The sequence below is a fragment of the Lemur catta genome, chromosome 5, assembly GCF_020740605.2.
Source record: "Lemur catta isolate mLemCat1 chromosome 5, mLemCat1.pri, whole genome shotgun sequence".
In the NCBI taxonomy this organism is placed as follows: Eukaryota; Metazoa; Chordata; class Mammalia; order Primates; family Lemuridae; genus Lemur; species Lemur catta.
In genome coordinates, this window is record NC_059132.1 from 20,789,233 (window position 1) to 20,860,603 (window position 71,371).

Sequence of the window (71,371 nt, forward strand, 5' to 3'; positions counted from 1 at the left end):
CATTACTAATAAAGGCAATACTTTTTCCCAGGTAAAGGCAGGCAATATTAATAGCCCCCTCCCCAAAAAGGGCCAGTTTCTGCTTCATTTGTATTAAAAGATGACTTTATCTAAGATATTTGTGTTCTAGTTAATTAACTTTCCCAAAGACACAATGGCAAAGAACAGCAATTCAAGTGAGCCAGGGGATCACAGACTGCTATGTAAGGTGTCAAACTAAAGAAAACTAAGAGTCTCAGCTCATCAAGCGCAGGTCAGGAGGAGGTGCAAAATCCAAGCCTTTAAATCAATAATGGTATGGTGTTCTGGAATAAGACGGTGGATTGAATACATGTATCACGTTTGCTTCCTCTCAAAACCCCAGTGAAAAATATTAAAAAAAAAAAAAAAAGACAAAATAACAAGGAGAGAACAGGAAAGGAGAAAACAGCAACAAAATTTCGGAAGCTGGAAGCAAAGGAACTGAAGGATTAAGCTGCCCCCCAAAAAGCTGAATTTTAGCTGGCAGTGGGGGGAGCTGAGAACTAAACCAATGTACTATGAAAATCCTCAAAAGGCTCAACATCAGATACCTCTGAATCTTGGGTGAAGGAGAAGGGATAGAATAAAAAGTAAGAAGTGAAATTAGATTCCCAGATCCCCTCTCCAGCGCCTCCAAATTACTGGGCTTCTATTCTCCAGAGAGACCAACACAGGTGGGTTCTGGACTGGGGTTACAGGTGCAGGGAGATGGGCAGGTTGAGATTGGAGGTACCGCATTGAATGTAGGAGGATTAAGTGAACATACGAAGGCTGAATGCTAATTGCAGCAACTTTGAACTGTGTGGGAACGCTAACAACCTAGCAAGGAGTCCAAAATTATTTACCCTATATCATGGGACTGACTAGTCCTCTACCGGATGAATTGCACACGCTCAACTAAGAAAGCCTATTATATAAAAGGTAAGTGTGGTTCTAACAATGGCCCTCTATGTTACTAATTATGTGATCAACCTACGTAGGAAGACGATGGGGGTGAGAGGAGCCTTGGGTGCTATGTGCTCCAGCCCCCTGCCTGATCACCCTCTGGCCCCACTGTCTCCTGCCTCTCTAGGTAACTTAGAAACATGATAGTGATGTGCTGATGTGCTTTGCTCTCTCCTCCCTCTAGCATCACTTTTTTGTGATATTAATAAAACTTTCACTTTGATGCACTCTCACTGACAGTATAATCCCAGGCTGCTCCTTCCACCCAACACCAGGCCATGGGCAGTCACACCTTTGCACTCCAGGCAGAGGACTGGAAGAAGCCTAAGGAATCTGACCTACTCAAAAGGAAAAACTAAAAATAATGACATTAGAGGTCCTTCAGCTACAGGGAACCACTCACATTGTCCTACGATAGTGGTTCTCCACTGGGGTGATTTTGCTCCCAGGGAATATTTTGACTGTTGTGGCGTGGCTGGTATCTAGTGAGTAGAGGCCAAGGATGCTGCTAATCATCCTACAGTGCACGAGACAGTCCCCCTACAAACACACCCAGCAACACCACATATCAGCAATTCCAACTGACCTTTTAGCATCTCCTTCTCAGTCGTGATCAGATAACCAAGAATTACCAGAGAGCTTTGCAAAACCTCTAACAACAACAACAAAAAAAAACAGACCAAAAACAAACAAAAGCAGTTTGAAGAAAACGGATATCCTCCCAAAGACAAAACCAAAAAGCAACAACAAAAAAAGCACACAACTAAAACAAAACTATCAGAAATATTTCTGGTTTTTTGTTTGTTTTTAAGACAGAGTCTTGCTTTGTCTCCCTGTGTAGAGTGCAGTAGCATCATCATAGCTCACAGCAACTTCAAACTCCTGGGTTCAAGCGATCCTCCTGCCTCAGCCTCCCGAGTAGCTGGGACTACAGGCATGTACCACAACATCCGGCCATTTTTTTCTATTTTTAATGGAGACGGGGTTCTCGCTCTTGCTCAGGTGACTATACCTCATGCTGCTGAAAGACACACTATCCAACTAGATAGATAATGGTGTCATATGGTATCATATCACATAGCATGTATTTTTTCCATCAACCATCCTTGTCCTCTAGTTTCAGGGTGAATTCCAACTATGGAAGAACACTTCTGAAGTCCAGAACCATTGTCACTCTTTCAACTATCCAAGGACCTAATGTGTTCTAAGCATATAAAGCCTAGAGGTGATAGTATGTAAGAGGAATAAAAAATTATTCCCAGCGCTTCAACATGTCATAGTGTTTGACTTATCCTGGATAAGTTTTAGTATCTCACATTAAAACATTTTGAAGACTCTATATGAAATTTACATTTCAAAGGCAACATTTTTTGAGTTCTCTAACAAACTGGGGAAAAACTGGAATCGTTTGGTAATATGTAAAATGTATATATGTTAAAAATTAGAATCAAGAGGGGACCATGGAAAGTAAAGCAACTGTAGATAGAGCTGAGCAATTTCACAGCCATCTTTCAATACAAGTCATTTGCATTTGCAAGTAAATACATGAATTTGACTGTATCTGATTTCCAGAAATACATTTATATGCATATAAATTCAAGTATTTTTGCCATTTGTGTGGAAAAATGCAGAACATTCAGAAGTCCTTAAGCAAAGCAAGTTACAAAAGTAATTTATCTTCTTTGAAATATTTTAAAATTTATTTCTAAAATGTTCAAAGTATGCTCATGGTAGAAAAATCTGGAAAATATTAAACAATCACAAAGAAAATTAAAACCACTGGTAATCTTATTTATGGAAGAAAACTCCTAACTAATGTCTTATGACCAAAAGTGAAAGTAATATTGATGGTATCAAGCACAGCACTCCTCCCCCTAACCCTACTCTTAGGCACTTGGAAGGCCACAGCTACATTTGCTAATATTTCTTTCTGTTCTAGGCACTTCCACAATAGACCTGTAAAATCAGTGATATTCCTTTCACTTAACCCTAAAAAGAACTTGAAGCTCAGGAAGGAAAAGTAACTTGCTAGTACTAGCACATGGTAGAATCACATTCAAATCTGGATTTGATTGCTTTTTATTATACGTAACAGTACCTCCAAGTCAAAAATTTCTCTCTTCACTAGCCTACACTTGAATTAAAACCTACTGTCATATTTACTATCAATGAGATGATTTCAAAAAGGTATGATTTAATTTAGACTCTAATACAGATGCTCATCAACTTACAATAGGGTTATATCCCAAGAAACCCATTATAAGTTGAAAATATCCTAGGTTGAAAATGGATTTAATACACCTAAGCCTATGGGAACTCATAGCTTAGCCTAGTCTACCTTAACTGTGCTCAGAACACTTACATTAGCACCTGAGCAAAGTCATCTAACACACAGAGCCTATTTATAATAAAGTGTCGAATATCTCATGAAATTTATTAAATACCATAGTAAAAGTGAAAAACAGAATGGTTGTTTGGGTACTTGAAGTTTGGTTTCTTCTATATTTGTATGGCTTTCAGACTACTGCGAAGTTCAAAAATTCACAGTTGCAAAGATGTGGAAACAACCCAAGCATCCATCAATATATGAGTGGATTAAGAAAATATGGTATATGTATTCCATGGAGTTCTATTCAGCCACAGAAAACAATGGTGATTTAGCATCTTTTGTATTATCCTAGATGGAGCTGGAGACCATTTTTCTAACTGAAGTATCACAAGAATGGAAAAACAAACACCACATGTACTCACTGTTAAATTGGAACTAATCGATCAACAGCTATGTGCACATCTGGAAATAACATTCATCAGAAAACAAGCAGGTGGGAGGGGGCAGGAGGAGATGTGTAAATTCACACCTAACAGAATGCATAGTATCTGGGGGATGGGTACAGTACAAAAGCAATTTATGTAACCAAATCATTTGTACCCCCAGAATAATCTGAAACAAAAAACATATTTTACAAAAATAACATTAGTGGAAAATGAGTGTTTTATAGATGCTATGGGATACAAAAGCACAAAATATCCAAAAAATGTTGGCAACATGGTGCACTGTAGAGTATCAGGTTGTTTACCCTTGTGATCAAGTGGCTGAGTGGAATCTGCAACTCACTGCCACTGCCCAGCATCACAAGACTATTATACACATATTTGTTGGCCCAGGAAAAGATTAAAATTCAAAATCTGAAGTATGGTTTCTACTGTGTATCACCTGTGTATCACACCACTGCAAAGCCAAAACATCGTAAGTCTAACCTTCTTAAGTCAAAGGCCATCTATATACATCAGTAATAGACTCATTAATAAATTGTGATCCCCTCACCAATACAATGGAATAATGCAGCCAAAAAACCAACTACTTCTTTCTGTTGGTGCAGTGCCCCATAGGGTGGAAAGGATCCTTGACCAGGTGCGATGGCCTACGTCGTCACTGGCATCAGGGCCAGGCCCCAGGAATCTGGGGATGCTCAGCTCGTTCATGGAAGCCTGTGTAATGAGGGGCACAGGGGACAACATGGTTGGTGTCTTCAGAATGGTTTTCATGAACGAATGGAGCAAATGAGTAAATATATTGAAATTTCTCACTGTCAGAGAAAGGAGCTACAAACATGGAAAGTGGGGAGCTAAAATAAACCCTGTGGAGCAAGACTGGAATTGGAGATATTAGTGTGAATTTATGGTTTCTTATATGCAGAGATATCAAAGATATTAAGATCATGAAAGACAATAAAGACTGACGAACTGTTCCAGACTGAAGCTAACACAACAGCGTGACAAACACCCTGAGTAATCCAGAGCTGGACAGACCTGTAGAGGACATTACTGGGACAACTGATGAAATTTGAAAGGGGCCTATAATAATGAATTATTGTTAATTTCTTGATTTTGGAGAAACTATGGGGTATGTGAAAGTACACCCTTGTTTTTAGAAAATATACGCTGAAGTATATGTAAGTGAGTAATGAAGCATCTTGTCTTCAAATTATTCATAAATGGTTCAGGAAAAAAGTACAATTATCATGTTTGTATGTAAAGAAAGACAAAATGATAGGATAAGTGTGGATAACTGCTGACAATTGGGAAATGGAAAAGGAAATATATTATGCTATCATGGCAACTTTTCTCTAAACCTTCAAAATGAATAGCTAAAAGAAACCATTCTGGCCAGCACAGTGGCTCATGCCTGTAAACCCAGCACTTTGGTAGGATCTGGCAGGAGGAGAGCTTGAGGCCAAGAGTTTGAGACCAGGCTGAGCAAGAGCGAGACCCCATTTCTATAAAAAAATTAGCTGGGCATGGTGGCATGCGCCTGTATCCGTTACTTGGGAGGCTAAGGCAGGATCGCTGGAGCCCAGGAGTTTCAGGATGCAGTGAGCTACGATGATGCCATTGTACTCTCGCCCAGGGGACAGAACAAGACTGTTAAAAAAAAAAAAAAAAATCTTTATAATATGAAACAAATTCCAAGTGAAAAAAATAAAGTTCAGAAAAATATGTATATACTAGTATTTGTGTAAAGAAAGGGGAGGATGGTGAAAGTACGAACATGTATACATGTGTTGAGTATATTCTTACCTCTAGAAACATATGCAAGAAAATGATCTATATGGGTTTCTTCCACCAATGGAAAATGAATAGCTAGAGAATAACACTTTTTACTCTCTGAAACAATTTTGCACTATATGAAATGCAGTAACTTAAAACAGAATGCTTTAGTTCAGTGGATGCCAAATTCAAGTGCCAGGCTTGCTACCTTAGAATCACCTGGGAAACATTTAAAAATAGATTAGTAGGCCTCAATTCCTGAAATTTTATTTCAGTAGATCCAGGGTAGGACTCATGTATCAGTAAAATTTCCCCAGTTATTTAATAATTCCAAAACATAATATGGTTTGGGAATTACTGCTTTAACCAAATCTGATCTTATCTAAACCCCAGTAAATTAGGAAGTTGGGAACAAATGCTTTGTGTCTAATGAGGGAATAAGATCATAATCTTAGGAAAGGATATCCCAAAAGAGAAAGCAGAACATCTGAAACCAGGGTTTGCAGTGAGCACTGAAGAGAAGCCAAGTCATACAAGTCACTCTGCCTTTCTGGCTTCCTTATTAAGGGCCTAAAATATTGTTGAGGATAGGTTACCTGAAAATTACATAACACAGACAATATAAATACTATGCATTCTTCAGAAGAGACTTTTATGTAAACGTCCAGCTGACCCTTGCACAACATGGGTTTAACACTACACCAGTCCACTTAATATGTGGATATTTCTCCCACCTCTGCTGCCTGAGACAGCAAGACCAACCCTCCTTCCTCAACCTACTCAATGTGAAGATGAGGATGAAGACCTTTTTGATGATTTCTACTTAATGATTAGTAAATACATTTTCTGTTCCTTATAATTTTCTTAATAACTTTTTTCTAGTCTATTGTAAGAATATAGTATATAATACATATAACACACAAAATATGTATTAACGATTTATGTTTATCTGTAAGGCTTCCAGCCCACCGCAGGCTATTAGTAGTTACAAGCTTTGGGGAGTCAAAAGTTATGCATGGAGTTTTTGACTTCTCAGGTGGTCAGCGCCCCTAACCCCTGAATTGTTCAAGGATCCGTTGTATTTTTAGTTAAAAATCAATTGATATATATCTGTACATTCTAGATCTCAAGTGGTAGATTCAGTGTTCATTTTGTACCACAATACATAATTTTTTGTATGTATCAGATGTTACATGGGAAGAATATAACTTTTAAAAAGTTAAAATAAGAATTAATATATAAATTTGGTCCTTACATTTAAAAAAAGAAATACAAGAATCCAAGCATTACATGCCAGCAGTATATGTTTATTATTATTCATGAATGGTCAAAAGACTACAAGGCCCATAATTATGAGTATAACCGCATATATGAAATATCACTTAGCGACAGAGTGAAAAGGACAGTTATACATTTATATTAAAAAAATACACGTACACACACACCCTCTCTCAAGTGCTCACCATACACTGCTACAAAAGCAGGCGGCATCAAGCTATAGTTCTAATATACATAACATGTTGAAATATCTCAAGCATAAAAATCGTATGTTAAGTTGCAAAAATAAAGTTTCTCTCTTTAAACATTTTGATCTGAGCTCAAGCAAAGCAAATAATGAACAGTGATTTTCATATTATTTCACACTCTTTAAAACAATCACCATGAAAGGGTCAATAATTGCAAAAACCCTGAAAATATGGAGGTTATGGGAATGAACAATGCATCTTATCCAGCAACAACAAAAAAAGGCCTACAGCAGATCTGTTTCATCCTGGCTCTCAAATAGTTAAGAATCATAATTTACTATACTCAAAATGCAAGTTTAGCCAGAACAAACAAAATGATAAACAGAAAAATCATTACCACAAACAAGGCATCATTGCCCTTTCATTTCTTTAGACAGTTTCACTAGTGCAAGAGCATCATTTACCTGAAAGATCGTAAGTCACAATTAAAGAGTACTCATACAAAACTATTTCCTTTTTTCTTTAAAAAGTGCCACATACTATACTTTTCATTAAAAAAAAAAAAACTACAACAAATAAACTAATGAAAGACTGTTTGTCTCCATCTCTTGTCAATGAGAAAAGGCCAAAGTGATTCTTTGATTCCAATTCGAAATGGTGTTCGCTGGCCAATGCCCAGGGTCTCTAATTTGGAGCAGTCAAGCTGAGCATTTCTTGGACGCTGTGCTCCTAGGACAGGGCTGTCAGTAATCTTTAAAGAAAAATAAACACAGAAAACCAAAAGTAAATGAAGGGCCACATCTTGAGATTTTATATATTCGCTATTTCATTTTACCCTTAGAATAAGAAATCTGATTTTATCATCCCTGAAAAACTAAAACTCCTGCTGCCATAATAAAGATGATACTTTTCCTACAAATTTCATCAATACTCATTGTCTTCTTTACAGATGACAATTTACAGAAAAGTAGCACTAAACTGCCAACATACATGCAAAGTTCACTTTGATTTGTACTGAGAAATGAGGTCATCCAACACATTCCAAAACAACAGGGCAAATGTTATCAACAATACATACTATAGTGATGGATCTGGACTTTCGAAAAGGTTGTAAAAGCCATGTACTTACAGGTCTTAAGTGACTGCTGGGGAGATTGAAGGCATCTGCAATTGCACATGCCATTTCATACTTAGTCATCTGTTCATTGCCAGACCAGTGAAAGGTTCCCTTAATTGATGGATCCTAAAAGCAATGACACAATAAGTTCAAAATAGTTTCAACTTTGAGTTGAACAGAATAATAGATTTGACCAGAAAGCTTATTTAAAAGGTCTAGGAACTAAAATGAAATCCTCCTTTACTGGAATGCTCTCTACAAGATATTTAAAATCAAACTCATACAAATATTCTCAGCTAAACACAAAAAAGCAATTTCTAGAATTTGGCTTTAAGAATTTTTAAAATAAAATAAAAAATAGCTCCAATTTCATTTAATTAGTGGGAATACTAAAAGTGATTAGATTTTCATGGAAACAGTCCAATTGAATGAATATTTTTAATATCCTAAACTACAACTAAAACCTAATAGAATCATTTTTCGAGATGAGCTAATCAATTAAACATTCTTAAATATTATCATGGTATATATTCAAAATCAATATAAATTTTTATATTAAAAAACTGGTCACACTATGAATAATATTCTAAATTAAATGTTTCTAATCCTTCCTTGTATAAATACTCTATTTAGTACTAACTTTTACAAATGTTTAAAATTAATTCACACTTTAAATATCTTTTAAAAAATTACCAATTACTCTTAAAGTGGCCAAAATGATTCATACTTAGCTTCTTTTTCTGCACTGCATATATCCTTCTTCAAAAACATTAGGTGATTATTTTGTTACCCAAAGAAGAAAAAAAAACACAAGTTTTCCATCACCTTGCAATTAAAAAAAAAAAAAGACAGGGTCTACAGTATGTAAGAAATAAAACACAAGAGAATATTTTTATTCTTCATGAATATACACCCTACTATCTGTAAACTACTTTTGTTTGGTCTCCTAGTTTTAGAAAGGAACTTTTAACTTTCACTCATTAACATTCCAAGTATAGTTATGAACTTTCAAGCATGGAAAAGACAAAGCGGATCTTCACTAAGATGGAAGTTAGAAACCCTTCCTTTCAAAAACTCACCAGCATCCTCTTCTCTGCCAGCTGCCGACACACAGTAGCTACATCTTTGACGTGTGTGGGGAACCTCTGCTGCCAGTGGTCCATATTTGCTGACTTGTTACTGAACTGCACTTTATCAAACATAACAGTCACAGCACTTTCTTCAAGCTTCTCAACTTCCCCATACAGAATAGGAATCCTCAAAACAGCAGCTCCTAGACATGAATAACAGCAGATAATATTTCAATGCTCATTAATATTTTAATTTTTTCATGTAAGATTAAAGTGTGTAAATTTAAACACCCAAGTACGAACTTTGTCTTTTAAATAAAAGTACACCAAAATGACACAGCTCACTTGTAATAACAATAAAAAGATCAAATTTAAGTGTCTTCTGTCATTTGGAATATTTTTATATATACCTTCTACATTATTCTGATCATTAAAAATAAAACCTATCATGACAACTAACTGCAATGAATAGGCCTTCATTGCCAGATTAAAAAATAAAAGCAATAAAGGATATTTGGGGGACAACTGGGAAAATTCCTATATAGACTGTATTTAATTATAGTTCTACATTAATGTTAAATTTCCTGAGTGTGATAACTGCATTGTAATGGCAAAGAACATCCTTGTTGTTAGAAGATACATGGTGAAGTATTTTAGGATAAAATTCAACTAATTATCAATGAGTCTGACCAAAGTATACATAGAAGATACATGGTGAAGTATTTTAGGATAAAATTCAACTAATTATCAATGAGTCTGATCAAAGTATACATATAAAACAAATGGGGCAAAACATTAACAATTAGTTAATCTATGTTAAGTGAAGGGTGAGTGCTCATATTATTCTTACAATCAATGATTAAGAAATTTTTTTCTTTTTAAAAATCTAAGGTCTTGCTCAGGCTGGAATGCAGTGGCACAATCATAGCTCACTGTGGCCTCAAAATATTGGGCTCAAGGGATCCTCCTGCCTTAGCCTCCCCAGCAGCTAGGATTACCGGCATGTATCACCACACCCAGCTACTTTTTGGAGAGATGGGGTTCTCACCATGTTGCCCAGGCTGGTCTCAAATTCCTGGCTTCAAGCAATACTCCTCAGCCTCCCAAAGTGCTAGGATTACAGGCATGAGCCACCCATGCCCAGTCTGATTAAGGAATTTTGAGGTATTTAGCTAAATTAGTCCCTGGTGAGGGGATACAAAAGTCTTTGGATAATTAAGACTTTAACTGAATGTCAATAAATATTTTCTTTTTAAAGTTAAATTATTGGACAAGTGAACATAAATACTGCTATGGTTTGAAGGTTTTTGCCCCCTCCAAAAATTCATGTTGAAAATCATCGATGCAACAGCGTTGGGAGGTGAGGCCTTTGGGGAAATATTTAGGTCATAAGGGCTCTGCCCTCATAAATGGATAGATTAATGCCATCATAAAAGGGCTTGTGGGAGAGAGCGCCTTCCTTTTTCCTCTTCTGCCATGTGAGGACACAGAGTTCCTCCCCTCTGTAAGACACAGCAAGACCCTTTACCAGATGTCGGTACCTTGACCTTGGACTTTCCAACCTCCAGAACTATAAGAAATAAATTTCTATTTTTTTATAAATTACCCAGTCTGTGATATTCTGTTATAGCAGTACAAAACAAAAACAGGAATGTATTCAAGGATGATTTCTGCAGAATAATTTGTAATACAAGAAAACTGAAAAACTAAATGTCCGTTAGTGTGGTATTCTATACTAGGGGCTGCTTCTCAAAGACACAGTATAGTCCAAGACAGTAATTTTAGTGCAGGAGAATCATTAAATGGAATACTATGCAGCCATTGATAGGAATAAGATATCCCAGAGATGGTTCCATGTGTATTAAAATGCAAAGATTGGGGGTGCGGGAATCAGATTATGAAACAACAGGAATATATTTTTTTAAATACACAAAAAATGCTTTCATATATGACCACATTTCCTGATTGTATCCCTGAGAGCTTCCATTCTTTGTAGTTTAAAATTTCTCTTTTTTCAAGGAGGGTATAGTTTTTAATATATGTGTATGTATATACAAACATACATACAGGAAAAAAGATAAAACCCATACATAGAATACCTCAATCTAAGAGAAAAGATATTACTCTGTTTTTTGAAAATAGACTATAAACATTTATACCATATGAATTATTTTCCATATACAAAGATAGATATATATGTAGACACACACACACACACACACACACACACACACACACACATACTGGCAATGTAATTTTTTAAATTAAAAACACTGCATAGGCCGGGCGCCGGTGGCTCACGCCTGTAATCCTAGCTCTGGGAGGCCAAGGCGGGTGGATCGCTCGAGGTCAGGAGTTCGAGACCAGCCTGAGCAAGAGTGAGACCCCGTCTCTACTAAAAACAGAAAGAAATTATCTGGCCAACTAAAAATATATATACAAAAAAATTAGCCGGGCATGGTGGCTCATGCCTGTAGTCCCAGCTACTCGGGAGGCTGAGGCAGTAGGATCGCTTAAGCCCAGGAGTTTGAGGTTGCTGTGAGCTAGGCTGATGCCACGGCACTCACTCTAGCCCGGGTAACAAAGTGAGACTCTGTCTCAAAAAAAAAAAATAAATAAAAAAATAAAAACACTGCATATATAAAAAAACCAAACAAAAACGAGTACTCAAATACAACTAGAGGGGTAAAGAGGTTATGTCTTACCTAAATTGTTCTCCAGGACAGCCTTTTCTCCTTCTAATTTTGTTTTGCCATACAAATTTAGGGGACTCGGTATGTCTTCCTCTCTATAAGGTGGATTTGTTCCATCAAATACATAATCTGAGCTGATGTAGATGAGAAATGCTCCAACTGCAGCTACAAAAAAAAAAAAAAAAAAGGACGAAGCTATTAAATTTTTACATGATATTATTCTTTAGTGGAATTTAGAATGGATTGTTCACGATATATAAAAGCAAATCACTTATAACTGATCTACAATATTTTAATCTTTAAAAACTCATTCATAAAATATTAATGAAAATTTTATAAAGTCATCATCACCTGCTTCCTTTGCTAAATTCCCAGAAGCATCCACATTAAGTCGAGAAGCAGCATCTGGCTGATTTTCTACAACATCTGGTCTTCTCTCTGCTGCACAATGTACTATGACATGGGGCTAGAAGTTAAGCATTGATATATTTTTAGCCCAAAATGGAATAAAACAGGAATTACAGCCTTCCCAGGGCAAGTTAATTCAGAGAAAAATGTGTGTTAAATCAACATTCGTTCAACAAAGAATAAATTATAATTTTTAAATGTAGTTTTGTCATGCTTTTTCTCCCCAAAGTTCAAATTTCCTTAAAATATATATATAGACACTGAAAAGGAAAGAGTAATTTAGTAATCCCCAGACAAAACCAGAAAAAAACTGTGTCAACAACTGTATTTCTAAATGAAAACAAGCTTCATTCCCCAGTTTGGATGGGAGAAAAGAGCTATCATTTATATAATTAAAATGAACTAAGTATTTCATAAATCTGTATCAAAGTGAGAGTAATAATTGAAAATTAAATTCATAAATTCAAATCTCTTTGACCAATCACAAAGAAAATCAACAATCCACAAAAATTGTATTTCAAATTGAGCATTTAGTATGGCACCTAGGACAGGCATTGCAGGAGGAACAAGGATTTCATAATCTAGTGGAAAAGACAGGCACCTGGTTCCCAGAGCAGCCAAGCCAGAGCTAAGATTTGGGAAGGCCACTAATTTGAATTGGGTTTCTGTTACTTGCACTTGGAAGACCCCTAAATAATGTAAGTTTTAAAAAAGATTTTAAAAAGCTCTAAGATAAGTCCCACTACTGGGTATTTATCCAAAGGGAAAGAAGTCATTTTATCAAGACACCTGCACTCAAATGTATACTGCAGCACAATTCACAATTGCAAAGATGTGGAACCAACCCCCATCAATTCATGAGTGGATTAACAAAATGTGGTATAGGTATACCATGGAATACTACTCAGTCATAAAGAAGGATGAATTAAGGTCTTTTGCAACAATTTGAATGGAACTGGAGACCATTATCCTAAGTGAAGTATCTAAAGAATGAAAAAACAAACACCACATGTACTTGCTATTAAACTGGAACTAACTGATGAGCACACATGTGCACAGAAGAAAGTAAAACTCAGTGGAAATGAAGCAGGTGGGAGGGAGGAGGTGGGGATGAATGAAAACCTACCTAACTGGTACAGTGAACACTATCTGCGTGGTGGGCACATATATAACCCTGACTCAAGCATAACAAAAGAGAGCCACATAACCAAAAACATTTGTACCCTCTAGAATATTTTGAAATAATAAAAAAAGAAAAATACCTGAAGCATATATATCAAAATGCTAAAAAAAAAAAAAAGGCATTTTTCAGAGAAAGCGTTACTTAGAAGGCACTCTGTAAACATAAGCTTTTTATAAAATGCTTCGTATTTCTGGCTTTGTCAACCTGTGTCTTAACCTAACCTTTTTAAGGATTATATATACCTTAATATGCTTAAAAAAAAAAACCCAACACTATTTTGTTACTGCTTAATAGGTCAGAGCTTTCATGTAGAGTAACTTCCTTGAGAGCAAAGACATTTTCTATGTCATCCAGACAATTCTTAATATAGTTCATACATATGTTAAAATATACTAAACCATACCTGAAAATCATGAATGATGTGATGAACTGCATTAGAATCCAAAAGATTAACCTGTTCAAATTTTGGTCTTGCTCTTCTAAAACCACAGCCAACGGCATGCCAATTATTCTGCTGAAATTCTTTGAATACAGCTCTGCCAAGAAGCCCAGTGGCACCAGTAACCAGAACCCGCCTATTGGGGATGTTAACTTCCTCCTAAAATGTGAAGGGGAAAAAGGGATTATTTACCTTGAAAATCATTCTCTCAAAGAAATTAGTCACCATCATTGTTCAATAAATACCTCAAGTACTTTGATTCATGTATCCTATCTATCTACAAGCCAAGAACAAAGATTAATCAAACTATTACTATATCAACAACTGTGTCACTTAAGTTTTAATCTTTTTTAAGTTTTAATAATCTTATCCAAGAAAAAGAACATAAGATGATACTGTAAAGAATTACCTAGATTTACATTTGTTAATAAAAGAAAATCTTATTTTTATCATTGATGATGCCCAAATGAGTAATAAGGATTACATATACCTTGAATTAAAGCAACTTTAATTATATTCTGCAGTTTATAGAAGTGTACAATTTGTTTTGCTCCTACACAGATGACCAAAGGTGCTCTTTGAGTCTCTAGAGAGAACTGTTTTTTTTTTTTTTTTTTTTTTTTTGAGAGAGAGTGTCACTTTGTTGCCCTGGCTACAGTGAGTGCCGTGGCGTCAGCCTAGCTCACAGCAACCTCAAACTCCTGGGCTTAAGTGATCCTCCTGCCTCAGCCTCCTGAGTAGCTGGGACTACAGGCATGCGCCACCATGCCCGGCTAATTTTTTCTATATATATTTTAGTTGGCCAGCTAATTTGTTTCTATTTTTAGTAGAGACGGGGTCTCGCTCTTGCTGAGGCTGGTCTCGAACTCCTGACCTTGAGCAATCCACCCTCCTCGGCCTCCCAGAGTGCTAGGATTACAGGCGTGAGCTACCTTGCCCGGGCGAGAGAACTGTTTTAAGCTTGCTTGTTTTATGGCCCGATTGAGCATTTGGTTCTATCTGCCTATATAGTTACAAGCTGACATTTCTGGTCTTCAGTTTTTAATCCCAAATTTTCTTTCAAATCTCAATGGTTTATCATATTTTGATGAGTCTGATTTAGAGAATTAGTCAACATTTCAGAGGAATTTATGAGGAGGAAAATAAATTTGGTTCTTTCAACATTAATGTATTTTCTAAGTTTAATCAAATTGGTAAATGTTCCTGAGTTAACTCTAAATTTACCTATATAAATCAAAATTAATAAACAGAGGGTAAGAAAAAATGTTTTAAACTGATCTGTTTCTATTGTAAAACAGAAAACATTCCTTATACACAGAAATTAAAAAGGACCACTATTTAGGAAAGAACTTAAATGCTGTTTCCAAGGCATAGTTTCAAAAATTTCTCTTCTTCCCCAAATGGGCAACACCAATTTTCTTCTTAGACTCTTAAATAAAGGCTATTTTTTAAAATCAACTTGAGGCCTCTTTATGTCAAGTTGTTATAGTCTCCTAATTCTGAGCCGTCTAAAACCTTAAATACAGATGCAATAACCAAAGACAGACTACAAAATTTTTAAAAAGACACCAAAATTAGGTAGTGCTAGCACATGCAAAACCTAAAATGAAAAGGCTAACAGAGAAAGACAGTATAAAAGGTAAATTCTTAAGGATTATTTTTTCTTGTTTGACCAATTTCAAGACATTTTAAGTTAGAAGAAATTTCAATTTTCATGCAAGTAACATCATAATATAGTGTATTTCCCCAAATAAACAGAGTATATATTCATTATTAAAAAAAAGAAAGAAATTTCATCCAGGCTTTCTGTAGCAAAACTTGGCTTTAAGCCAATTAATCTATGAAAACAAGGATTTCAACCAGCAAAATATTTTCTTTGAATTTTGGCAAGAAAACAGCTCTACAAAGACCAAACTACAAAGAAGAAAAAACATGCCAATTCTAGTAGAGATACAATCAGAAAACAATTTACACAGGATAAATAAAGATTCCTGGCAAAATACTACAAAAAATATATGATTTGGTTTCTTCCGAATTTCTCAGTTTTTACTTCACTCTATAGAAGCAAACAAGTAACAGTTCTTAGGTCTGTGGTTCTCAGGGTACAGTGTGGATCAAAATCACTTACAGGGCTTTCAGATTCAGTAAGTCTGGGACCTGCTAACTTTTATTCTTAACAAGTTCTCAGGTGATGCTGATTATGGTACTTTGGAGACTGCAGTTTGAAAAGCCCTGTAATCTTGAACTCCAGAACATTCAAGGCTTTCATAAAGGTCCATATCTCTAATTCAAACAAACCAAAAAAGTGCCATCTACCTTTTTAGAAGAGACAACTGTATTGTTGTTTTTTTTTTTTTGAGACAGTCTCCCTCTGTGGTGTAGCCCAGGTTGGAGTGCAGTGGCCTCATCATAGCTCACTGCAACCTTGAATTTCTAGTCTCAAGTGATCTTCCCACCTCAGCCTTCCCAGTAACTAGGACTAAAGGCATGCACCATGACACTCACCAAATTTATTATGTTTACTTTTTATAGAGACAGGGTCTCACTACATTACCCAGGCTGTTCTCAAACTCTAAGCACTTAAATGATCATTCCACCTTGGCCTCCGAAAATGCTAGGATTACAGGCCTAAGCCACCAAACCTGGCCACAACAGTATCTCTCCTTCTTAAAACTGAAAACTAGAAGTCCAAGTATTATGCAATCCACAGAAGTTACCAAACAGTGAATTAAGATCTCCGCATACTTTCATTCTGTGAAGCACACTTTTTCCTCATTTGAACATTTGTTACGTGAATGAAAAAGATATGCATCTTACTAATGTGTCATAGTTTGGCAGTACTTTTTGTTATCTTAATTGCATCTTAAAATAAGAGCCCAAATGATCTTAAAATCAAGAGCACCTTAGAGAAGATAAAATACAGTATTAAGTTTCAAGGTGAACAAATGCAACTTTATCTTTATACCCTGGGGTCCTGTGTAAGGCCCCTAGAAGAAAATAGGAAACTTTACAGGGTACCTAGTGGTCAGATGTAAATACTCAAGAATGTTCATCAGAAAAGTGGGGAACCTCCTATTTGAAAACTATTATGTTACATAACATACATCATACACCTTTTAACCATAAGAACAGCCTTCTTAGGGAAGACATTACTCCCAAAGTGAGGAATCTGAAGTCTAGAGATGTCAATCTTGTCCATGGTAAAGGGGAAACAGCTGGGACCAGAACTTGAGTCTTCTTAAGTGGTCAAGCCAAATCCATTGGATTTTGTCTCAATCCTCTGAACTTATATTTGGTTTTATGAATGATTAAAGTTTTATACACTGCCACAAACCGTGGTATTGAGAAATTATTACATCTCTATTGATCTAACTCCTCATTGGTAAAAATGAGGTATCTGGACAAGATCACTAAGGCTCCTTCAACTTCAAAGTTCTGCATTTCTAATATTTTCCATATTATTCTTACCACAAAGAGTCTAAATACAGACTAAGCTTTGTTTACTTAAATAAGGTAATTTTCATTTGAATATGCATCACTCTGAGATTAAAAGATGCCAAACAAATCTTCTATTTTTGAGTTTTTATATGAACAGTACTCTAACTGAAGCTTTTTAAAGTGTACACTGTTTAGTTGGATTTTGTTTGTTGGGGAAAAGAAGTATTCCTCTAAAAATTACCTTGGACTTTCTGACTGCATAAATTACTTCTAAACCCTTCTAGGAACTCAGAATGAAAGAATAGAAAGCTGTCTAGTCCACCCAAACCACAATAAAGACTTGAAAATATTTTGTCTGTCTGAAAAGTCTACTTTCTCAATTTTTATTATATGAGTTAAGTAAAGCAAGTATCAACTTAACCTACTATACACACATCTCTGCCTCTTATTGTATAAACTCTTAGATGTATGGAATTCAACCACTTCAGGTGATCAGACTGATAGACACCAAAAAAAGTCTTGAAAAATTAAATACATACAAATGTAGATCTACATTTATTATGTTCTTAATTATGCTATCTAATCAAATGACACCAAATTATACATGTAGTGAGAGATAAATAGCTCCTTCCAAATTACCTAACAGTACTCTGGGACAGTGATTTTTACTTTTTTAACTTCTAAAAATGTACTAGAAAAGAATGAAATATCACTAATAAATAGAGATCATCTTAAATTTTCGTGATAAACATACCTTTTATTCTTAGAAACTTTTAATTTTGGTTAAAGTTCCACACTTATTTTTTAATTCCCCCCTGACTTTCTAAGGTCTCCTGACTACTTAGGTGGCATTGGTCTAACTCTTACTGTTACCCTCTTGTACCCCACAGACAATATTAACAGGAACCACCACAGGCTGCTTCTCTAACATTAACTATAAGACAGTTGTCATTCCCATGAATGAGTTTTTAATACTACAGGTTGACAGGTGCAACAAGTACGTTGCCAAGCTCTTAGCTGTTCGATTTTTAACGAAACAAAACATGAAACGCCATTTCTTTACTGAACCCCTGTGAAAATAGATTAACCTTTATATACATACATATGTGCATATTCATAAACAATACGTAACATGCACTCAGCACTGTTTGGGGGGGCACAAAGAACAACACAGAAGTTTAACTAGACCCTGAAAGACCCAAAGTGATTTGAAAACAATAAATACATTTTGGAAGCATAAAAACTCTGCATTATCAAAACCAGCCATCTCCTATACGTCTTATCTCCATAGACGTATTAGTCTAGGCACTAACAATCTTATCCCCAACGCTGGGTATATAATATTTTGTGTACTGACGACCCTGGCACCTTTGAAATGGAATGGAGAAGAGTATGGGGGGGATACCAGAAATAGTCTTCCTTCATGCAAACTTCACAGTGATTCAAAGCCCGAAAAAACAGATCTATAATTGAATCCCTGCACCAATTTCACCGAATGAAGTTGGGCCAATTTCTTTCCCTCTATACCTTAGTTTTCTCATCTGTAAAATGAGGCAACAACAGTACCTCATAGTTACGATTAAAGTAATGCCTGTGAAGTGCGTGACACTGTTCCTTGCACAAGCTAAGAGTTCATTAACTTGTTATCTCCAACAGTTACTTCTGAAAAGCCACCTTTCCCCCCTTTTCAAAGCTATGAACTTGTAAGATCGAGGAATACGAACCAAAGGCGAAGAAATAATCAAAACAGAAACTCTGAAAACGCCCTCTGTCCGCAGCAGCTGAGACGGAGAACTGGAAAGCAAAACCTCACATACTGGCTTCCGGCCGCAGCGGCTGGGAACCCCGACGGGCGTGCGCGACACAAACAAACTCCGCGGCGCCGCCCTGGGCTCCGAAGCTGGGGGCGCGGCGCTGCGACGACTCCCCGGCCCAGGCCCCGACTCCGGCGGGACGCTCCTGGAAAGCCTCCCGCTATCCCCGCGGGACGTGTTTGCTCCCCCCAGCGCTCCATGTTCCCACCGGAGACCCCCGCGCCCTCCCACACACTGAGGCGACTCACCTCCACTAGCCGGCAGCTTCCGGGAACAAAGTGGATGGAAAGCTCTTTCTGCCGCCCCACCATGCCCGCCGTCTCCGCGCCGCCGCCAGAGCAGCCGCAATGACGATCGCCACAGCCTCGGCTCAATCGCACCGGGCCCGCCTCTCCCAGACCTAAACCGACCCCGCTTCCGGCTTCCGCCGCCATGGCCGCCCCGCTGATTGGCCACGCTCCGCCGACGCCCCAAGGAGGAGGCGGGCGCACGCGGGTCGCTCCCAGCCCACACGCCAGCTCTTAAAGTGGTACGCCAGACAAACGCCCTGACCTTCAGCAAGGAACTCAGCTCGGTTTCGGAGATTTTGCTTATCTGGGTACTTTTTCTTCTGCTTTTTTTCCCTCTTTTCTTCTTAACCGAGGAGGGATTGAATTGGATCGCCTAGAGTTTCAAGTTTGCAGACTGCACAGTGCATCATAAGAAATCAGTTGGGCATGTAATATATAAAATAGAATAAAACATTTTAAAGTCATGGGACGTGAGGGGGAGGAAGGAGCACAGAGAACGCATCTCTAGAGCATTAGTTGTGGGTTTTCAAAGATTTAGAAAAAGGCGAGATAAAAATAAGTGTTGGCATCTGAGCCATTTGTCTTTCTGGGACGCTAAAAAATAGGATGTGTGAAATTGCAAAAATGTGGAAACTATTTTTAACTAAAAAGGTGTGGGGGAGAGGAAGATGAATTCTTTGGGTACTTCTTCAAAACGCAGGTTCTTTGATTTTACCCATAATATCAGAATGAGAAACTGGTGGCAGAGCCCGGACTCTACTCAGTGGAGTTAACAGGGCTCAGGACCACTCTTCCAGGAGCTCCTCTCGGAGACGCTCCGCCGTGGGGCCCGCAGCTTTGAGCTCCGTGAGCCCAGACTCGGTAAGAACCGAAAATTAAAAAACCAACCAGAGTGTAATGCTGGGCGTTCTACCACCTGAACTGGCTTTCAAGTAAATCAGGAACAAGAGCCCTAAGTGTTGAGGCCCATCTGGCATCCAACTGATTTTCCTTCCACTTCGAAACCGCAGAGTTCTCCAGGCAGAACAGGCCGCCTGGGACATTGACCCAGAAGATAGTAACCCCAGCACAGAGCGTGTAGGAGCCGCCGATTTCTCTCCGAACGGTGCAAGTTCTTGTCCAGACACCCAGGATATCGAGCTCTAAACGTCACCAGCAAACGTGACCAGTGCTTGGATTTTCGTAAGGCCTTATTTTCATAATCCTTTTTAGTTTAATTTAGAGCTAAAGGCCAAGCAGCCTTTTAAGTAAGTTTTTCTACATCAGAGGACCGTGACTGTCCTTCCTCCCAACCCCCAACAAAACTCATTTCCTTATTCATGTAAACATAAAGCTTCTTAGGAACAATAACTGCCCGAAGTCGCCCACTTTTCGATTTTGTTTTTTTTTGTTTGTTTGTTTGTTTTGTTTTAATCCAGCCTGTTACTGTTCATCGGTCTAGCGTTATTTAGGGAATCCTTGAAAGGATTTGCCCCAGCACTTAACTAGAGTAATCTGGGGACAACAAAGAAAGGGTGGGGGGAGGGGCCAGATCCAAGATCCTCTCGATATGTCTCCCTTAAAAACTAGGAATTTTTGTTTAAAGTTTCTCGTTGCAAGATTTGATGTAATCTAATCTTGGGGAGGGGGGAGCGGGTAAGTGTTCAATGTGATGAAGATTTAAGTACGGGCATATGCAATTAGCATTTTGATTCTCAGAGCAGCCTTACAAAAAGTTTAATTTGACTACATTTGAGAATCTGATTTGATACCTACCCTGTGCAAGCTGGGTATAGATGTAGGGGCAGATGTTTGAGTATGGTTTTTAATCGTTTTCTTTAATGATGATAGAGTCTTTGAGAATCAAACGCCATTCTTATACAGACAATACCCGACTTCGTGCGGTGGCTAAGTCTATAAATTTAAAGAGCAGCAACTAAAAAGTTACGTTAGAAGATCCAGTTCATACAAAGTCTGGAACACACAAGGAGAGATAAATTCCATATTTATATAGAACTTTCACATACATCACTACATTTAATCCGGTAAATGAAACTGCTGTCCTGTTTTGCATTTTATTTTCGCCAGTAAATGAGACTGAGCTCTCCATAACCTGGTTCCCTAGGTCAATAACTAAAGTTGGTTTATTCGTCTAATGTCCCTAAGGTTTGTTTTAAGGAAATGAATGACACCCGTTTCTATTTTCTTTATACACCCATTCTGCTTTTACTGGAATGCTTTCAAAGCAACTCTTGCTCTAGAATGCTTCATTTCTTGAATTGCTAGCTCTTACCTGTTCCATGTCCTCCGGCATTTCAGGCATGATTCCAAAATTATTTCAGGAACACAAATACAGGACGGGTCTCAGCCTCTACCTCCTCTTGCCGGGTCTTTGTGTGCTTCTGCCTGCAGGGAGCGCAGGCACGCCAAAACGTGAGGCGCAGCTTCACTTGACCTTTTAAATTAGCATTTTGATTCCAATCCCGGAATCTCGTGCAGCTTTCCACATGGCAGTAAACTAGCAGCTGATTCCCCGTAGTAGTCTCGAAAACACCCAATGGGAAGTTCATGTTTAATTGCCAACCAAGCCAGGGTACATTAGCAAAACCATTTGGTAGAACGAACTATTAAAAAAAAAAAAAAAAAAGCCCAACAACTTCCTGTCAAGACTTGTTGCAATTTGTTTTTGCAGGAGAAAAGCAAGAGGCAGCAGTTGAAAGCACGTGGATCATGCAATTGATTCCCGTCCTGAAGGGAACCGTTTTTATAATTTCAGTTACGCCTTATTGCCACAGAGTATGTTTAGTAAAATTCTCCAGTGTTCCCCCAGGTGCTTTTTGTTTTTTTTCCTATTATTGTTGTTATTATTATTTTTACCAGAAATCCCCTTATCTTCTAATCCCTCCCAACCTCCCCCACAAGTGCTTTTTAATTATTACAAAGGACAGTAAAAGGCACTGTGGTAGCAGCACACAGAAATTAAAATGCAAGAGGTCATTTTCATTAACATTGTCCGCCCCCCTCCCTCTGACTGACAGCATGGTAAGTAGAGTAGCCTTCACAGATTAAGGCCTTCTAGACGAGTGAAGCCTGCATGCACCACAGAATATACAGAATGAAATTATTTTCTAGGAGTGAAGCCCAGTAATATTTTTAACAGTTTCAAGAGTGATGAATGTGTGAAGCTTTGAAGACCTGCACCAATTTAAGAACAACAAAAATTGCCATTCAAATTGAGCCATTCTCAGCGATAAGAAAGAATGAAATAATATTTTTGGAGCAACCTGGGTGCAAATGGAGGCCTTATTTATTTATTTATTTATTTATTTATTTATTTATTTATTTATTTATTTATTTATTTATTTATTTATTTTTTGAGACAGTCTGGCTCTGTTGCCCTGGCTAGAGTGCTGAGGTGTCAGCCTAGCTCACAGCAACCTCAAACTTCTGGGCTCAGGTGATCCTCCTGCCTCAGCCTCCCAAGTAGATGGGACCACAGCCACTGGCCACCACCACCAGCTAATGTTCTGTTTCTATTTTTAGTTGGCCAGGTAACTTTTTCTATTTTTAGTAGAGATGGGGGTCTCACTGTTGGTCAGGCTGGTCTCAAACTCCTGCCCTCAAGCCATCCTCGACCTCCCAGAGTGCTGTGATTACAGGCCTAAGGCACTTCTCCCTGACTGGAGGCCATTATGCCATTATTGTTAGGGTGGTGAGCTAGTGTAGAGCTGGTGCACTCGGGTTTGAGAAAAATTTCTCCAAAGATTAGGGTAGAAGGAAGAAGTTTATTTTACTTTCCCCAAAATGGGAAAGGGCCGAACACGAGAAAGAAAATGGAAAAGTGTGTTGGCCTAGAAAACTGGCTACTCAGACCTTTTATTTGGAAATGTTAAAAAAAAGGATGAAAGATGATTTATGGTTGTAGTCAACTGGGTGTTGTGAATTGCCATATCTGCTCCTTCTGTTCTTCTTAACTGCAAGCAGATAATAGAACGGCTGTGTGAGGCTGAGACTGATGTTGTGTCTTCTTTGCCAGTGGAAGAGGCTTCCCCACTCCTGGTGACAGTGCCCTCCAACCCTGTCTGGGAGGATGAAGGCTGTATTACCTGAGGAAATAGTAAAATGGCCTCCCCTAAGGCAGTTGTCCTGTCTCCGTCCTGCAACTATGAAAAACAATGCTGATTCTCCTCAGGACCCACTCACCACCTCTCTTTGCTTCTACACCTATAACCAGCCTCAAGTCTCAGCAGGCCCCTAAGGTAAGGAACAAACTGTTAGCCATGAAGAGATATGCTATACTCCAAAAGAATTACTTAAATTTTCTAATTTATACGCACAGAAATCTGAGAACGTGTGGGGATGTACATTAAAGGTGTGGGATAATGGTGGAAGAAACAAAGTTGGATCAGGCTGAATTTATTGATATGGGCTCACTAAGCAGAGATTCTTTATATAATGTTGCAGTTTGGGGAGTTAGAAAGGGCACTCAGTTTCGTTGGTTGACTGACACATGGAAAAGATGGCCTCCATTGAGTGAACTGGAAATGTTGGACTTGCCTTGATTTAATGGAGAGGATGGGATTAAAATATTAGAATGTGAGAGTGGATTTGTCACTTAAGAATTACCCACACTGGGAAGGTGGAGAAGTTATACCTTCTGAGGAAAAATTTGTGAGGAGAGCCCCAGGATCCTTTTCCAAACTTTGTGATTGTTCTTTGAAGGCCAGAACTTACAGTAGGAATTGCAGTCCCTGAAGTAGGAAACCTAAATGCAATGGGGGCAATGAATCCCAGAGTAGCAGGGGCCACGGATGGGACTCAACTGCCAAAGGCAAGGTGGCATGGTTATCATAATGAATGGCAGAGCCAAAAGAACCATCAGAATAATCTACCTTACACAGACCTCTTTGGCTAGTTCATGGTTTTCCTAGAAGTTAAAGAGATATGAAGCCTACTGAATTCTTACTTGATCTGTATGAGCAGAAAAGTTCTAGGTCAAGTGAACAAAAGTCTAACTTGAATCATGAAAACAGAGAACTATGGTCCCTCAATTCCCAGACTTGAGGTGCTTTACAGACCCCCGACCCTTTAAATGAAGGGGAGGCTGGGTTTCCTTGAGGAAGGACCCTGGTTCACTACTGAAAATTTATGCTGGTACCCTTTCCTCCAGCCTTTCTCAAAGGGACATATAGCCTTTTACCAGCGTAACTGTACATTGGGGAAAAGGGAATAATCAGACCTTTTGTGGACTAGTGGAACTGGCTCTGAACTGACACTAGTTCCAGGAGACCCAAAATGTCATGGTGGCCTACCAGTCAGAGTAGAGGCCTATATAGGTCAGGTGATCAAGAATTTCAGCTAAAGTCCATCTCCCAGTGGGCCCAGTGGATTCATGAACCCATTCTGTGGCTATTCCCCAGTTCTGAGAATGCATAATTGAAATAGACATACTCAGTAGATGGGAGAATCCTCACATTGGTTCCCTCACCTGTGGAGTGAGGGCTATTATGGTGGGAATGGCCAGGTGGAAGCCACTAGAACTGCCTGTACCTAGGAAAATTGTAAACCAGAAGTAATATTCAATTCCTAAAGGAACTGAAGATTAGTGCCACCGTGGATCTTGGAGAATGACAGTGAATTATCATAAGCTTAACCAGGTGGTGACTCCAGTTGCAGCTGCTGTACCAGATTGTGGTTTCATTGCTTGGGCAAATTAACACAGCCCTGGTACCTGGTATGCAGCTATTGATCTATCCAATGCCTTTTCCTCCATCCTTGTCTATAAGGCCAACCAGAAGCAGTTTGCTTTTAGCTGGCAAGGCCAGCAGTACACCTTCACTGTCCTATTTCAGGGGTATATCAACTTTGTAATTTTGTTAACAGGGATCTTGATTGCCTTTTCCTTCCACAAGGTGCCACACTGGTCCATTACATTGATAGCATTATGCTCACTGACATTATGAATGAGAAGTAGCAATTACTTCAGACCTATTGGTAAGATATTTGCATGCCAGAGGGCAGGATATAAATCCAACAAAAATTTAAGGGCCAACTACCTCAGTAAGACTTCTAGGGGTCTGGTGGTGTTGGGGCATGTTGAGATATCCCTTCTAAGGTAGGTTGTTGCATCTGCCCCCTCCTACAACCAAAAAAGGGGCATAATACCTAATGGGCCTCTTTGGATTTTGGAGAAAACATATTCCTCATTTGGGTGTATTACTCTGGTCCATTTACTGAGTGACCCGAAAAGCTGCTAGTTTTGTTTGGGGCTCAGGATAGAGGGCTCTGCAACAGGTCCAGGCTATTGTGCAAGCTGGGCTGCTGCTTGGGGCCATTACTGCCTTGCAGACCAAATGGTATTTGAAGTGTCAGTGTCAGATAGAGATGCTGTTTGGAGCCTTTGGCAGACCCCCTATAGGCAAATCTCGGGGCCAGCCATTGGGATTTTCGAGCAAAGCCCTATCTATCATCCTCTGCAGATAACTACCCTTTTTTTTTCCTCCTTTAGATACAGAGTGTTGCTCTGTCACCCAGGCCGGAGCGCAGTGGTGGGATCACAGCTCACTATAACCTCAAACCCCTGGGCTCAAGCAATTCTTCTGCCTCAGCCTCCTGTGTAGCTGGGACTACAGACATGTGCCATCATGCCTAATTTTTTATTTTTTGTGGAAGTGTTCTTGCTTTATTGCCCAGGCTGGTCTGGAACTCCTGGACTCAAGTGATCCTTCCCGAAGTGCTGGGATTATAAGCAGGTGCCACCATGTGCAGCCATCTACTCTCCTTTTGAGAAACAGCTCTTGGGCTGCTACTGGGCCTTAGTGGAGACTGAACGCCTAATAATGGGCCACCAAGTTACCATGTGACCTGAGCTGCCCATCATGAACTGGGTGGTATCTGACCCCCCAAGCCACTAAGCGGGGCGTGCACAGCAGCACTCTATCATTACATGACAGTGGTAGAAGTGGAAGTTTTGAATTATTTTATTTTATTGGATAATTTTTAAAATCTCAATATGTCAACTTATACATCTTAAATAGAAATATTAATGTAACTTCATGAAGTACAAATTGAATACTTGGAATTCTTTCATCTACCTAAGGGTAGGCAGTCAAAGTTAAATATAATATAAAATACTATTACAAAATAATAATGTCAACAATGAGAATGAAATAATTTCATCAGGTTTCTCAGGTATTTCCTTCCTTTCATGATTCTTGACACTTCACAGCTCAGTAGCAGTTTGTATTGCCTGAAAGGATTATGGAAAAGTAATATTAGTATTTTAAACTAAAAGTAATTCATCAATCATTATATTAATAAACTAAGAACAGGCATCCTATATTCTCTAAGGCAGATGAAGCAATGCTTACATTCTGCAGCATAATTTTTATATTCCTTTAGTCACTATTTCAATCAATTTTGATTTATTATGATTAAGGACTTAAGAGACAATTAGGTTAAACTGCTAAGGGTATTATACAGGGAATAATTTGGTGTGTGGGTCAAACAAGGCTTCAAGGAAGATGTAATTTGAACTGGGCTTAAAGGACTGGCAGGATCTGGATAAATGGAAAAGAGTATCGAAGAAGGGGAAAAAAGGCATTGTATACAATGATCTCAATAAGAACTTCTTTTATATCAGAAGGTGTCAACAAATTTTCACAGTTCGTAAAAATGAATAATTTGCTAAATGCTGTGAAAGCAAATCCAGAGGAAGATGACACTTCTTTTTCATTCCTTACCTTCTTTTAATGGGGTTTTGAGGACAAAATTTTCTTTACTTTCATGATGAAAAGCCTTTGAAGGATCAAAGCGTTTGATACCCAGAACTTTATTCAATTCCTCCTGAAGTTTTGTCTCACTTTGTTTCTTTTTAGCAAGCTGGGAGCGGAGTTTTGACACCTCCTATGTGAGAAAAATATAGATAATAATTATTAACGATTATATCAGTGAGACGTGTTACCAATGTTGCTGGCAAATTCCAGCTTGCTTATGTATCAAACCTAAATGGCAAAAATCACTAATAGATACAGGCTTAAGACTGAATTACAAAATGGCTTTAAATAGCTGTGACAAAGGAGATAAAGTCTTTTAAATCTTCTTGCCCCTCTACAGCTACAAAGCTATTTTTCTGATAAAAGTTCAACTTAAAATTAATTGCAGGGACCAACTTCTGGCATGACAGCCTGAAAGTTCTGCTGACCTGCTTCCTAGTGAAACTAAAAATTACAAAAAGGTAACCAGTTCAAGCCTCTGAAAAAAGTCCTAAGGGCAAAATAGCAAATGAAGTATCTATTCAAGGAAATCTATAAAAATTGGGTAAGAAAGATGAGATCATGGCATTTGAACCAAACTGCTCCTTCCATCCCACTCCCAGCTTAGACAGGCAGAGACCCTGCCCCAGATTGCTATAGCCAAGAACATGTGGCTCCCTTTTCCAACTCCCAGTCAGAGGCTTTTCTTCCCAGGGGGAGCAGGACATCGGTGTTTCTCATCTTGCCACCAGCTCCCTGTTGCTGAGGTTATGTCCTGGACAAATGCAATTGAGCAGGGTGGATCCCGGCCTCCGCTCAGCCTCACTCATGGGACAGCAGCTCTATCTTGGGCATGGTGTGCTAAAAATGCTGAAACTCTGATCACCATTGCTCTGCCTCATCAGGCAATGGTTCTATACCAAAAGAGGCAAGCCAAGAAGACCTGAGGCTATCCCTCAGCCCCCTTCCCCGCAAGTCCACTAAGAACTCAGCTACTAGGGCAGAGATATCAGACAGAAGCATGTCACTGTCCCCCATTTCCAGCTCCAGCGTCCTGGCTCAGAGATTTTGTCTGGGGGGAAAAGCAGGTCATGAGAGAGATAGTGCCTAATGTCTTCCCAAAGGAACTGACTTCACTTGCAACCAAGCTTGGAGAAGTGAAGCCTAAGGGTGATCTAAAGAACGGCGGTGATAATGTTGAAAGGGAATTGGGAGGAGATTCAAGATATAGGCTAAACATAGGCCAGCTAGGTTGGAGAAGAAAACTAGGAAATGAGACAGCTGGGAGGAGCCCTCCCAAAGTCAGAACTAACACCAAGCACCGATCTCAGACATAACTCCCACAAAAGAGCCAGAATTTGATTGGATTAATCTATAGGACAATTTATGTCCTAGGATACTGTTGAAAATAACAGGGCAATGAGTCAGCACCCACTGGTGTTTAATAGCCATGTGTGGTCAGTGGAGGAAGACAGCCCTAGCAAAGCAAGTGTCATCCCAGGGTGACTGTGGGCACATCCCAAACTGCACCTCCCTCAGTAGCAACATCAGAGGCACAACACTGGGGGGGGTCGTGGTAGTGAGGATGGAATAAATGTCACTAAAATAAGCCAGCCATTATGAAACAAATAAATATATAGTTAGATACTAATTCCCCACCCCAATATTTTTAATAAAACTAAATATTTTACAAACCGATTTGAGTTGGCTATTTTCATCTTTCAACTTCACAACATGCTTGATTTTTTGCTTTAAATTCTGATGACCCAATAATTTAGCATATGAATCTCTTATTTTGTTTAGCTGTTCCTGAGCTGCACCGTGTTCATTCAACAATGCTTGTTTCTCTGCTTCAAATGCATCCAGCTGTAGCTGAAAAAGGTTTTTTTTTAATAAAGTTAATACTTAAAACTGTTAAATTTTTTTCCAAGAACTTTTTCCTGTGCAAAAACTTGAATCTTACTAGTTTCATATAAACTATAAAATGAACTAAATAAAAATGTTAAAAACTCCAACAAAAATAGAGTATGCTTACATATTCTCAGGGCTCTGCATAGATTCTCTATGAAAATCTTTTAAACTTTGCATTTTTCATTTTAAAGATCATTAAAACTGAGGTAAAAAACCAAGAAAGCCAGCTAGCTAGCCTTACCTGTATCCGACGGATCACCACAATATAACCAACACTGTACTTCTATTTAAGTGCAAAAATTAGCATTTATCCTTTTTTCTTTTAAAAGATCAACCTATTAATTTGAGAAACACTGAGGTCATAACAAAATGCATCTCACAAATTAACACAGATTAATTGTCAAAAGCTCCTATCAGGAGAACCTTCTGCGCTGTTAACTTTAAGTTCCTTTTTAGAAAGTATTTTTTAAACTATGAAGGCTACATTAACAAATGTCACTTTGTCAATTGTACCTCAATAAAGCTGGAAAGATTTATGCCTAATACAATTTCATAAGTACACAGCAAAGTGATCTCGTAGAGAGTCACGATCATGACTGTAACAGGGAACAAAATGAATTCCTAACATAGATACAAGTAAGTTTGCTCCTGACAAACCTGAAAAGGTTCTGTTTTACTATACAGTTCTTCGTAAAGCAGACGCCACTTATTAACTTCTTCAGTTAATTCCGCTATTGTATTTTCTTGTCCAGATTTTCTGCATGGAAAAATGAAATAAACAGTTTATTTTTTTGAGACCGAGTCTCACTCTCTTGCCCAGGCTAGAGTGCTGTGGTGTCAGCCTAGCTCACAGCAACCTCAGACTCCTGGACTCAAGTGATCCTCCTGCCTCAGCCTCCAAAAAACAGTTTATTTTAAAAATAACATCATAGCTGACTTACATGGCACTCAGGTTTTAATTCTAGATTACCTTGCTTCTTCATCTTCCAGTTGTTTCCTAAAGTCCTCCTCTTGTTGCTTAAGTTGGTTCTGCAAATCAGTTATTTGTTTAAGAGAAGAAACTGTGATTTCTTTAATTTCTGCTTCTTTAAGTGCTGACTTGGTCTGCAGATCTAGAAGCATCCTTGAGTTTGAGAAAGAAGAGTTCACTAAACTTTACAGCCATTTCAATTACTTTTTTCTTTTTAAACTCAAGGATCTCTTCAAGAATTACAATTTTTTTAAGTGAGTAAATTCTTAATTTGCAAATTAATATGACCAAAATTCAAGCCATGGGACAATTCCGTGTCACTAACTGGCTTTCAACAGCAATAAATTGTCTTAATGGTTCTAAGGCCATTATTTATTTATTTGTTCTATATACCTTGCATATTCTTGATTTGCGCTCTCAGTTGCCAATATCTGATGTTGAACATCCTCTGCACTTTTCTCAGCCTTGGCTACTTTTTCAAGTAGTGATGAGTTCTCCAGCTTAAGATCTTCTATCTCACTAGCTGTTAATGCTTTATAGCTTATTAAAAAGAAAAAAAAAATCAAAACCTTTTTCTAACCACTATATAAGTGACAAACATACAGCTGATCAGTTTACACTTTGTATACTTTTAAGTAAAACAAAATCTTATATTCATACATTTACACAGGTAAGAATTCAGTGTTCTGAGGTATGTACTAATGAATTTACGTGCACTTGCTGTTTGTTCAAAGGAAAAAAATATCAAATGCTTACTATGTGTAAGAAGTATGCATATAGAGATTTTAAAAATTAGCTACCAAACATGTAAATTACTCTAAATCAAAAACTATATACAATCCCTGCACATACTGTCACAGAGTTTATGGTCTTGTGAGGAAGAAGGGGAAATGCTTCTCTTGCTCTTTGTTTAAAAAAAAAAAATCTAATTAAATTTGCAGTAAGTGTTATGAAGGAAAAGTACAAAGAACTTTAAGCTAATGGAAGAGGGGAATCTTCATTTAAAGACCTTTCTGAAGAATTTATAGTTAAGCTGAGACATGACGGGTAAAGGAGTTAGCTAGGCAGTTAGGGGAAGGTATTTCAGAGGATAAAGATGCATATGCGCTTAGAGGCAGTTAGAACATAGTCTATTAGGAGGTGAGACTGGAGCCTAATGAATAAGAGGCAGGAACAGAAGCTAGAAGCATAAGGCAGGTCGTCACCACAGGGCACAGTGGGTTGACCTGAGGGATAAAGGGGAGCCATTGACAATCTCCCAGTAAGTGTGTATATTACTCTAGAGATCTGAGGAAGATGAACTAGGGAAGGGGCAGGAAGGGAAAACTGGAAGATCAACTGGATGACAATTATTTCGATATAAATGTAGTAAGATTACTAGGTGACAATGCTCATTTATGGTTGGTTATTATAGAATTTAGCCATACCAATCACCTTTGTATGATTGCTTTGTTCACAGATTTTTCTTAAAAATCCCTTCCTGTTCACATTATATTTAGGAGTGCAGGCTGCCATGAGAAATACCTTTCAAACTGAGCAGTAACATCCCCAAGGTTTTGCACTGTACTACTGTACTTTTTCTGCAAAAGCAGGGTGGCCTGAGTGTTAGCAGCATTATTTTCCTCCAGTTCAGCTTTTTTCCTAAGAAAAAGGAACAATTACAAGATAAAACGTTAACTACAAATAATTACCCTACTATCTCCTATCTTCATCTTTGCACTAGCTGCTGGATAGCATAGATTCAAGTTTATGACCCACTTCTAATAGTATGTTTTAAAAATGCACCAACTTTTCTACTGGCTTCATCTTATCTTTCCTGCTTTTACTTTACTGTAAAAATTTTGGGTTAAGAAGGTAGGGTAAAAAGACTCTAAAACAGGATCCTCTGGCAGCAGCCAAGGCTAAAGAATACAAAGGATTACCAGTTAAAAAGCACTTGGATTGAATAGAGTTTAATTTTCTACATCAAACACTTAAGAAATACTAAGTACAGTTAAAGACACTTCATTTTAAAAGTTCTTTGGAGGAGTTAGAGGGCTTTGTGGTTTTATGCTGATAATATGAATAGCCCACATAATACATTGTATTCAAAGATTCAATAACTTCTTTAATGAATTATTTTATATAGACAGAATAGGTTTTAAGTCGTCTTAATAAATATATACTACAAATCTCAGAGATTAAAAAATACATTACTAAATGGTGATAAAATTTTAGATAAGCATATGAGGTTATGAGAGATCTTTTAAAGAACATATAGAACTAAAATCTGTAAATGAGCATTGTGCACATACAGAATAAGTTAGACACTGAGACAAGATGAATGGCTGATCAAATTCATTCTGTAATGAGTGTGGGGATTTAAAAGCTATACACACCACAGCAAAAGCAATCAAATATTACCAAAGGCTTTTTAATAAAAATATTTTCTTCGCTGTCCCCTAGAGGAATCACATTCAATTGTTTTAGTTTTTCTTTAAAGCCTGAAATTTCCAGGCTACAAGAAACCTCAGAGATCATCTTAAAAAACTCCTCTGTTTTATATCTAATGGGGTGGAAAATGAAAGAAAGAAACTAAGATTGTCATGCTCTGAATCACACAGTTAACAGATCTCATAATAAAATCCTTATGTCTTGACCACTAACCAGAGTTCTTTGAATTAAAATAATTGTCTCAACTTTCTTTCCTCTCTGAAAATAATATCATCTACTCAGTTTCTTAAGGTTGCTGTTCCCTGAGCCTGGCTGCAGTATAGAACAATCCCCCTAATTGCACTTTTGTACTGTCCCCCAGAAAAGCAGCAATATACAAAAACCTTGGTGTTCATTTTCATCACTAATCAACACTAGAAAACAGAAAAGAGATTAACAAAGTACCCAAAAAGAGATAGATACAGAAGTTTGAGATATGTTATAATACTATAATCTCATGTCTAGTCCATGGTTCCTTGTTAGAAAGTATTTTAATGATAAGATCCTAAAGATTTAAATAACATAATTCATTATTTATTTGCAAATTGAACTCAAGAATCAAACTGGATATTTTAATTTAAATAAATATAGTAAAGAAGGAAGCATAATGTGATGGAAACAAGGAACTAGAGTTAGAAACATGAGATTTCGGTCTTTCTACTTTGATCCATTTCTTATTTTTTGAATGTTTCTCAGTTCTATTTCTTTTTAATCATTCCATATTTTATTTCAAAATGTTTCTCAGTTCTAATTGTTTTTCCCTTCCCCATTTTGCTATTTATTAATATCTGAGACAGGGTCTTTCTGTGTTGCCCAGGGTGGAGTGCAGTGGCTACTCACAGGCACCATCGTTGTGCACTACAGCCTTGAACTCCTGGGTTCAAGTGATCCTCCCGCCTTAGTCTCCTGAGTACCTGGGACTCCAAAAACTTAGCCCAACCCATTTTGCTTTTTTATTACTACTTTTGAAGTGTATATTTGTGCTTTCTCAAAAATGTAACTAAAGGTATCATTTAAACTGTGTAAACTGATGTACACATAGACAAAAAATGAAAATGATTTTCACTAAAGGGCAGGATTCTTTAAATTCATTATTGTAATGCTGATGTCCAATAATTTTTAGAAAATATAAGTAGTAAAGGAGCACAAAACTTTGGTAATTTGTTTACTAAAACTCTTTAATTAAACCTCTGGCCTTACAGGAAAAAAGGACAATGCTTTTAAGTCTGGCTGTCTTTCTTGTTTGCATGTACATTCTATGCATGTGCTTTACCTCTCTATTACTTACTTGTAAAATAATCTCAACCTCACATGCTCACATGATGTGAGAATCCTAAGAAAATATTCTTTTTTTTTTTTTTTTTGAGACAGAGTCTCGCTTTGTCACCTGGGCTAGAGTGAGTGCCGTGGCGTCAGCCTAGCTCACAGCAACCTCAAACTCCTGGGCTTAAGCGATCCTCCTGCCTCAGCCTCCCGAGTAGCTGGGACTACAGGCATGCGCCACCATGCCCGGCTAATTTTTTCTATATAGATTTTTAGTTGTCCAAATCATTTCTTTCTATTTTTGGTAGAGACAGGGTCTCACTCTTGCTCAGGCTGGCTAAGGAAATATTCTTGAAAATACTTTTAAACATCTGAAATCACCCATAAACATGAAGACCTATTATTACAAACCCTTTCAGCTTTTCTTCTAGGAGTTTGAGTTCTTCAGCTTTAAATTTTGTTTCTTCTTCCAATTGCTTGACCAGCTTTTCAGCTTGTTCCTCCTTTTGCTGTAATTTATCAAGCTCATCCAATGCTTGCTTTAATTCTTCCTCAAAGAGATTCCTCTCTTTAATCATTTCCTCTTGAAAAGAACATAGCTTCTGCTGAAGACTAGAAGATAATTCCTATATCCAAACAGAAAACCATCAAAATAATTTAAAATGACATTGTGAGATTTTACTAAGAGACAAATAAGAAGCACAAATAATTAAGTATGAAACCTAAATTCAAGAGTCACAAGGAAACGCACAATAATATAAGCTCATTTTTTTTTCATGCATTATATCCTAAACCTTAACATTGTGGCAAATATCATTTCAGGCTTTTTTCTGTGCAAAACACACACACTTCGTATAAAATTAAAATTGTATCTTACATCTGTTTTACAACTGGTTTTTATACATATTTTGATATACTCTTCTCATACATAAAAATGTATTATGATTTCATTGTTATGTAAAATTTTAAGTTATATAATACACAAATACATCACTATTATGAAAAAATTCTAACATTTACAAATGAAGTGAATATTATCTTTCACTACTCCCCACGCCAATTTCAGTTTTTCTACTCCAGAAATAGCCACTAGTTTGGAATATATTTGCCTTCTGGTCTTTTTCTGTATATTTATATACATATATATTTTTTGATATAAATAATGTATACTCTGTGTATGTAAATGTCATTTTAAAAAAATCATAGACAGTTGTTGAGATCTTTCTAGGTCAGTATATATAGATCTATTTAATTCCTTTAGCAGTTGCAGGTTGTCCAGCAGTATACTATTTCACATCAGTGCATGCAAGTACCTGTTGACTCAACTCTCCCCAGTGTCTTACATTATCAAATGTTTTAATTTGTGCCAGTCTTGTAAGTGGGGAAAACCTTATTTACATTTCCTTAGTTACTACTGAGGTGGAGCATCTATTCATGTTGACAGGCCATCTGAATTTCTCCTTGAGAATTATCTATTTCCATCCTATGCCCACGTTTTTTAGTGGATGTCTTTTTTTCTCATTGATATGTAAAATGTTCTTTATGTAATCAGGATTTAAAAAATTGTTTTTAAACAATTTTTCTCCTGTAATTAGATACTCTTTTACAAGATAACTGTAAATATCTACATAGCCTACATAACACAAGACTGTGCCAGAAAATTTTTAAAAAACAATTTCCCTATTTTGCTGTACCTACCTGTTATTTGTAATTTTTTCACATTATTAATAACCCTGTGGTGAACATGTGGTAATGATATGTAGCTAAATCTTCAGCATGTCCATAATCATTTCCTCAGGATAAGACTCTTGTTGGATCAAAGGATAGACACAATTTAAAGGTTTTCTGACACAAAGAAAAATTTATGACATAACTTTTTATAGTGTGGTAAACTACCTTCTCTTGTTGCAGAAGAGACTCAGTTTGTGACTCTTTTTGCTGAAGTTTTTCACATTCTTGTTTTTCAAGAATAAGCTTCTCTTTTAAGTTTTGCATCTCGGCATTTAGATTTTGATCCTGTTCTCTATTCCTGTTTACAAGGTCTTCTATAAAAGGCAAAACATTAAAAATACTGTAACTGATACTAACTTTGAGAAACCCAAACTCCCATTATATTCCATTCTGCTGTTTACAGCACATTATTACAGAGCAAGTGTTTCCAAAGAAAAAAACCAAAACTGTGAAGTTTGTATCACCACTATATATATTATATGCTATACTTAATAAAACCTCCCACTGCTTTCAGTGGCCACCCAGTGGAAAAGTTAAGAACTGCACGATTGTATATATTTCAATCAAGACAACACTATACTGAAATAGAAAGAACAAACATAAGAGTAAACAATTTGAAAATACAGAACAGGGATTTTTGTTGTTGTCATTTAGATAACTATATTAAAAAAGTTTTTTTTATGTATCAGTACTTTTCTTAAATAGTGTAATACTTAGCTAAACAAAGTATAATAGCTATATAAATACTACATTACCTTTTTCTTTTTCAAGCAGCTGACATTTAGCATTCAGATCTTCTACTTGTTTAGACAACATAATATTTTCCTCAAGAGACTGCTGAAGGTTTAAAATTTCATGATTCTTCTCTTTCAAATTTTCTTCTAACCGGGCAATATTGAGCTTGTATTTTTCCACTTGATCTGATATACAGCTGCATTAAAACAAATTATTTTGAAGAGCACATCTATTTAGGCACAGGGAAAATTAACAGAAACGTGATAAAAATGATGTATTCATCAATATTCCATGAAATGAGGTCCAATTTAAAGCTACTGTTCATTATTACCTAATTTCTTCGATGTATTCTAGGAGTTTTTCTGTTTCAGATTCTTCATCAATCTTGTCTTTCTCTATTGAAACACTAAAAAATTTGCATGTGTTAATATACACTAGTTTATTTAATAATCATACATAATGCTTATGTATCAGATACTGTTGTATTAGGCAGGCTGACTCTAGAGTCCAAACTCTAAACGATTATTTTATGTGACCTCTCAAGTTGACAATTTATAGTTAAACAGTAGAGTAAAATTTTTATTTAAGTGAAAAAGCTTTCTGAATATATTTTGCCAAAGGAGTTATGATGAGGAGAACCACCACCTACAACATTCCAAGTGTTAGAAATAATTTTTTTCTTTTTTGTCTTTCCTGGTTTCTCCACCCACCCAATATAGAAAATAGCTTCTGTGTGCCATAAAACTTTTGTTCCAGACTGCCTGGTATTCAATTACTTACGTGTTCACCTCCTTCAGGCTACCCAATTTAAGAAAACAGCCAAGAGACTTAGACACCTTACAAAAGGAGATATATGAATGGTCACTAAGCACATAAAAAGATGCTTGACATTAACAGTAGCAAATTAAAATTACAAACGCAATACAACTTCACACCCACTAGAAAGGCCAGAATCAAATAGACTGACAACATCAAATGTCAGTGAGAATGTGAACAACTGAAAGTATCATACATCGCTAGTGGGAGTATAAAATGGTATAAACACTTCGAGTTTTTTAAAATGTTGTACGTACACACTACCCTATGACTCGAGAATCCCACTCCTAGAAATTTATCCAAGTGAAATAAAAACATGTCCACAAAAAGTCATAAAACATGTCCATAGCAGTCTTATTCATAATTGTCAGAAACTGGAAATAGCCCAAATCATGATCAAATGAAGAATAGTAAACAAATGAAGGCATATATTCATATAGCAGAATTCTACTCAGAAATAAAGAGGGGAAATTTACAATACACATAATGGTATGGATGAATCTTGAAAAATTATATCAAACAAAAGACACACACACTCTCCTTCTCTCTCCCTCCCCACCTCTCTCTCATAAACTGTGATAAACATCCTCAAAAAGGCAAAGCTAATTTATGATGATGTAAGTCAGAGAGTAGCAGCAGGGGTGGGGAGCATTACAAGGGCAGCAGCAGCAGGACAAGAAAGGGTATGAAGGAACTTTGTGAGAGGATGGAAATTTTCTTTGTCTTGTTTGGTTAATGGTTACACAGGTGCACACAACCGTCAAAAGTCATCTAACTGAATACTGACGATGTGTGCATTTTATTCTATGTAAATTATAGCTTGGTAATAAAAAGAAGGCTAGGATTGTGCATTAATCCTGTACCAGTGTTTCTCAACTTTGTTCTAACTACCACCTCCATAAGACTATGAGACCTTTCCTCCTCATTATTACAGAAGTAGTACAACAGAAGGATTTTAATTGCCATAAACTTCCAAGTGCAATACATTCATACAATTTGCTAGGATAAAATGTTTGGGAACGATTAGGGCTCAACTGTCACTTAAAGAAATAGGACAATTAGAAGGAGGAATGACATAAGTATTGAAGGAAGGGTGAAGTCTCAGCCAACAGTAACTTGCTAAGAGAAGCCAGTGGAAAATTGGTTATGCTTATTTTCTCTTTCTTTTTAGTTACTTACAGGTTCCCCTCAAGTTGGGCTATTTTCCACTGAGACTCTTCGAGATTCTTCTGGGTGGCCTGCAGCTTCATCTCCATGCCTTCTTGTTTAGCTATCATACTCTACACAACAGAGATATCTGTTTTAGGAAATGAGAAATTGTTCAGATCCTCAGATCTAGACACAACAAACTTGCTGAAGGTAACACTCACCCTCATCTTTGTTTCTCTTTTGTTTTTAAGTTTCATCAACTCCAGGCTTAGAATTCTCAAATTCTTTTGGTTACCATTTTCAGAAAACTAAATTAAAGAAAACACATAAAAAATTCAGAAATATTTTTTTGCTAAGTCACATATAAAATCACATCAATATTGATTATTCTGCCCATCACTGGAGCTTGCAATGTACTGGTAGAGAAAACAGCCTTTGACCAACACTATAATTACTGATTGTACATTACTACTGTTCTTAACCCTCTTTTTCCTTAATGTGACTTGCTGGTTTATTTCTGAAAGGTAGTTTGGGTGTTCACTTACCTCTATATGCTGGAAAGTCCAATGCAAGCCTCTAAAAAAAGCCTCTAAGAGAGGCTTTCCTGATGTGTGTTTGCTTAACAAAATGGATCAGAATCGCCTGGTGTACTTTGAAATATGCAGAATACAGGATCCATCCCAGGCCTATGAAATCAGAATCCCCTTGGGTGGGGCCCAGGAATCTGCTCCCTTCCCTGTGTTTGATTCTAATGCACTCCTAACTCCCTTTGTAAGCAAAGAGCCCAGCACATCACGGGCCCTGAATAAATGAATCTTACTAAACTGAACAGTGACTTTTATCCTCCCTCTAATTCTGTAACCAACAGGTTGACCGAATTAATCCCCTTAAGTTCTATTTGTATATTAATAGTGATAAACACAATTTATCTATTGGGCATATTTAGTCCATCAATGTATTTATTTCCCACTTCATTCCCAAAAGGATTTGAGATGGAAGCCTGCTGTTATGCTATTATTTCACAGAAAGGTCTTTAAAGTGATTTGTAGATGTAAATTCTGTAATTTTTATTAATAGTCTTATTTACTGGGGGTGATAAAATGTCAGATATTAAAACAAAAGTAATTTGTTTATAACTTATTTATGTGCTAGGCACCCTAATTAAAAAAGATACAATAATTTTATTTGAAACAGCTTACCACTTAAGGTACATTTAATAAGGAAAAGGCTAAACTAGAGCTTAAAACTCTCAAATATCTGTAATGAGAAAAAAAAATGTTTTTTATTTACTGAACTGTAAATGTTATCACAAGGGTCAAATACCTTAGATTTCAGTAGTTCATTAGTCCTTGTCAATTCAATGAGCTGTTTTTCCAGTGAAGCATTGTTTGCAGAGAGCGATGTTTTTTCCCTGACTGCAGCATTTAGCTTTGCTTCCACCTTCTCCAACTCAGTTTCCAGGTCCTGGATCCTCCTGTCCTGACCAGCACGTTCCTGCACAAGAACACGAATCTGGACGAAAACAAGGCGATAAATAAATGATTCACTAATATAACACCAACATAAATCGATGCTACTGATAATGAAAGCATTAAAGCTTCTGGAAAAACCTCTGATTTTGACATTATGTTCACAGACATTCTAATTGTACTAGCTATTTGAATAATCATATTTACCTTATGATACATCTTAAAAATCTTAATGTGTTTTAATAACAAAAGGATTTTAATTGCCATAAACTTCCAAGTACATTTATTAATAAGTTGTTTATTCACTTTTAAGGTATTTCTACATATAAGAATTCTTTTCTGTAGTTACAATTACACAAATTCAAATTACAGTCTGAAATGCTAAATATGTTTTTTATTTCAAGAAGGCAAAGCTGGGCTTCTAAGTACACTATAGTAGGCCTCGGCAAGCCATCATCCTTGTTGCTATTACCAGATTAAAACAAAAACAACCAAAACCCTAATATTTGTCAACAGAAAATACGGAAGCCAGGAGACAGGGAAATGACATCTTTAAAATAATAGGAGGAAAAATCTGCCAACCTCAAATTCTACACCCAAGGAAGTAACTAATGTAAATGATCAGTTCTCATGCTGGCTTTGCAACTCACTCACTAGTTATCTTATAAAGACTCAGTTATTAAAGTATCAACCCCTACATCATCAGCATGTATCCTCAATAAAATTATAGTCAATATTTTTAACATAAATACAAAAGAATCAGAGCAACCAAAGATTTGCAGATATCTTGACATATTCTTGGTCCTAAGCCAACATTTGACTGTAATCAAACAGAAGGTTTTAATATATGAAAAGAATATGTTCATCAGAAGAAGAGTTGGTCAGAAATGGACACATGGAAAAAAGACTGCCAGAGAAACAAAGCTGGCAGTGAGCAGCTTAGCACGGCTTAAAGATGTGGCTTCTTTAGGTCAGTGCTGCTCAATAGAAATTTCTGCCATGGTGAAATACACTGTCCAGTATGGTAGCTGCGCACTACACATGGCTACTGAGCACTTAAAATGTGACTGATGCAACTGAGGAACTGAGTTCTTAATTTTATTTAATCTGATTTAATCTGAATAGTCATATGTGGTGAGTGCCTACCATATTGGACAGTGTAGCTCTAGGTTATTTCATCCTTGAGGAAGGCATGTACCTATTGTGCAGAACAATGCACCACATTAGCATAACTTCATCCCAATCTAACTAACCTGCTAGGACTGCATGCTTACCAAGCAATCCTCTAGCTATGTTTTCTTTACACAGATTAGCATATGGGAAGCATGTATATGATGAGTAGATGTAAATATTTGATTGTAATAAACTGATATATTTTTAGTTATCAGTTTTTCACAAAGTGGGTTATCTTGAATCTGTCTCTTGGTATGCTAACAAACTTGACTTGGCCAGCATACTACACAAGAGGCTGGATAGGCTCTGAAATATGGTAACCAAGCTAAGAAACCATTCCTCTGTAGGCACTGCTCTGGATGGAGTGCTTGCATCACTGAAGGACTCCTCAAACTACAAGAGAATCCTTACCTTTTAACTCTGTGTAACTTGCTTTCCATAATATACCACATTTATTTCGCAATAAGTTGAAAGCATTGCTTACCTCTTTTTCCAGTATCTTCAAATCTTTACCATTCTTTTGAGATTCCTTCTGTTTAACAGTCAAAGAACAATTATAAATGACTTTAAGTGCCACAAATATCACAGCTAAATTTGATTTTTAGTTATCAGAAAATATTAAGGGATCCAAACAGTTAACTTCTAATTTAAATATTACACTGAGTCTATTAAACATTTTGTAGACCACTTATCTGATAAATAAAGAAAAAATTCTTAAAATCTCAAAATATTTCAGGTTTAAAAGCTTCAGCCCAATAGATAAGGCTTTTTCTAACAAGCCCAGTGAAAAGAACAGGTGGGCCTTTATTAACCACTGACTACCTTCCTTTTAATGTTAAACAGCAGCACATTTTGAATATTTAAATTATGCTATCTCAGAAAGAAAAAAATCTTCCAAAAAAAAAAAAAAATCAACTTAAACTTTGATATATCCAAAGAGAAAAATAAGTATATAGATGCAAAGAAATAAGAAAAACTGAAATAGCACAAGCTCTGATTCTAATTTTCTCACTGCCTTTATTCTAAATAAGACATACAATTTTCACACATCTTTTTATACCCAGCAGTCTTTCTGACACAATGGCTAGAAACAGAATATCTATCTTTTCCATCTAAAAATGGAAGAAAAAGCATAAACATCTTGAACAAAATCTATTTTACATATTTCTAAGTTTTTTTCAGAGGGGCATGCCAGTATCATGTTTATTAATTTCATACCCAATGTCACTTTCTATCAGGGAAGATCTATTACTTTGAGGCTCTATACAAATTTGTATGTAATTTAGTTTTCCAAGGGGGTTTATGAATTCTATAATTAATTCAAAATTTCAGAACAGTTTCTCCAAGAAATTCAAGTCAAGCCATTTATATCAATTTTCAAGAAGTGTCTATTTAGTCCTGCCCAATAAAAATAAAATGCAAGCCACATATTTATTTTAAAAAGTAAAAATGTTAATACATCTATATTTTACTCAACCCAATGTATCAAATATATTATTTCAGCATGTCATTTGTATGACATTATTGAGACATTTTAAATTTACTATATATTCTACACTTATAGTACACCTCAATTCAGATATTACATTTTCATCAGAAATTTTTAGATTTAGATTTCATAAAACATACAGATAAAAAAGTAAATTCACATACTCAAGTTGTTCCAAAAACAGTTAAAAGTTTTCCACTAAGAAAATTGAGTATGTTTTTAAATATACATTAATTAAAATGAAATAATATTAAAAATTTAGATCTTTAGTAGCACTAGCCACCTTTCAAGTGCTCAAAAGCCACATTGGCTGGTCACTTCCATATTGAACAACACAGCTCTATATTATAGAACAAGAGACTTAGGTAATTGCCAAATGAATGAATAGTCTAAGCTTAACCTGAAGCTTTGGTTTCCTAGCTCTGAATCTTTTTCACTCTAAAATATCTATTAATTTGTACAACTCCTTAAAAAAGTACAACTTGTTTATGAATGTATAAAAACAGTAATAGTAAGGCCGGGTGAGGTGGCTCACGCCTGTAATCCTAGCACTCTGGGAGGCCGAGGCAGATGGATTGCTTGAGGTCAGGAGTTCGAGACCAGCCTGAGCAAGAGCGAGACCCCATCTCTACTAAAAATAGAAAGAAATTATCTGGCCAACTAAAAATATATATAGAAAAAACTAGCCGGGCATGGTGGTGCATGCCTGTAGTCCCAGCTACTCGGGAGGCTGAGGCAGTAGGATCACTTAAGCCAAGGAGTCTGAGGTTGCTGTGAGCCAGGCTGATGCCACAGCACTCATTCTAGCCTGGGCAACAAAGCGAGACTCTGTCTCAAAAAAAAAAAAAAACAAAAAAACCAAAAACGAAACAGTAATAGTAGGCTCTTGTATAAGTCATAAGGCTATTAAGAATTTAATCTCTCACCACTCCTTAACAGTTTCTGAGTTGCAAACCTCCTTTATGCATTGGCATTTTTTTTTCCTTTTTCTTCACCAATACTTACCCTTTCCCACAAACACACAAACAAACAAAAACAAAACAACTCAAATGGTGGTAACTAATAAAGCATCACATAATTCTAAAAGGTTTACTAGGTAATGTAAAATTTATTTAGATATAAAAATGGGCTGGGTGTGGTGGTTCATGCCTGTAATCTCTGCACTTTGGGAGGCCTAGGAAGGAGGGCTGTTTGAGGCCAGGAGTTTGAGACCAGCCTGGGCAACATCATGAGACTCCATCTTTACCAAAAATTAGCTGGGAGTGGTAGTGCCTGCTTGTAGTCCCAGCTACTCTGAAGGATGAGGTAGGAGGATCCCTTGAGCCCAGGAGTTTGAGGCTGCAGTGAGCTATGATCGGGCCACTACACTCTAGCCTGGGTGACAAAGTGAGGCCCTGCCTCCACCAACCGCCACCGCAACACCCTGCCGCCAGAAAGACTGAGAAATGGAGACCATTTTGTAATTGTGAAGTAAGGACAAATTTAAGCACAATATATTTGGTAATGTCCTAGGTAGAAATTCGAGTCTTAATAACTTTTTTGATTAATTTACAGATTTACTTATAACCTTGATTTATATACTTAATTCATTCTCATCAAATACAATATTTTAGGATACATTTTCAATAATACAGTTGATAAACCAACTGGCATATAAAAGTCTCTCACCTTTGATTCCAAAGTCTTGACTTTCCTAGCTGAAGCAGGCAAGGTAGCATCTTTGTCAACGCTAGGATTTTGTTGGGATTCTATGGAACAATGAATTGTATAGATCATGGTTGGTGTTTATGAATTTTAAGCACGTACAAAACACAATTTCCATATTTCTATTGCATTATTAATGAAGCAATATAAAGTTATTCTTTCAATTGTACATTTTCAAATTATTAGTTGCATAATATTTTTTATACATCTAATAACTTTCTGATTTTCTTCATACTCCTTGATAAGAAATGTTAAGGTAATTACCAAAAAGGAAGCTGCACACCTATACAAATTTCTTGCTGAATCTTCCTGGTTATACAACAATGTAATGATGAAAGCATTATTCCGTACTTGACTCTTTCAAAAATCCATCAAATAAGAAAATTTAAACACAGTTCTAGCTTTACATTTTAGAAGTGCTATAGCGTCTTTAAGTTTAAATACTGTTGTTCATAACTTTAAAACTTATGAGGTCATACCATGGTTTTATTTTGAGATCCATTACCTTTTTGTTTTTTAAATCTTTGTGATTTCTGAAAGGATACTGGTCCTTTCAATACTTCCGATGTTTTAACATCATAAGCACCTGGAGATGGTGCACAGCCTAGAGAAAACATAAAACATTCATGTATCAGCTAATGGTATTTATGATCTTAAGTTAAAAACGTGTCATAATAAAGTGAATATAAATGTAAAAATGCCATTAAACAAACTGCTTCTTATTTTTTTAAATGTAAAAAAAGCACCCATTTGATATTACAAAGGTGGTCTCTGTATGAAGAACAGTTATCATCTTGTCCTTTATATGGACAAAAGAACACAGGCAACTTAACAAAACAGGAGAGTTTGGGGATGGTCATCATGTAATAACAAGCAATGTGGCTTCATTATTAAGGACTGAATATAAGAAATAAGATATTTGGGTGTCAGTCAACTCTACTCAAAGAGAATTACTGAGATAGCTACCCTTATTTTCTAGAAATAAAGCAATTAAAACTGTCTATCCCTCAAGATTTAGCCTAGAATAAAAATTCATAGTGATAATGCATCTACAGCTAATATAAACATATCAGACCTACTGATGGTGCCTACTGAAATTTGAACACACAGAAGAGCAACCATACTAAAAGCACCTAGAATTTTTTGGGCACTTACTAAATGCCAGGCATTATGCTAAGCATTTTATGGATATTTTATTTAATCTTCACAAGAATCCTGTGATAATTTACAGATAAAGAATTTGAGGCTTAAGGAATATATATGGCTTTCTAAAGCTATGTTATGCAAAGTACAAACTGTACTAGACAATATTTCTATGTTCCAGAAGTTTATACTGTACTTCATTTAACTAGAGTCCCAAATCTGAAGCTATTTCAGTGTTTACACATATCAGACTTGAGATGGGGCTCTTATGACTTACAATAACTAAAATATCATTAGCATAAAGCTTTAGCTGATTGGGAACCAATGGATTAATACTATTCTCTGAAAAGCTATTTTCAGAATACATCGTCTAGAGCTGCGGTCCCAACCCCCAGGTCACAGACCAGTACCGGTCTGTGGCCTGTTAGGGACTCAGCCATAGAACTCCATGCCCCTCCAATTTCCCCACGTCCATGGAAAAATTGTCTTCCATGGAATTTAGGAAGGAGGGTGCACACAGCAGGAGGTGAGTGACAGGCCAGTGAGCGAAGCTTCATCTGCATTTACAGCGGCTCCCCACAGCTCGCATCACCACCTGAGGTGCCCGCCCCTCCATGGAAAAACTGTCTTCCATGAAATTGGTCCCTGGTGCCAAAAAGGTTGGGGGACCACTGTTCTAGAGTCTTATGCAAATAGATAGGAACAGCAAGGAGCTCTGACCATTCCAAGGCAACTACTGCTGTCCAAGTAAGTGCTTGTCAAATGGTAGATAGGAACCCATCAGATCTTGACTAACACTTTAACAAGTGAAATACAATAGAAAATAGTGTGACTCACACGTAGCAAGGTTAAGCATTGCTTTGTGGAACTTTTGTTTTACTTATATATGTAGAAATAAAAAATATATATCCTAGGTAGAAATATAAAATTTCTACTCTGGGAAATTTCTGTTTCTCACTCTGGGAAATAGTTTAAAAAGCATTAAAGTCATTGCTTTCACCAATTCTAAGTAATCATAAAAATTCTATTAACGATAGAATTGAGTTTCCATCTCTCTATCTGGAATAACGACCATTTAGATATACTGACACAAAGACTCCAATCCTGGAAATTTTCAGATCTAAATGTGGTCAATAAAGGGTAGAGACAGTGGATTTCTAATCAGGAAGGAGAGTCTCAAGATGAAGTGTGGAATTCACACATCTTAAACATCTATTTTATTCATTTGTGGTAGGGGTGGAGAGATAACGGAGAACATACTGGATTTTAATGCAAACAGAAGACTTCAGAGGAAACTGCAGACACTACTGGTAATTATGATGCAGGGCCTACGATTATTCTCGTTTACTCTCTGCTCTTAAAGGGCGTCTGAGCGTACCCCGCACCCCAGCTCCTTTCCCCTTACGCACCGGAAGGGTCGTTGAATCGTTTCAGGGGCGCCTTAGGAAAGGACATGCTGACGACCAACTCTAGAGGCCGAAAAGTCACTGCCACTCCCCGACAATTGCCTGCTGACTACTACTGCCTACTGGCTTCAAATTCAAATCTCCCCGCACACTCTCCGCTCACCCCTAACCTTAGCCAATTGGATGACAAAACCACGAGGCACACCAATCCCGCACAGGAATACTAAAAGCGCACGCTGGGCTTCAGCCGCGTCCAATTAGGTGGCCTGTGGGTTTAGGCTACCAGCCAATAGGAGACGGTCACTGTTCCCCCTACACCCAATCATTTCTGCCGTTAATCTTAACCTTGCACAAGTAGCATTTGCGCAGGCGTACTTTTACAACTGGGACGTTTGAAAGTTTGCATTTTGGCGTCATATAGGTGACAGTGTAGTGAGTTCCTGCTTCACTGGTTCCAGCCCTCTCCCGTCGTTCCTTGGATGCAAACTTCTCTGGATTTCAGTTCTTTAAAACTCGGTCCTGCCAGTGTCGTAAATGGCCATTGAAATGGAAAAACAAACGCCGAACACCATCTTGCCCTTCTGCGCATGTGCGGTGACCCGAGAGGCGGGACCGGAGCGTAACCTGAGCGTGGGGTCGCCGCGCGTGCGCCCGGCTCGCTTGGTGCGTCCGCGGCCAGGAAAGCGATTGGATTATGTCGGCCCCGTTTGAGGAGCGCAGTGGGGTGGTTCCGTGCGGGACCCCGTGGGGCCAGTGGTACCAGACCCTGGAGGAGGTGTTCATTGAAGTTCAAGTGCCCCCAGGCACTCGCGCCCAGGATATTCAGTGTGGCCTGCAGAGCAGGCATGTGGCGCTGGCTGTGGGTGGCCGCGAGATCCTCAAGGTAGCGGCAGGTCGGGGCTTGTGCTCAATTTCTTTTTTCCGAATCCCCTAGTTTTAAAGTTCGTTGTTTCTTTGGAACAATTTTTGGGTTGCTGGAGGGATCCTCCGGATGGCAGAAAGAGAAAGAGCGATTAAATTGGCCTGATCGGAGCCCCCATTCTCAGGACGAGTCTTTGACTTGTGGAAACTTGAGGAGCCCATTTTTCTGCATTTTTTTAATACCAAATCGGACGGTTTCTTTTGTTTCTGAAGGTCTTTGATTGAGAACAGCCTAACTAGGTTGTTCGAAGAACAAATATTTATCGTATACTCATCTAGGTGCCAAGAATACAGCGAGATAGAAAAGGTTCCTACACTCAAGCGGTTGCGCTCTTGTAGGGAGGCATGAGTGATAAATATGTAGGTAGGTATAGAAAAGTGCAACAAAGAAAATAAATACTAGGATAACGGGTTAAAGATAGATGATGTCAGGTGATTTATTTGCTCATCAAAAATTAGAAAAATCCTGCATGTTTGTAGAGGGGTCAAGCAGGTGAAGTGTGCAAAGAAAGTAGTACCTCTTTTATTTTCAGCAATGTCCTTTGGATCTCGGATCCGCTTTTTCCTTGTTCACCCTGTAATTACATTTAATTAACAAGTTGAAGTTAGATTACTTTCTCAGATTAGATGCTTAAGATGGATACCTGACTCCGCCCGTTTTCTAGTTGTAACCTTGGGCAAGTGTTTGTTCATACACAAGATGCGGTAATTATAGTATCTTTTTCATGGGATTGTTTTGAGCCTACCGTGGTATTCATGTTTTTGAAAAGCTTGTAGTAGTGCCTGGTCTGTAATAAGCTCATACTACACGTTAGCTAATATTATTTTATATAGAGGTGCTTTGAGTGCCTCAGAAGATTCGTGTGAAAGACGTTGATTTGTGTCAACTTGGATCTTACTGACTTTTAAATTTGGAACAAATTAAAATGAATTTGAGCATATACATCGTCTTTTAAATTTATATTTTGATCACTTGAAATAAGTTTGTGAAAAATCAGTCACAACTAATCTGAAATTGAGTCTACAGTATGAGCTTTAATTTTTTTTAATGCCATTCACCCAGTAATGTGATTAAACCAGTTTTTGAAAGTTTACTTTAAAATATGGCATTTCTTCTTAGTTTTAGCAGGAGATCCCTTCTAGTTCATTTGAATTGGTAGAATTAAAACCTTTCAGATATTAATTTCACCTTCAGCTAATCAGTGATCAGTAGCATTAATGCATCTTCTAAAAATTAAGGTGCCCTGATTTTTCCTTAGAGAGCTGTGTGTTTTTTATCATGGTAAATATTCCATGCAATGTAAACTAGGTTTCATTTCATTAGCTAGGAGGAAATGTAGCATTGAGCACCTATAAATGTGGTGAAATGATATATAGAATGTGGATCAGGTAGGAAATTAGGTAAACCATAGTCATGAAAGCTTTATAAAAATTAATAAAATGCTATATTTTTAGTATCTTAAATGTTTATTTTTCAGGGCAAACTCTTTGATTCTACAATAGTTGATGAGGGAACATGGACTTTGGGTAAGGATAACTATTATAATTCATAGAATCTTTTTTAAAATTAATTTTGTCTTTTCCATTTTTTGTATTAGGTCCTTTTGTCTTTGTAGCTTTGAAAGCTATAATAATAGAAATGTGTTGAAAACAGTTGTGTCAAGATTGCCTAAAGGTTTTTGAAAAACATAACGATTAACTCTTTATTTGTGATTTTTTTTTTTTTCTTTAGAGGATAGAAAAATGGTTCGTATTGTTCTTACAAAGACAAAGAGAGATGCAGCAAATTGTTGGACTTCTCTTCTAGAATCTGAATATGCAGCTGATCCTTGGGTCCAAGACCAAATGCAGAGAAAGCTTACATTAGAGAGATTCCAGAAAGAAGTAAGTCAGACGAATGTATGAATATGTGTAGTCAAATATCTAAAAATCATAGAATATATATTATTTGAAATTAAAACTCAAGAGTGATTATGAGAAGTTACAAAAATTCTTTATAGGAATTTTTAAAGTAAATGATTAGAAAAATGGTCCATGTATGGATTTGACTTTTTAAAAATTTTCTTTAGAGGAATTTATTTGTATTATGATTCCTTAGTTTAAATTTACTTAATGTACATCAGTAATAAATGAATAAAGTCTTGTAAAAATTGAATCAGTATAGACTTACATAGTGTAAATGTTTCTGAAAGTCCCCTTCACCATGGTCCCCCATTCCATGCATCTATCTCATTCTCATTTTGTATATTGGGCTTGTTTATTTTGTTTTCAACATAAATGGAGGATCACACCGTGTATATTGTTCTTTATGTTGCTTTTTCATTTAATAGTATGTCTTGGGTCTCTTTCCCTACTAGTACATACAGATAAAACTCATTCCTTTTAACTATTGAGAGTATTCTCTGGTTTGGTATCTTTAAGTATCTTTAAGATCTTTAAGTATCATAATTACTTAGCTATTTGCTTTTGATACAATTTAGATTTTTCTATTTTTCTCTGTTTTAAATAAAGCTGTTCTTTCTTTGTGAAACTACTCAAGTGTTCTAAGATAAATATCTAGGAGAGAAATTACTGTGGATCAAAGCACTTCTAAAATTTTGATGAATAATTTATATCTATATGATAATGATTTCCAGATGTATATCTCTAGCCTGGACTTTTCTCCTGGATTTTGGACTTGCATATCCATGTCCACTTGGCTATCTAACAGACTTAACAAACTCAACATGTCCAAGTTGAACACCCTAGCTTCCTTCCTAGCCTTCTTATCAATTAATGGAAACTAGTTGCTCAGGTCAAAAAAAAAATTGGTAATAATCCTTGATTTCTCTCTCTCATACCCTGTCCAATTTGTTAGGAAATATTACTGGTACTACTTTCCAGATATATTCAGAATTTGACCACTTACCACCCCCAACTCTACTACCACTCTGATCTGGACCACTTTAAATGTCTTGCCTAGATTATTCCAGTAGCCTTCTAATTGGTCTCTTCACGTCTTCCCTTGCCCAGGCACAACCTTCTCAAAATAGCAGTTAGAGCAGTCCTTTTAAAATACAAGTCAGATCATGTCACTTCTCTTCTCAGAGCTCTGCAAGTCCTTCCTCTTTCACTCTAGTAAAAGACAAGGTCATTTAAAAGGTCCTATCTAATCGATTACTCCATTATCTCTCTGACCTCCTCCTCTCTTACTGCTGTCTCTCTTAGTCATTCTGCTCTGGCCGTACTGGCCTGTTTGCTGTTCCTTAAACAACATGCCAGCCCTTTTCCTTTGCCATCCTTCTGACTGGAATGTTCTTCCATAGCTTGGCTGACTTTTTCACTGTTTCAAGGCATTGCTTAATGAAGCATACTTTGATCATCCCATTTAAGTATTATAATCCTTTTTCATTTCCTTTATCTTATTTTACTTTTTTTTCCTGTACCACTTACCAACTTTTAACAAACTAGATCAGGGGTTGGCAAACTATTGCCAAATCTGCCCACTACCTGTTGTTTTTTTTTTTTTTTAGTGTTACTAGAATACAGCTATGCTCATTTGTTTGTGTATTGTCTTTCAAAGAGTAGTTTCCTACAGTTGAGTAGTTGTGACAGAAACTATGTGGCCTGTAAAGACTAAAGTATTTACTGCCTGGCTTTTTACAGAGAAGTTTGCCAACCCCTGCACTGAGTAATTTATGGTTTTTACTTGTCTCCTCCTGCTGTAATGTAATCCTCTAGAGCAGGGATTTTTGTGTTGTTAACTCTTGAGTTCTACATGCCTCTAATGGTGTCTTCGAAACAGTAGGAGTTCAATAAATGTTGAATAAATGAAATTGTCCACCAAAAAGACTAAATCCTGAGGTAGTACTTAAAATTCATAGGATTGTTGTTGAGAGTTAAATGTTTTAATATTGGTATAGCTCTTAGGGCCCTGCGTGGCATATAGTAAGCTCTCAAAAAATGCTACCTATTAAATTCTGTTTATACACTGATATTGAAGTATGTGTTTTATATGTTTTCCCATATGCTTACCAACGTAATATACATATTGACCTTCTAAATATTTGTAATTCTGAAAGTTGAAAAATACTTCATAGCTTTAAATTCCATTTTGGTGATAACAGTGCTGTTTTGTATCTTTTCATATATTTATTGGTCATTTAGTTCTTATTTTTTAAATTGCCAGTTCATACTTACATTTTTGCTAACTTTTATTTTATTATAATTTTTTTCATATCTTTTAGAATCCTGGTTTTGACTTCAGTGGAGCAGAAATCTCAGGAAACTACACTAAAGGTGGACCAGATTTCTCAAATCTTGAGAAATAACCACTGGGTTTTTTTGTTTTTGTTTTTGTTTTTTGCTGCATTCTGTGGATCCTACCAGATATTGCCAACTTAAAGGACCAGATTTATGTGGTGGAAGAAAAATGTGGATGCCTACAGTTAACAAATTGCAAAATATATTTTAAAATGGTTCTAAAAATTGCATTCAAGTATGATTTACATAGGAAACATGTCCTGTGGGAATTATTCTATGGATGTATGGTAACTTTTTTTGAACTTGTTTTTGCTGAGCATGAAGTTTTATATGCTGCATTTTACTAATTTCATATTTAACCATATTTTTAATACAAAAAACATTAGGGTAGATCATGTGAAATGACAGGGTGCCTTCAGGTAATATTAGGTTTTCTTAAGTGTGATGTTCAATAAAGTTTTCTAAATAGGAATTGTGTACCCCTTTGTCTAAGTATACCAGTTCACACAGGGAAATTATAGTACTGAAAAAATTATTAAGAAAGGAAAAAGCTGGGTGTGGTGGTTCATGCCTTTAATCCCAGCACTTTTGAGAGGCTAAGGCGGGAGAATCACTTGAGGCCAGTAGTTCAAGACCGGCCTGCACAACATAGCGTGACCTCATCTCTACAAAAAATAAGAAAATTTACCTAGGAGTGGTGGTGTGTGCCTGTAGTGCCAGCTGTTTGGGAAGCCGAGGTGGGAGGATTGCTTGAGCCCAGGCGTTGGAGGCTGCAGTGAGCCTTGATCCAGCCACTGCACTCCCGCCCAGGTGACAGAGCAAGACCCTGTCTCTTAAAAAAAAAAAAAAAGACAAAAGCCTACAAATGTATTTTGAGTAATTTCATTTTAAAGTTAATGAAAATTTCTTAATTAGAGTATTGTTCCATGAGAGATTATGTTAAGAAATTGAAAAATATGTTGTTAGAGCCAGATTCCCTCGGCCCCGGGAACAGAATGACAGAGTCACTGAGGCTGTAAAAGGCAAAGGAGTTTATTGACTAGTTCAAACTAGGGTCCAAGCCCCGAGCACCAACGCAGTGGTCTCTTTCTATGGGCAGGGACCCCGCGCAGCGGGAGTACAGGTCTTTTATATTTTTTTGTTGGAATTTATTACAGCCAGTTACCTCTGACAAGGGGACATACGCCCCTCATAAGCTTATTTACGTACTGATCAGGCCTTGGCCCCCTTATCAGTAAGCTATTCGTGGTTGTTTTTTTCTCTAACTACATTGGAGCATTTTTTTTTTTTTTTTTTTTTTTTTTTTATCGCAACCAAGCGTTAAGCAAGCAAGCCTTGTATACAAAAGCGGACTTTGGCTGTTAGCTATAAGTTAAGCAAGCAAGCCTTGTATACAAAAGCGGACTTTGGCTATTAGCTATAAATTAAGCAAGCAAGCCTTGTATACAAAAGCGGACTTTGGCTGTTAGCTATAAGTTAAGCAAGCAAGCCTTGTATACAAAAGCGGACTTTGGCTGTTAGCTATAAATTAAGCAAGCAAGCCTTGTATACAAAAGCGGACTTTGGCTGTTAGCTATAAGTTAAGCAAGCAAGCCTTGTATACAAAAGCGGACTTTGGCTGTTAGCTATAAGTTAAGCAAGCCATCACAGAATTAACTAAAATATTGTTTCAGTCCTGTTCTACGATGTAAATATGTAACTACATGAGGGGATTAATATAAAAAAAGAAGCAGCTAAGTGAATATGGTTTTGTTAGCGGCAGAAGTCAAAATAAGTCACTGATTGAAAGTCAATGGCATCATTCTGATGTTAAGTAGGAATTGTCTAGTGAAATTTCCTTTCATCTTGTTTATGCCCTTTTAAATTCTTGAAAAAAAATTTAAATAATTTCAAATGCATAAAAAAGTCACAAGTAAAGTGCAGAGTTTCTCTTTTCCTGAACCATTTTTAAATTGGTCTGATGCCCTGTTCGTTGCCTCTTAGTACTTTAGTGTGTATTTGTTTCAAAGGAGGACATTCTCTTACATAACAACAATGCAACCATCAATATTTACATAGGCCTATTACTACCACCTAATCCTCAGACCTTCACTCCATTCATATTGACCTGATTGTCCCAATAATGTTCTTTGTAGCAAGACAATCCAGTCAATCATCTTCCCTTTAAATGCCAGGTGTCTTTAGTCTACTTCAGTGGGGAACAAGGTCTCATTTTTTTCTGACTTCAACTTCGTACTTTTGCATATTACAAGCCAGTTTTGTAGAACATCCTTTATTTTGAGTTTCATCTGATAGTTCTTCATGATTAGCTTCAAGTTATACGTCTTTGGAAATGTTTTAGGAATGTTAAGTGATGATGTGTTCTTACTGCATCCTATCATGGATTAATAATTTCAGTTTGTCCCATTTTTTATTGTATTACTTGGATCACTGATTAAGGTGGTATCTGCCAGACTTCCTCACTGTGAAGTTACTCTATATGTTTATAATTATTTTCTGTGAATGTAGTTTCAAAATAACTACCTTGTTTCTCATCAAACTTTCAATTTATTTGTACCTGTATAGACTCACGATTTCCTGTTTTATTCAGTGGGTTAAAAATCTGTTATTCTCATTACTTTGCTTTAAAATTGTACTTTTGGCCAGTGGAAGATCATTCTAGGTGGTTTCTGTGTCCTTTGGACATGTTCCCACCATTATTTGGGTAATTTCTTACTCTCTGGCACAAGATATACCAGGCTCATTATGCTTTCCCTGCCGTAGTCCAAGAATCAGCCATTTTCCCAAAGAGCCTGGGTTTTTTAGTAGGTAATGATATTTAAAAGCCAAGATGTGTGGGCTAGTGTGAAGTTGTTGTTGGTGGGTATATAGAACACATATATGTATATATTTACATTCATATTTCTATATATTGAAAACCATGAGCACACATTTAAACTTTTAATTCTAATCCCATAGTGTTCATTTTAGTTTTCTCCCTCTCCATATTTATAACTCCCTTCAGTAGCAGTGAGAAACCTGATTCCTATTATCCTTAATATGTTAGGTTCTCTATTGTAAGTCATCTCCCCATGTGATGCCTTCCTCACTCTGCTCAGGCTCCAACATCCTGTGCTGAGGAGGGATGCCCTCCTCACCCTGCTTGGACCCTAACACCTCACTATGGGCCATTGCATCCCATCCACCTTATGATGCCTATCTTGTTCATTTTACCCAATAATTTTAGGAATGAATTGTTGGGGAAGAGATTTTTTCTTTTTATTGGCTTCTCTTTGACATTTAAAAAATTTTATATTTTAAATAAAGCAAAATTAACTTTCTGGTATATAGTGTTGCAACACGTGTAGATATGTGTAAACACCTTCACAATCAGGATACAGAACAGTTCAATCACCATAAAAACTCCCTCATGCTCTCTTGGCAGCCCCATCCTACTCCCAGCCCCTAAACCCTGAAACCTCTGTCTCTAGTTTTGTCTTTTCAAGAATGTGATATAAATGGAATCATGTAATTTTTTAAAAAACAGCTTTATTGAGACATGATTCACATGCCATACATTTCACCCATTTAACCCATTCCATAGTTTTTAGTATATACACAGATACATGCAACCGTCACCATAGTCAATTTTAGAACATTTTCATCATCTCAAATAGGAACTTTGTATTTTTCAGCAGTCATCCCTATCCCTTGCCCCCAACCTCCCACTCCTGCCAGTCAGGCAGCCACTAATTTCTGTATTTACCGATTCTGAACATTTCATGTACGTGGAATCGTAATATGTGGTCTTTTGTTACTGGCTTCTTTCATTTAATGTTTTAGAGATTCATCCATATTCTGACATGTCAATACATTCATTTTTATTTCTGAATAATCCATTGTATGGCTGTGTCACCCTTTTATCCATTTGTAAGTTGATGGACGTTTGGGGGTATTTCCACCTTTTGGCTGTGCTAATGCTACTATAAACATTTGTGAACAAGTTTTAAGTGCATATGTGTTTTCATTTCTTACCTTGCAGTAGAATCTCTAGGTTATATGTTAGGTCTATGTTTAATCATTCAAGGAACTGTCAATTGTCTTCCAAAGCAGCTCTACACCATTTTAGTATCCCACCAACAGTGTACAAAGGTTCCCATTTCTCCGTCTCCTTGCCAACACTTGTTATTATCTGACTTTTTGATTCTAGTCATTCTAGTGGATATGAAGTAGCATCTGTTTGTGGTTTTCATTTGCATTTCCCTAATGACTAATTATATCCAGCATTTTTAATGCTTATTGTCAATTTGCATATCTCCCTTGGAGAAATGTTTATTCAAATCCTTTGTACATTTTTTAATTGGGTTGTCTTATTATTGAGTGTTAAGAATTCTTTATATATTCTGGGTACAAGTCCCTTATCAGATATATGATTTGTAAATAATTTCTCCTATGTTTTTCACTTTCTTGATGGTATCTTTTGAAGCATAAATATGTTTAATCTTAATTAAGTTTAATTTGTCATGCTGTTGGTGGATCATGCTTTTGGGTATCATGTCTAAGAACTCTCCTTAAATCCTCAGGTCCTGAGGATTGTTTCTTCTAAAAGTTTTATAATTTTATGTTTTATATTGAGATCTGTGGCCCAATTTTTTTTTTTTTTTTTTTTTTTTGAGACAGAGTCTCACTCTGTTGCCCGGGCTAGAGTCCTGTGGCGTCAGCCTAGCTCACAGCAACCTCAGACTCCTGGGCTTAAGCGATCCTACTACCTCAGCCTCCCGAGTAGTTGGGACTACAGGCATGCGCCACCATGCCCGGCTAATTTTTTCTATATATATTTTTAGTTGGCCAGATAATTTCTTTCTATTTTTAGTAGAGAGGGGGGGGTCTCGCTCTTGCTCAGGCTGGTCTCGAACTCCTGACCTCGAGCGATCCACCCGCCTCGGCCTCCCAGAGGGCTAGGATTACAGGCGTGAGCTACCGCGCCCGGCCTCTGTGACACATTTTAAGTTAATTTTTGTATAAGCTGTGAAGGTTAGGGGTAGATTTATTTTGCATGTAGATGTCCAATTGTTTTAAAATCATTTGTTGAAAAGGCTATCTATTCCTTACTGAATTGTCTTTATACCTTTGTCAAAAATGAATTGCTAGTTATGTGGATCTGTTTTTGGACTCTATGCCATTGATATACATGTCTGTCCTTTTCCCAACACCATACTGCCTTGAGTATTGTAGCTTTATAGTAGGTCTTGAACTGGATAGTGTAATTCCTTCAACTTTATTCTTTTTCAAAGTTGTTTTGGCTATTTTAGTTTCTTTGTCTTTCCATATAAAGTTTAGAATCACTACTTGATATCTACAAAAATCATGATGGGATTTTCAATGGAATTTTGTGAGTTTCACTATCCATGAACATGGGGTCTCTATTTAGGACCTCTTTCATTTATCAGCATTTTGTGTAGTTTTCAGTCTACAGATCTTTTACATCTTTTGTTAGGTTTATTCCTAAGTATTCATTTTTGGGGAACTATTGTAAATAGTATCTTTTTTTGAAATTTAGGTTTCCAATTGCACATTGGTAGTGTATACAAATATGTTTTGATTTTTGTTTTGTTGACTTTGTATCCTGTGACCTTGCTAAATGTAATTAGTAGTTCTGGGAGTATTTTTGATGTTGATTCCTTGAGTTTGCTACATAAACCACAAATAGGAGTTTTATTTTGTCCTTTCTAATCTCTAGGCCTTTTATTTCTTTTTCTTGCCTGATTGCATTGGTTAGAACAATAAAGTGGAGCAAGTGGCTATCACTGTCTTGTTTTGAATTTTAGAGTTTTGAAAGTATTGTATTTCACCATTATTATGTTAGCTGTAAGTCTTTCATGAATGTCATTTATCAAGTTGATGGAGTTCCCATCTATTAATTTCTACCGGCCAGGCGCGGTGGCTCATGCCTGTAATCCTAGCACTCTGGGAGGCCGAGGCAGGTGGATCGCTTGAGGTCAGGAGTTTGAGACCAGCCTGAGCAAGAGTGAGACCCCCCCGTCTCTGCTAAAAATAGGAAGAAATTATCTGGCCAACTAAAAATATATATAGAAAAAAATTAGCCGGGCATGGTGGCGCATGCCTGTAGTCCCAGCTACTTGGGAGGCTGAGGCAGAAGTATTGCTTAAGCCCAGGAGTTAGGTTGCTGTGAGCTAGGCTGACGCCACGGGACTCACTCTAGCCCGGGCAACAGAGCGAGACTCTGTCTCAAAAAAAAAAAAAAATTCTACCTAGCTGAATTTCTCTCGAGTGGATATTGAATTTTCTCAAATGCTTTTTCTATATCAATTGACTTGATATTTTTTCTTTAAACTTAATTATATTGGATTATATTGATTTTAGAATTTTGAAACAGTTTGTATTGTCCCCCCAGTCCCAAGCTTGGTCATGGTATATATTTCTGAGTTTATATATCTAGATTCATTTATAGAGGATTTTTCTGCCTATGTTCATTTGGGATATTGTTCAAGGTTTCCCCCTGCTTATATTAATACTATCTTTATCTTGTTTGGTTATCATTTTAATTCTGGCCTTATAAAATGAACTGGGAAGTAAGTGATTCTTTAGCTTTCTAGAAGAGATTTGTAGAATTTGTGTTAATTCTTCTTAAATGTTTTATGAATTTTACAGTAAGGTTTTAAACAGTGAATTCAGTTTTTAAAAATAATTGTAGAATGTATTTACGTTATCTAGTTCATTTTAGTTTTGATAGTTCATGACTTTTAAGGAATTCTTTCATTCCGTTTAACTCTATATGCACAGTTGTTCATGGTATTTTCCTAGCCTTTTTAGTGTCTTCAAGGTCTGCATTGGTATCTCCTCTTTCATTCCTAAGATTGATAATTTGTCCTTTTTTTTTTTGGGGGGGGGTCACTCTTGCTAGAGGTTTATCGATTTTACTGCTATTTTTAAAGAACTAGTTTTTGGTTTTGTTGATTTTTCTCTATTGCTAGTTTTCAATTGCATTGATTTTCCCCATCCCTTTTTATTACTTTCTTCCTTCAGCTTGCTTTGAATTTAGTTTGTTTTTTTCCTAGTGGCTTAAAGTGGAAGCTTAGAATATTGATTTGAGACCTTTTTTCTTATTTAATAAAAGTAGTTGATATTATAAATAGCTCTCTAAACACTGGTTTAGCTGCATTCCACACATTGATATTTTCATTTTTGTTCAGTTTTAAATATTTTCTATTTTCTTTTGAGAATCACATTAAAGGCATGAATTATTTAGAAGTATGTTGTTTAATTTCTAAATGTTTGGAGATTTTCCTGCTGTTGTTGATTTCTAGTTTATGGTCAGAGAACATACTTTGTGATTTCAATGCTTTTAAATTTGTTAGGTTTAAGACCAGGATACAGTCTATCTTGGTAAATGTTCCACATGCACTTTAAAAGAATGCTTATTCTTCTGTTTTAGGATGAAGTGTTTTTTAGGTGAAATGTTTTATGTCAGTTAGATCTAGTTGGTTGATGGCATTAAGTTCGTCTACATCTTTGCTAATTTTTTTTGTTTTTTAATTTTGTTTCTAATTTTTTTTAATATTAATAATTCTATAGCTTACTGATAATAGCTTACTGAAAGAAGAGTGTTTACTCTCCAGCTATAATTGAAGCTCTGTTTTCCTTTCAATGCTGTCAGTTTTTGCTTCATGTATTTTTAAGCTGATATTAGGTGCTTATGCATTTAGGATTATAATATCATCTTGGTGAATTTGATTCTTTTACCATTATAGAATGTCCCTCTTTTTTTTTTTTCGTTTTTGAGACAGGATCTCACTCTGTTGCCTGGGCTAGAGTGCAACGGTGTCATCATAGCTCACTGTAACTTCAAACTCCCGGGCTCAAGCGATCCCTCCTGCCTCAGCCTCCTGAGTAGCTGGGATTACAGGCATGTGCCACAACACTCGACTAATTTTTCTATCTTTTGTAGAGATGATGAGGTCTCCTTATGTTGGTCATGCAGGTCTTGAACTCCTGGCCTCAAGCAATCCTTCCACCTTGGACTCATAGAGTGCTAGGATTATAGATAGGCAATGAGCCACCTCACCCAGCTGAATGTCCCTCTTTATCCTTGGTAATTTTTATTCCTCCTAAGTCTACTTTGTTGAATTAATATAAAAATTGCCTTATCTTTTAATTCATCTTACCTGATGTTTACTGTTTTTGGTTCATGAAAAATTATAGTTTCACACATAATAAACAACACACTTTATAAAAATTATTCTTAGTATGAAATAGAGAAAATAAACTCTCTGAGTGTTGTTATTCTTCTATGATCATGATTTAAGCACTGAAGTTAATGTGGCCAGAATATATTTTGAAATTATACAAACAATTTCATAAGTCCAGTTGGTCTTCTATTTTGTGAGGTAACGGACAGAGTGGTTGAGAGAACAAACAGCCTCTGGAGTCAGAATGCCTAGATTTGAATCCTACCTCCAAGTATCAGGTGTGACCAGGGGTAAATCACTTAACTTCCCTGTGTCTGTGGTTCATTTGTAAACTGGGATAACTTTATTCAGTTTAAAGGATTACATGAGGTGACTCATGATTCATATAAAACATCTAGCAATAGTACCTAACAGTAAAAACTATCATTGCTAGCCACAAATGTTAGGTCAGAAATATCTATTGTTTTTAGATAGTATGTCTCATAATTGGAAGTACATACAAAGTTCAGGTACCTTTTTTTAAAAATAACGCTGTGAAAAGAGGGGCTATTAAGTCTAATCGGAGTCAAGTACAAAATGAGGCTTCTTTTATAGCAGTTTTTCTTTCCTAAGTAATTCCTTGCAATGTCTATTTTTTAAGATGTCTTATTAGTTTAATTAAACATGAACAGTTCAAAACCATATGTTAGTTGTTTCAGTTCCAGTAATTACCAATTGATCCAAGGAGGCCAACATAATACTTCGCAGTTACTGTCATTAGCAATCATCTTGCTGGAATGTTGTTTAATTAGGTAAGAGGGTTTGCACAAAACTTCAGAAGAGCTGAATCTAAGAGTAAATATGTATTAAGGATAGCATCCATAGCAGTGATGAATCTAATTGACAAAAGTGATTAATAATGCATAAAGATCAACATTTTAATGCACATTAAACATATTTATTTGTCATCATTTCTATTTTAAAAAAACATTAGAAAGTAAACTTTTAAATAGATAATAGCGTAGCCATACTGTTAAAAGAGATTTTATTATTTCTGCTACCATACATGTAACTTTAAAATGCTAACTTTAAATATATTAAGTAGAGAGAGTTTTTTTATCATGGTCTGTTATCACACTGTTAATAATAAAATTGTTAATTAAATCAGAAGAGAAACAAAACCACTCAGCAAAGGATTGCATTTCAATAATTTTATTGAAAGGTATATCCTTTAGTACCAAAACATAATGGTAGTTGGTTAGGTTACCTTTGCCAACTCAAAATTAACACTGACATATTCAAAAGATTGAACTATATCAGCCCTTTGGGAAAAATGAAACATTATCCATAAAACATGATTTACAAAAGTTAAGGAGAAGATATACTATGATTCTTTGGTTTACTTTTCAGTGTTTATGTATCTATAACATGGTTTCAAAAATTGGTTACAGCCATTCTGGTTGGACTCGGCTACACGCTATACTGAGTAACCATCCACAATACTTAAACACTGTAGTTCTTATATTTATTGACTGACAGAGAATCCTGAACACTACCTCAGCGACCTCATAATTATGAAGGTGCCTATCCTTTTTCTTTTTAAGACTTTGTTTTGGCACAGTAAGGGCATTAGTGAAAGTATATTCTCTTCCTTTTAAATAAAATTCTAAATTAGAAGCAATGACAATTTTATAAAAACAGCCATTTGTAAAAACTTCTGGAGTGTTAAATCTAGCCTGAACTTACTTTAGTGTGATAAAGCAAGTTTTCAAAGTGATAATTTTTTTTGAGTTACTCAGACAATAGAAACTAATTTTCTCAATGGACTAGACTGAGGCAGTAGGTTTTGTATAAAAATTTTCATCATGGATACAAACATCACCTGCTTTCTAGAAAAAATATTAAAGATAATTTAATGAATATGCCAAATTTACTAGGTCTGTATTTTTGCTTTATGTAAAATGCCCTAAAATTTAAATGTAATTCCCATATAGCAATAAAGTCCACATCTCTAGATTATCTGTTACTTGCATTATGGGTGCCAAGAAACCATTTACACTGTCCAGAATATTAACCCTTATTATGCCTTAAAAGTGCATTTGTGAAATGTTGGTTTTGATGTAAACCTCATATTTTAAAATTTAACATTTAAATTAAGTAGGTTACCATTTTCAACACCAACTAAATACAATATATTGATCCAATATAGAAAGTTAGATCAATGTTAGAAATGAAGATTCACAGTTTACCTTCCCAGGCTTGTCATTAGCATTTCACATTTATTATGCTTTTAGCTTTGATCTGAATGCTTCACAGATGAATTCAAATCTTAACATAATTCCACTACAGCATAATGTTAATTAGGCAGCCTTCCCAAGTCTGAGAACATCATGCTAATCTAGCTGTGATGTTTTAAGGCTTCACAGCTTAAATCCATTATAACATTATGGAATCCATAGATCAGGGTTGTGGAGAAAGGGTTTATTGAAGAGTTTTTTGTTGCTGTATTAATCCTATTTAAATAAGCAAACCCCAGTTTATCAGAAATCTGCCTAAAAATTACTAACAAAATTGAACTGTCCATATCTTAACATTCATAATCATATGTAGATGTGTTAAATGTTAAAATTTAGTTTTGAGTAGGAAAAGATAAATCATCATTTTGAGTTAACTTGAGATGGCAAGAATGTATATCACATATGCAGCAAGCAAGTTCACATTCTTATGCATATAACTACTTTCTAGTAGTCCAACTTCTACAGCAATGACACGTAACTATATTGTTGACACCCCCTGGCAGTTTCCAGACACCCAATGTAGGTATCGTCTACCATGTTACTTTTTCTTTAAGTATATATTGATTTTGTTCATAAGATAACAGTTTCAAATTAGTTCATATACAGTTCAAACTTTTGGTCCTGTTTTCTTACTTGGCTTGCGTAGCTTTAAATGAGCCAGAGCTTGGCTTTACATACAATAAGATGATATACAATAAAAAAAAAAAACAAACCACTAGCGCTACTTTTAAAATTCAGGCTATTAAGGAGGATGTATTTTCTAAGCTGAAAATTTAATGAAATGGCTAACACATCAGAGGTTGCATAATTCCTGACTCTTAAAGTGTTGTACCTTGTATGTAATAAACTTCAAATATTAGCTGACTGGATCAGTGAAGTCATTTTCCCCCTTGCTATTCTAACTCCATTTTGTTTATTTTGAAATATTAAAATTAATATTTTAATTCTTCAATTGTAGCAGAAAATTATAGCATTAGAAAATTTTCTCTATCTGGAGAATAATAGTGAACTGTATTTGCCAATTAGGGAACCATTTCAGGAATTGTTGGGAGGTGACTTATTCTGTAGTAACTATGCTTCAATTGCCGTGCAGTACGCCCAGAAACAATCCATTTCAACTTCTGAACATTTGGTTTGGAACACTTGTTTGACGAATATTCAGTTAAACACTTGGATACGAGCTCTTGCCAGAAGGTCAAATCTCTGCCATTTATCTGCACATAAATGTTTAAGAATTATTGCTCAATTAAAACAAAAGTCTCAAGACAAAAATAAAGAACAAAAGAAAAAAAAGTCCTACCATATTTAACTATAGTAATAAAAGCAAATCTATTAACATGTCTTTCCTCTTCAAAAAAATTTGAGGATAGCTACTTAAGTTTCAAATAAACATATGACATCTCATTTCATGAGACAGTGCCAAGTGGTTTAGTTTCATTTACAGCTGCTAATAGGATTTAGGCTATGACCTTGACATACCTTGGAATGTTTCTGAAGACATTCTACTCCTTCTGTTAACTCTATACATTTCTGTGCTTGGATCTCCAACGCAATGATAGACAATGCCAACACAGAAGGCTGAAAGAGATAATTTTAAAGTAAATGCCATATATAAAAACAGGTCTACATAAATAGGCTTAATCTTTATAAAATATTTACCTTTGCTTTAGAAAATATAATCCTGCAATGACACGCCTTAAGTTGAGCTTCTAGTCTTTCAAAATTAAGGGTATTTCTCCTTTAAAATGAAAATGGGATTACTTTTATGTAGATAATATTACATCTAGTCAAGACATTTTTAGAAAAACATTGAAGTCAATTTTTAAAGTGAAGCTTATGCACATTTATTGTAGAAAGGAAATTATTTAAAGGAATTCCGTTTCCATCAGAGATATTAACTTCTTAAGTACACCATACGTTAGTTTTAAATTATTTGGGCCAAAAAAATAAAACGAACAATGTCATACCACAAATATCAAGATTTATTTTCTTTTCGTTTTAATAAATTTATTTCTACATCTACTGAAGGTCCTTTTTTCCATAAATTTGTGTTAGATGCTTATCTACTAGGAAGTTGAAATGCACTTTAATCCCAAGAATTAGCCTTCATGAAGCTATTGACAACTGAAAATTTTCTCACTTCTGTTAGACAGTAAAGTTCAAGAAGCCACAGATGTCATTTTACTTATTTTGATTAGAGTTCCATGAAGATATTGATCTTATGCAATATCTATACAATACCATTCTGATTTCCAAATCTCTTTTGTTCAAAACAAAGGTCACATACCTTTCGAATGGCAAGTTCTCTTGAATGAGTGAATAATAGAGTTGCAGAAATTGAAAGGCAGTCGTAGCTTTGACTTTCCAACACACCTTCTCCAACACAATCTTTTCCATTCTCATTAAGTCTGACACTGTGAACCTATACTGACTTATTCGGATCAAGTCAGTTGCCAATGGGACATTCCTTTCCTCTTCTATTGATTTTACAGCCAAATAGAAGCAGCTCAGCCCAACACACCCAAGGTGCTTGGGCTGCACCTAACAAAACAAAATATCCCCAATAAGCCCATGTCTCCACCTTATTTCAATTAACATTAATGAAACATAAAGGATAATTTAGAGCTCAGACTCAACATTATGAAAATGTATCTTTGAGGTGTATTTTTCAGCTGTGATGGACTTAGTAAGATCCACCCTTACCTCAATTATAGCTTGTCAACTCTAGGCACCCCACTTGGAACCAATTTTTGACAAATTGGACTAACTTTCAGTATAATGCTTGGCTCAGCATAGAAAAATTCTTAACTGTTATACTACAGCACATACTGTTTGCCTGAAAATTTCCATCCACTACCAATCCTTTTCATTTATTTATCATTTTATGAATGCCTACAGTGTGAGGCACAAAATTCTATCCAATCTTTAAGTTCCAGGTCAAATAAAACTTCAGGAAGCATTTGGTTGGGCGAGGTGGCTCACGCCTATAATCCTAGCATTCTGGGAGGCTGAGGCAGGAGGATTGCTTGAGATCAGGAGTTCCAGACCAGCCCGAGCAAAAGCGAGACTCAGTCTCTACTAAAAATAGAAAAAATTAGCAGAGTGTGATGGTGTGTGCCTGTAGTCCCAGCTACTCCTGAGCTGAGGCAGGAGGATTGCTTGAGCCCAGGAGTTTGAGGTTGCAGTGGGCTATGATGATGCTACTGCACACTAGGCAGGGTGACACAGCAAGACTCTCTATTTAAAAAAAAAAAAAAAAAAAGCTTTTTATCAATATCTATGCTCTTTCTTCTCAACCCTTTAGCAGTATATTTATGCCTCTTTAAATGCATGATGTTTTCTTTAAAGGCATAATTTTTCTTATTATGACTTGACTACATGATTGCTGTAAGTGCAACCATCTTATTCTCACATGAGACTGGATTATACTTGAGGGACAGCTGTATATTAATTTGTGCAACATTTACAGATTCAAAGGTAGTACCTACACATGTTAAGTGTCTAAAGAGTTGTTTAATCAGGCTGTTGCACAAGTTTCTAGAGCCATTCAACAAATATTGAACCCTTCTGTATGTGATGCATTGTGTTGAGTACTGAGGACTAAAATATGAGTTTCATTCTAATTGTCACATTATCTCATTTTCCTCCAGAGACTATGGGTGTACAGAGAAGGCAGATGAACTTTTAATAGTTAAGCTATGAAAGCTATATGTCTTGTTTATCTAGTACAGGGAAATAATTGCTCCTCCTTCAGAAGATACTCTAGTGCATGCACACTGAAGCTGGAGTTGCCAAGCATAAGCAAGACTTGCCTAAGTCTAAGGCTAACACAATTAGAATTTTGTATATGGGCAGAGATTAAGAAATATATCCTAATTCTTAACTACAATCTAGCATTCTGCCTCTAATAAATTTCTTTAAATCTAAAAACACCAGTAAATAAATGGATATAGCTGACCTATCAAGAAAAGTTTTTATAAACAACAGCTAACTTTCCTGCTGGGAAACTCTGCGTTAATTATTTGATTTTAGACTATTTTTCATTTCAGAACTTAAGTCTAATAAATGATGTATTAAATAAATGATTCCTTGATTATGATAAGGAAGTATATTAATGCTATATAGTACACACAATTACCATAATGTTTTGGCTACTTGCTGAAAATAAAAAAGGTCAAATTTATGAATACTAGCCAAAAGCTGACAATTCCATCTCCAAAACACAGTAAGCAAAATTAAGAAATACTCAGGTTAATGTAGCCATGAACATACCTTCATTTTAGACAGGAATCTGTCCAGTAAATTCACAGCTAGAGAAAATGTCTCCGTGTCGAAACCAAAGAACTGAGTTAGACTAAGAAGATCTTTTACTTCAAAGTCCCTTAGTCTGGCAGTCATTCTGAGGCCATTATCGTGGGCAGACTCAATTAGTCTCAAGCCGCAGACCTTTGGCTGACATCTAGACTCCTGTTCCAACAGGGCATTCAGCTGGTGTAGCAGATTCTGAGAGTCAGTTGTTGTCAGTACCTCTATCATCTATATATAGAACAAAGCCCAGAAAGGAGTGTAAGAGTAGTCCTTCCTACTTTCCTTGGCCATCTTTTATTGGGTCAAGAAGTGCTCTATAATACAAGTCTTCCTTCCTCCAGGGTGGCTAGTGAATCTAAGTCATTGCAAAGTACTGTTATTTCTTTCCCTTCTACAAGTTGGTCACATCCTAAATTGTTAGTTCCTAGAGAATAAGAGCCATGCCTTTAAAAAAATGCAAATCTTCAAGAAATATTTGTTTAAGTTATTCACTGTTAATAAGTAACCACAAATAGACATTGTAAAACAAGATACCAAAACTTTGCAATCAGATGGTAATATGTATCCTGCCATATATTAACAATGTGAACTGTTGAGGTCACTTAATTTTACGTAGTTCTTCATCTTTAAAGAGGGGATAAGGTTATTACCTACCTCGTAGATTTGTGTGGGTTAGGAAATCACACAAAGAACTTAGCACATATAGTAGGTACTTAGTAAACATTAACAATAATAATGAGCTTATTTCTACATTTGTAAAATCTTCTCTTTAAATGGCTGTGAAGATCAAACAAGATTTAAAGAGTGTAGCACAGCGCCTGCCACACAGTGCTCAGTAATAGTTAACTTTTATTGGTGTTAGGAAAGGAAACTTAAAGGGTGCCCTGGAGCACGCGGCGGGGCGGCGCGAGGGGTGCTCACCTAGTCTGCAAGATAAACCTGGGAATTTCATTAATTTAAGTGTGCACAGAACACCTATGTGCCGGACGCAAGCTAAGCCCTGGGGACACGGACGGTCCCTCTCCACATCAATTTAAAGACAAGAAGGCAGGGATGTGCAGAGCTGGCCATCTGAGGAACCAGTAACTTCAGGGGTCCGATTCTTTCGCCCCTGCCGAGTCCCTGGGACTGGGCGGGCCAGACTCTAAGACACCTCAGGAAGACGGATTCGGCTCCGCCCCTCCAGGCTCAGACTAGCCTGGGCTTGTGCTCACAGCAGCGGGAGAGTTAATGGAGAAAAAGTGCGCGGGCCAGACCTAGCCCGCACCGCGCGCCCGCAGCCCTGCGCCCCACCCGCCCCCGGACGGCAGCCCCGCAGTCCCAGCTCACCTTGATAGCGACTGCGGCTCCCCAGCGGTAACCACCCTCCCCGGGCCTGCTCTCACCTCGCCTCACGATATCAGAACCGAGAGGCCTACGAGGCGAGGGGACTCGCAGGCAAGAGGAGAGAGGCCCGGGGAGGGGGAGCCGTCCTGGGTGGAGATCTCCGCAGCACCGCGGAGACCACCCTGCCTTCCCCAGGGTAAGCTCGGAGCCGAAGGGACCGCGCCTGCCCTTCGGTGTAATATATTAGGGGGCGGGGCTTTCCAGCGAAGGGGGGCATTTTCGCCGCTGATTGGTGGAGTTCTTTTGATGGACGGCGTCTTCGGTCCATAAAGGGCTGGTCCGTAGGGGAAAAAGCCTGGCCAATCAGCTCACACTTCCTATTATCCAGAGTCAAATTCTCCGCCCCCTTGAGATCACGCCTCCATCTCTAAGCGTCTCTCATTGGAGGATTCCCCAGCGAGTCTTCATTCAGCAGGGGCAGAACCGAATACTCGACGCACCAACCCCCAGCCAGGCTCAGGTCAATTTGCTGCCAGCCAGATCGGCCGGGCTATCATTCCAGAACATACTGGCAGTTTTTGTTCAGTGAGGTTTAGTAGTTGTACAGTGGTTTTGCCTCCTCTTTCTAAAAATACAGTGACTAGTTAAAAAAAAAAGTCAAGCTTTGATTTTTCATTACAGATAACAAGGTGCTGGATTTTCGATGGTGTGGTTTATTAAATTCCAGAGTGCTCTCTTGTGAGCTTTGGAAATCAATCTTTGCCTTATTTTGGTTTTGTATAGTTTATCAAATAATGGAGTTGGACTATGTAATATCTTGGTCCTGTACTTATTTTGTGAATTTGCCTTTTTAAGCAAATTTGAAGAGAAAAGTTGGTACGGTTTTCAGTGGCTTAAAATGAAAGGTGTGTAGCAGACTGTTAAGAAAAATACACAGGGAAAAATAGTTGTAGTAAGTATGGACCTCAGACTACAGACCCAGTGTGAAGCAATATTACTATTTTTATTAACTGTGATGAACTTTATGAGTCTCTCCCGTGACAGATTAGTTGGAAAATAATTAGCCTTAGCTCTTACACTCCCTCTTTCTCTCCCAGATTGTCACAAGTGAGAAGGATTTATTAGTAAAAAGGCCTGAGAGAGAGCACAGGAGTCAGTTCTCAGCTCTTAATGAATTACGCAGTAGTTGGATGTCTCTGCTCTCATGACCTCTTCCTTTTCAGCGTCTCTGGGCTTTGAAAAAGTGTAAATCTGAAAAGTTTGCTGACCTCTGCTGTTTGCCCTGCCGTGTACTTACCTGAGGCAATGTCACAGAACAAAGCTTTGGAATGGGGCCAAAGAGGAGGAGAAAAAGGGGAAGGAAAAGCAAGGTAGAAATCGTTAATACTTCAAAATAATACCTCCGCTGCATAATCAGGTCAGTTTGAGAAACTGGGGCTCAGATGTGGAAGGGGCCTTAGTCCCTCTTGAAAATAAACTTACCTAATGAATATAACTTGGCAATTCATAACATTTAAAAAGTAATTCTATTTCATCAAATAAATAATCATTTATTAATCCAAGGGGGCAGGGGGGAGTCATTCGAGTTACATAAAACTGTGAATTAGTCCCCGCTCCAAATAATGCCTCTTTGGGCCAGAGAGCAGCAGAGCTGTGCTTGCTGGGTAATTGTCTGTTGGGTGTCTCTTCATTGTTTCCTGGGCCATTAGTCAAAGGGCAACTTAGAATTTCTCGATGACCAAAAAAAAAGTAATTTTATTTAAAAATACTTTTTGCTATAATGTGTGAGTTTACAAATGTACATGTTTCTAATGTGTGAGTTTACAAATGTACATGTTTCTAATGTGTGAGTTTACAAATGTACATGTTTCTCTTTTTGGCTTTTTTGTTCCTAAAATTAGGGATATATATATGCACAATTTACGAAAACAACTTACGAACCATAAAATCTTTATGGCAATGAAAAACATACACAAGTTTACTAATGTTTATGTAAACTAAGAATAAAATCTTAAGCCTCCAACCACTGAATGGACCCACTCTAGGCCAAGGGTACCCCAGAGAAATCTTAAAAATCTGAGTTCCTAGCCATGACAGGATAAGAGGTTAGACATGCCTCATTATACCACCTCTTTTTTATGGTTTAGAGCAGTGATCCCCAACATTTTTGGCACCAGGGACTGGTTTCATGGAAGACAATTTTTCCATGGGATGGGGGGGCAGGAGCTCAGGCAGTGATGTGAGTGATGCGGAGTGGTTGTAAACACAGATGAAGCTTAGCTCACCTCCTGCTATACAGGACCCCCCTCCTCCACCCCCTTTCCTAAGTTTCATGGAAAACAATTTTTCTTTTTCAAGGGGGGTGAGGGGAGGTGGTAAGGGTGGGTGCGGAGCTCTGCGGGACCTAACAGGTTATGGACCGGTAAGGTCCGCGGTCTGGGGGTTGGAGACCACAGGTTTAGACACAACAACTGACCAGCACTAATGTTAAAATAGAGATTATGAGACTAACGGAACAGACTTTGTGTGGCAATAAGATAACAAGTTCTAAGCAGGATCTGAGGCCATACCAGGCAAGGGTTAAGTCATACAAGCCTACACTTAAAGAATAAACTATGTTCTAACTGCTACAAGGTTTTTCTTTTTCTCTGGCAGCTAAACAAATATTGGCCTTAAGATAAGCAATATTAAAACAATTTGCAGCTCACCCACCCCGAGAAGGTGTCCCCCACCTCCTGTTCCACAAGCCACAACTACAGCTTTGATAGGACAGGAGACTGATTTCAGGAACTTTCTCCTAATAAGGAGACTACTGACCATGGACTGGTTCTGGTAGGTTTTACAGAGGCTGCTCACTTGAGGGTCTTTTGTCCTAAAAATACCTTTTGATGGATAGGGCCTAATTGTAATACATTTAATTGTTAAGTCACCACTCCAAGGTGAACATGGGTGTTATATAACATGCATGCTTGTTCAATATGCATGTGTCAGGACCACATTCATAAATATTCATAGATCCTCCTGTAACTTGTTGAATATGGATACTTGGCCAGGCTGTTCAGCTTAAATTCCTGTTTTAGGCCTCCCTCCCTCAGAGTGCCTGTCTCCTTCTCCGATCTTTGCCAGAGGCTGCTACACTTACCAGCCTGTCCGAATGGCCACCTTGCAGGCTGTAACCCTTAACAAGAAATAAAGTCTCCTTCCAAAAATTTATAGATCTTGTGATTTCTAAATTGATATTTATTGAACACATAATATGTGCCAGTGGAGAACAAAGTAGACTGGTCCCCATCCTTGTAGAATGTGTAGTCTTGTGGACAATATAAACAATAGATTTTGGAATAAAATAAACTTATTTTCATACTCAGGAATGGCTATTAACTAGTTATATGACTTTCAGAAAGTTATTTAATCACATTGAGTTTCCATTTTCTTTTCTCAAAAATAGGAAGTAAAAATACTTTACTTATAGAGTTATTGAGAGGATGAAATAATGAAAAATACATAAAGAAA

General features: G+C 36.9%; 4 protein-coding genes and 1 long non-coding RNA gene across 6 annotated transcripts; 2 read left to right on the forward strand and 3 right to left on the reverse strand.

Annotated features, from left to right (window-relative positions):
* Window positions 1-6,800: 6,800 nt before the first annotated feature.
* Window positions 6,801-22,062, reverse strand: MAT2B (methionine adenosyltransferase 2B). 2 transcript variants are annotated; one of them, XM_045551224.1, is made up of 7 exons: window positions 21,705-22,062; window positions 13,855-14,049; window positions 12,212-12,326; window positions 11,873-12,025; window positions 9,177-9,370; window positions 8,110-8,223; window positions 6,801-7,731 (listed from the first exon to the last, which is right to left on the reverse strand). In XM_045551224.1, exons 1-7 carry the CDS (start codon window positions 21,732-21,734, stop codon window positions 7,561-7,563), a joined length of 972 nt encoding a protein of 323 aa, XP_045407180.1. In that variant the 5' UTR covers window positions 21,735-22,062; the 3' UTR covers window positions 6,801-7,560. The 2 variants fall into 2 exon arrangements, with proteins under 2 accessions (XP_045407180.1, XP_045407179.1); XM_045551223.1 differs by lacking the exon at window positions 21,705-22,062 and adding an exon at window positions 19,391-19,563.
* Window positions 19,171-39,856, forward strand: LOC123637992. The gene is made up of 4 exons (XR_006735133.1): window positions 19,171-20,614; window positions 23,448-23,670; window positions 38,235-38,422; window positions 39,667-39,856. It is a non-coding gene; the product is annotated as an uncharacterized LOC123637992 (long non-coding RNA).
* HMMR (hyaluronan mediated motility receptor) lies at window positions 26,404-46,823 on the reverse strand. Its single transcript, XM_045551222.1, has 18 exons — window positions 46,600-46,823; window positions 44,553-44,651; window positions 44,012-44,091; window positions 41,339-41,386; window positions 39,536-39,724; window positions 38,434-38,520; window positions 38,243-38,343; window positions 36,579-36,653; window positions 36,268-36,443; window positions 35,678-35,826; window positions 34,193-34,407; window positions 31,571-31,687; window positions 30,440-30,586; window positions 30,047-30,199; window positions 29,734-29,833; window positions 28,861-29,037; window positions 27,154-27,316; window positions 26,404-26,660 (listed from the first exon to the last, which is right to left on the reverse strand). Exons 1-18 carry the CDS (start codon window positions 46,643-46,645, stop codon window positions 26,641-26,643), a joined length of 2,142 nt encoding a protein of 713 aa, XP_045407178.1. The 5' UTR covers window positions 46,646-46,823; the 3' UTR covers window positions 26,404-26,640.
* A 359-nt stretch (window positions 46,824-47,182) lies between these two features.
* NUDCD2 (NudC domain containing 2) lies at window positions 47,183-52,231 on the forward strand. The gene is made up of 4 exons (XM_045551225.1): window positions 47,183-47,479; window positions 48,996-49,044; window positions 49,250-49,401; window positions 51,744-52,231. Exons 1-4 carry the CDS (start codon window positions 47,291-47,293, stop codon window positions 51,825-51,827), a joined length of 474 nt encoding a protein of 157 aa, XP_045407181.1. The 5' UTR covers window positions 47,183-47,290; the 3' UTR covers window positions 51,828-52,231.
* Window positions 52,232-61,123: 8,892 nt separating this feature from the next.
* CCNG1 (cyclin G1) lies at window positions 61,124-68,097 on the reverse strand. The gene is made up of 6 exons (XM_045551226.1): window positions 67,862-68,097; window positions 66,497-66,760; window positions 64,512-64,765; window positions 63,884-63,962; window positions 63,704-63,802; window positions 61,124-63,438 (listed from the first exon to the last, which is right to left on the reverse strand). Exons 2-6 carry the CDS (start codon window positions 66,758-66,760, stop codon window positions 63,247-63,249), a joined length of 888 nt encoding a protein of 295 aa, XP_045407182.1. The 5' UTR covers window positions 67,862-68,097; the 3' UTR covers window positions 61,124-63,246.
* Window positions 68,098-71,371: the final 3,274 nt, after the last annotated feature.

Excerpts from the sequence above, each read along its gene's own strand:
- MAT2B (XM_045551223.1), bottom strand. The coding sequence starts at position 19,453 with ATGGTGGGGCGGCAGAAAGAGCTTTCCATCCACTTTGTTCCCGGAAGC. Across the intron at positions 14,050-19,390 it reads GAAGCTGCCGGCTAGTGGAG|GAGGAAGTTAACATCCCCAA; the intron begins GTGAGTCGCCTC and ends TTCACATTTTAG. Across the intron at positions 9,371-11,872 it reads TGTCCTGGAGAACAATTTAG|GAGCTGCTGTTTTGAGGATT; the intron begins GTAAGACATAAC and ends ATTCATGTCTAG.
- NUDCD2 (XM_045551225.1), top strand. The coding sequence starts at position 47,291 with ATGTCGGCCCCGTTTGAGGAGCGCAGTGGGGTGGTTCCGTGCGGGACC. Across the intron at positions 47,480-48,995 it reads GTGGCCGCGAGATCCTCAAG|GGCAAACTCTTTGATTCTAC; the intron begins GTAGCGGCAGGT and ends TTTATTTTTCAG. Across the intron at positions 49,045-49,249 it reads TGAGGGAACATGGACTTTGG|AGGATAGAAAAATGGTTCGT; the intron begins GTAAGGATAACT and ends TTTTTTCTTTAG.
- HMMR (XM_045551222.1), bottom strand. The coding sequence starts at position 46,645 with ATGTCCTTTCCTAAGGCGCCCCTGAAACGATTCAACGACCCTTCCG. Across the intron at positions 44,652-46,599 it reads ACGATTCAACGACCCTTCCG|GCTGTGCACCATCTCCAGGT; the intron begins GTGCGTAAGGGG and ends TGTTTTCTCTAG. Across the intron at positions 39,725-41,338 it reads TGAAGATACTGGAAAAAGAG|ATTCGTGTTCTTGTGCAGGA; the intron begins GTAAGCAATGCT and ends GTTTTCGTCCAG.
- CCNG1 (XM_045551226.1), bottom strand. The coding sequence starts at position 66,760 with ATGATAGAGGTACTGACAACAACTGACTCTCAGAATCTGCTACACCAG. Across the intron at positions 64,766-66,496 it reads GATTCCTGTCTAAAATGAAG|GTGCAGCCCAAGCACCTTGG; the intron begins GTATGTTCATGG and ends TTGTTTTGTTAG. Across the intron at positions 63,803-63,883 it reads TTATATTTTCTAAAGCAAAG|CCTTCTGTGTTGGCATTGTC; the intron begins GTAAATATTTTA and ends TATCTCTTTCAG.